Source organism: Platalea leucorodia (genome assembly GCF_965183815.1).
Source record: "Platalea leucorodia genome assembly, chromosome: 4".
NCBI lineage: Eukaryota > Metazoa > Chordata > Aves > Pelecaniformes > Threskiornithidae > Platalea > Platalea leucorodia.
In genome coordinates, this window is record NC_138826.1 from 48844734 (window position 1) to 48916822 (window position 72089).

Below are 72089 nucleotides of genomic sequence, written 5' to 3' on the forward strand. Positions count from 1 at the left end.
TGAAATTGAGGTCCTTGCAACAGGAATTCTGTTTTGAAACATCCTTGCAATGGAATCTGACAAGATCGACTAACACAATAAAGGAGTTCAAGAGAAAAAAAACCCAAAACAGCTTCAGAAGCCGGAAAAGACCTAAAAAACCTGTACACACATGAGAGAAAACAGAAGAGGAAACACCCTTGCCCTAGGATGGGTTTAGTTAACAATGAATTTGTCATGTATTTACAGTGTAAAGTGACATATCTGTTAGTACCTTTTACAGTTTTTTTTTTTTCATTGCTGCCTATGAAATTGAGAAAAGAAGTAGCTGTAGGTTACCGCAAGGAAGTCCCGTAGAGCTTTTACAAATATGACACAAACATCTTAGTAGACAATACGCCTGTATGGTGACACTGATCAAGTGAAAATTTCAAGTTGCAGCCGTTTGGGGAAATAAAATTTTATCTATTAATTACAAATAAAATGCAGTAAGTGTAAATCATTGCTGGAACTTTTGTAATATGCTGTGCTTGTACTAGATGCCATGTTTTGCCTACGGCACAATAAAAGGCCGACCTGTAAAAGGTAACTTTGTTCCTGTATCCGGATTCGTTAGCAGGAACGCTGTAGGCACAGATTGTCACACCTGAATCACAGGACACAGAACCCCTATGAACAGATTCTGACTTCATCTCTACTTCAAGACATAAAGGGAACGCTCCTATAGAAAAGCCAATAATGGCATTTCAACATTTTGTTTTGCACTGCCAAATTACGCATTTTAAAATACACCTATAAAGAACTGCAGCTCAACCTCGGTGCAGGTAGCAGGAAATAATCCTGAGTACACATTCTTATGTCTAGTAAGCCACAAATCAGTTCCTCAGAAAATGGAATCTAGCTCTTTCAAACTTGTAAGGAAAATGAACTACCAGGCTGTAAAGCAAAGATGAACTTAATTCTATAAACTCTCTTTCATATTGGTGAACTCGAGTTAAAATGTTAAAAATATTAACTCGATTTTGGGCTTACAGTTCTTCCTCACCCAGACTTACTTTTATTAAAATTAAATAAAAGGAAGTCTACGTTCTATGTGACAATATATTTTAAAATTTTGTTACAGTCGTCAAGACCAAACACTGATAAGTTGCAGAATTTGTGATACTTCTTCACAAATGACAAGTAATAAAGCACAGACAGGAATAAATACCAGTTTGTCTTTGACTTCAGGCCCATCATCCTTACCCCATAAAAGTAAATCTTTCCTCACTGTACAAAAGGGTTCACAAGATAAAGTATGAAACAAATATTTAAATTAAATAATTTACATATTTTTCTTAAAGCACCTCTGTAATATAATTTAGTGAACGTTTATACCTTGCAATTATATTCTTGTATTTTACAAATTGAAACATGAAGAAATGGTATTACATTAAATTAAAAAAATCCCACAGTACATAGCAATATCAATAATCTTAGATCAAACCCACATATAATTTAAATCTCTAGTAAAAGAAGGATAATAAAGCTGATTAAACCTAGATAAAAAAAAAATTATATGCAACTGATTATCAAGAAAGCACTTGAGATATAAGCAAGCACCAGATACCACACTACACCTTACATTTCAACACTTACTAAAGGATCGGGGTTTTCAGGGAAGGACCATTATTCGTAAGACCTTATGCTTAAGCGATATCACAAGAGCTGCAAAGGCATTTGTTAAATGTAATTGCAGATTTTCAACTAAGTAACGGGGATGCTTTTAAGGAGAGACAGAGCTGAAATTGTTCCTCTTCGGACACAGTACAGGCAGCTACAGTTTAATCTTCTCCAACTGTTTTGTCTGAGATGGTTCGTAAGTCGTCCAGCATTTCCACCAGAAATAAGGCGGAAATTCAAATTTAATAGTACGTGACCTAGCTCTCATGATGAATAAATCTCCCCAAGTTTTAGCACTTTGAATAAACAAACAAATGTTTAGATGCTTATTATAAGCTCTTTGATTTGCAAACTTGTGCTAGCTCTCTCACGAGAACGGACTTAGTGCAACTGCTTGGTATTTCCTAAATCTGTGCGGGCCAGAAATAATGCAAAAATATGCTCTTTGGCAACACTTCAGCTTTCTAGCAGCTGGCTAGAACCAAAGCACAAAGGCACGTGGGAATGGCAATTAAATAAAAAAGAAGATTTCTTTAAATGTGAAGAAAGATTCAATTTCTGCGAGTGGAAAACATTCCTATCGTCTGTCAATTTGTGTTTAATATAAAAGTGGGATTGTGAAATTTAAAAAGGTAGAATTAACTGATTTTTTTTTTTTTAATGGCAGTTATGTGCTGTTACACTGAAGACAGTACACCTTTAAAGAAAAAAAATATTTAAGGAGATAAAAATGAACATCAGATTTCCCCAACACTTGACACAAAACCTTCCTTTTTTTTTTTTCTTCCCCTTTGTCAAAGTACTTAGGGCATCCCAATAAATAAATTAAAAAAAACCCAAACAACGCTCAAAAAATGAGTAAGCTGTAGGTTTGTTGAAAACTTAAGTCGTACCACTGTCTCCTAGGACTTTTCTCTATCCATCTGTTGTCTCTTGTCTTAAGCTGTTTGTGGGTACCTCGTTGCTAACCAGAGTTCTTCAGTGCTATGATAGTAAAATAAGTTATGTTGATAAGAATCAGATCAAAACTATATCTAACAAGCCAGTAAATCTTTAATAGTTCTTTAATCCTAAAATCTGATCGCTTTATTTCCCTCCATAGAATGGGTATTTTAAAATATTACATGATCTGTACAAGGTGGAGATGCTGAAGGCTCCCCAGTAATGTATCTCAAATTAGTTCAGACTGCAAACATCAAAAAAAAAACCCCAAACCCTAACGCTAATGGAGTAATTTTGAAATCAATTGACCAAAGCCTGCTGCAGCACCTACTGAAGTAGCTAAGGTACTTCGGTAGAAGTTTAATGTAGAAATTAAGAACTTTCGCCCATTAACACTCGGGGAGTGAACCGTCTGCCCTGTGTCGTTCTTTGAAGAGACTGTGGATATGTGCACAGTGCAGCAGCGTGGGCAGTGGAATCTATCCAGAATTTTGGGCTACATTAACATCTCGTTCGTATTTCTGTAATTCAGAGATGCGTTCTTTCCTTTTTTTTTCATTAAAGGTCTGCAATTTAATTTAAAACAGAAATCAAACTTCAGTGTCCAAGGAACTAGTCAAAAAATGCTTGCCGGTTTTCAAATAACAAAACAAAATAGATCTGGAACAGGGAAAACGCAAATCACACACTTTCCTAATGCTGGTAATAGGAACCTGTTACAAGCAGCTGCTAATATAGCTAAACGTTATGCCTTCCACTGAATGATGCTGTTCTCAATTCTTTATGGTTTTGCTGAGAATTTAAGTATTTATTATTAAGTTTTCCATGTTTTTTAAAAGTTTCAGTAAAGTGTTTTAGCCACTTTTGAGAACACGAGCAGGAAGAATATTTGTCCACACTGACTGCGTCTGACTCTCCTGAGAAACTCCAGCACACCATAACTATGGAACACAACTTTGACATTGGCCCTTTGCCTAAATCTGAGCTTTGGGGGAAAAAAATTTCAGCTTGTACTTTTTTAGAAGATCAACTTAAAACAGTTGGCTATTAGAGTTTCAGTATGCCATCACAGAATGGCTGGTATTTTGACAATGTTGTTTGAGTAAGCAATATTGTGTATCAATTATTTCAGTGCTCCATGTCTTACCACTAAACCCCACAGTTCCTTAGTAAAACATGGCTGCCTTGAAAAATAAAGCAGCATCATTGCTAAAATCCTCTTCTTATTTCTGAGGGCATACTACGTACTGCTGTAAGAAAGACACAAAAGACAACCTATTTCTCATCTGCTGTTTCCTGGTAAGACCGACAATCTTCTCTTAGTGAAGTGTCAGAAGTAGCTGTAACGTAAGGCCGAGTCGTCCTGTTGCCAACTGGCAACCAGGAACGGGAAAGGGTTCTGTGCACACGCATTTGGTGTTTCTGTCCTGCCCCAGCTGGTCACCAACATTTGAGGCCTGTGCTTCAATATTTTACACTAAATATATCTGACACTAAAACCTCTGCTAATGACCGTCGCCTGCATAAATACCAACTTGCTTTTAAACCTCTAATTTATCCAGTGTCTAGCCACGCCAGCGGCCCTGTAAAGAAACAAACGTTGTGACTAAAATAAGAATCATAGCGTGATGTTTTCACTTCACTGATCTTACTTAATTCTTGCAGTGAAGGTTTAAGATTCTGAAGTCTTCAAACATGCTACAATAAAACAAGTACAGTGTCCTCCTGTGCCACTGAAAGCTTAACTTGTGAAAATGCTAAGATTGGCTCCTGAGATCCTTGTGTTATGAAACAAATAGGAAAATAAGGAAATAATAATAATGTGAAGTTACCATATTAAAAAAAAAAAAAAAAAAAAAAAGAAATAGCATAGTGTCTTGCATGCAACTAGCACTTTTGTGTAGTACTCTGATAAAAGATCCTGTAAAATGGCAAAGTCAAGCAGTTTCCTTATGGCTTATTTTGCATCGGGAGTAAGTACTATTGTAAAATCATAGTTTGCTCTCAGGAACATGATAAACTTACTCTCAGCTGTGCTCTCTTCCATAATATTACACAATCAACACCTACAAATGCTGTTCTTGGTAATATTGTCACCTTATCCACTATGGCTGTATGGACAAGGACAAAATTTGGTGAAATAATCTAACTAATACTTCTATTGACAAGGCCTAAGAAGGAACAGAAAGAAATACATCCGACTGGATAACTTGCAAAACCAAAACAGTGTACGCATCGGGAAAGTGAACAGGTCCAAACGACTCTATACTGCCAAGATACTTGTCAAGAAAGAAGGTGCCTTTCCTATACAATCATTTCTTCAGAGTAAGCTATCACTGCACTAGAATGCTACACAGTTAAAATTCTTTTTTCTGGGCTAGGATCAGATTTTTCAGTCTCTCCAAAACTCTTGCTAATTCAAAATAGTATTTTTAAATTCAAAACTGCATCTTGAGCTACTACAATTTCTCCAAAATACACATGGTATGATGTATTTTTCCTCAAAGACATTTTCATGTTTCCTTAAAACACTTCTGAAAAAAGGGTTCCATTGCTTTATCACATTTACTCTTCAAGAAACACCTGAATGGAGCATCTCTGCTGTATTTTAGAGAACTCTTCTGATTTTATTTCATTTCATAAAAGAACCCTCTTTTAAACATGCTAATCCTAAGGTATACTAATGTAATACTATATGAAGCTGTACTGCATTTCATGGAATTAAAGCAGCAGCAGATCAAAGGTCTTTCAAATTTTTTTCAAGTGTATGTACAGTAATGTCCAACCATTTGATACACCTAGACTGACTGCTGTACGAAAAAGTGTTAGTTGGTTCTCAGTTACTACCATTAGCCAAAAGTGCATAATCTTCATGATTGTGCATATACCTGGAGAGAATTTGCTAGATTTGTTATATTAATCCTAAAATGATCAAGCCAAGAGGAAATGCAATTTTGTTCATGTCTGTTACTTAACATTCTGATTTATTATACAAATATGTACTCCTTACCAATCTTCAAATTTCCAAATTAAAGAACCATTAAGACACTTCATGAGCACTATAATCAGTATTTTTCTGCAGAACTCTTTCAAAAGAAGACAAAAGATCCCAAACCAAAAGAAGTGTAACACTCCATTTACCCAGCTTTTAGATTTTTCATGCTCTGGACTGAGTGAACAGCAGGTAACTGTGCAAGTAGTTTTGCTCCCATCTGTTATTAGTATTGCTCTTGTCTTTAAATATTGTGGAAAAAAATACTAAAAATCCTTAATACATATCCCTGTAGATTTCCTGTAGTAAAGGGTGTAAATGTGCATCAGATTCAGTCTTCTTAATTATCTGAACCAGTTGAGCATGCTCTGTGACAAGTTGTCGGAGATCAGCCATTTTTTGCAGAAGTTTCGGGAAGAGGAAGATGTCATCAGGATGGTTGGTTTGCAAGTGAAGTTTCAGTACATGCACAATGCTCTCCTGCATTTTTTCAATGTGTCCTACATTTACAAGACCAGGACGATCTGTTCTCAAGGCAAACATACATAGAACACATGTCATAATTTTATAATTATTCTTTAAAGTAGGCTACTTTATAGATTCTATATTGGAGGCTACAGCATATATTTACATTATACACTGAGGGCAATGATGATCAAAATGATTCTTTTTAAAAAAAAGAAAAGAAGGGGAAAAAAAGTTTGGCCACAGTTTTTTCAACACCCACAGTTATTTGAGGAGAGATTTCATACTACTAAATACAACCCATGCTACAAGAAAAAAAAAAACCAAAACACACCACCCTCTCACCCCAAAACCCAGCAGAAGTATCCAGCCTAGGAATCCAGTTCTATATTCTGTATGTCTTGATAACAGAATTCCAACAGTAAGGATGGAAAAAAAAAGCATGTGGCTATTTCTAGAGAGTTCTTGAAGTTTGGTAGCAATACAGCAAGACATAAATAACAGGCTTTCACTCTTGGTTCCCATATATATGTTGCCATAGCACAAGTTATTGACAGGATGTAGAGAAGCACCTATTGAGGATGTTTCACACTTTCTAGTATATGATCTCGTTTTCAGCTACTCACAGTCCTGTAATACCATCACTCGCCACTTTACTCCTCTGTAAGAAGTCTGGGACAACAGACTAAATATGTTTCTTGAAAACTTAAGCTAGTTCCAAGGGAAGGATAGAGGGGAAAGAAAAAAAAAAAGAGAGAAAACATTTTGCCTGCAAAGAACTCTCTTGACTTTTGAAAATGTCAAAATACTAATATATTGTGCAAAAGTAATTCAAGATTTGATAGGAAGTTGCTGTCTAAACTAGCACATGAAGCTTTTGAAAGTCTACGGATGGTATCTCTCTTCTTGTAATCGCTGAGGATGCAACCAGGGCAGTGAAGCATTCTGTGAGTACAGCAGAATGCAGAAAAGGCAGGTAGGAGCAGTTGTTGGAACTTTCTTGATCTTTTATTTCCCTTTATCAAAATGTTTATGGATAGTTTTGAATTTAACCTTAAATATGAACGTCCTTACTTTCTGGAGAAAAGACAGGATTACATTTGTGTTCCTTCACTCACAAAGACTTCAAACAACAGGCATTTAAGGAAAAAAGAAAAACAAACCAAACCCCATATCCTTAGGTACTATGAAATAATTAAAAAAAATACCATCAGCTAATTTTTTTTAATTAGCTAGGTAAGCTGTTTGTTTAAAATAGCCTGTGATATTAAAATTGGAACATAGGAAGTACATCAACAGAGCTGTGCATTTGTGCAGAACTCGTTACATGATGCAATCAGCAAGTGTCAAAGATGAGTAAAGCTGTAATCTGCACCTGCCTCCAGTCTCATTACATAGTATTTTTCTGCCCGTTTGGCAGATACAAATACTGTTTCCAACCCAGCCTTAAACATAAAAAAAAAAAAAAAATCCTCCAAACCCCAAACAAAAAACCCACCAACACTCTTCACATCCCGCTTTTAAGAACAGAGAGTAACTAGACCCCTCTCTAAGTGAGGCTAAACAGTAATTCCAAGCACGTCTACAATTCTGCAAAGCAAAATACAGGATCAAGACTGTTAACAGTTACACAGTATCTTCCGTGAAACACGATAAAAGGGAAAATGACACTGTTAGTGGTAGAACTGAATCTTCAAGGAATATATATGCTTTTCCATTAAAATTATTAATTCATATGAATAAAATTTTAAAATTTACTGCCTTAAAGAACAAATACATAGTGCTTACCTCCACAGCAAATGATGGCAGCAACAAAAAGGGATATATCGCTATCGTCCAATTCCAGTGCATTGAATTTCATTGCAAAATCAAATTTTGGCTCCATTATATCACAGAATGGCTTTCTCAGGCTTTTCAGGAACTCCCGGGTTATAAAACCATTTCCGTAGGCTACCAGCATCCCGTCCTTGTTCATCACAGATGCTAACATGGCAAATATGGCTTCATAAACTCCGTATTTTAACAGTGTCACTTGATCATTCAAGTCGAGATTGGAGAAGCCAGGGATAGATTTGGCAAATTCAGTAAGTTCTGTGACAGTCTCTACGGACGTACACTGGCAGCAGTGGAAGATTCGAACTTCTGCTTCCTTGTTCTGAATTCCATTGGCTACCAATTTTGCCACCAGGGTCTTCTCTGCCATACACAAGGTATCCATATCATGTATAACAAACGGCTACAGAGAAAAAAAAAATACTAATTCAGTTACAAAATAATGGTAATTAATCATTGGTTTCCTAAAGAACAGGAATTTTGACAAATTTTAACTTTCATGCTAATGAGTCTTCAACTGTCAATAAACCGAGTTCTTTCATATTTCTGCATAAAGACAAACCACGTGTTACAGAACTACAAACTGCAGTATCTAAGAACAAGTCTGCTCTGCAAACAACAATGCAAATAGTAAAATGCAAATATGTATGACATATCTTTATTCTAGTTTTATGTAGCAGTTATAGTGAAGATCCAGAAGTACTGTGCTTAGTATGCATATATCCATCTCAGAGCAAAATCCCAGAAGGTTCACAAAAGACTTGTATTACCTTCTCCAGAAGTCCAGGTTATTCTGCCTACACTCCTATCGATTCCTAAACTAACTACACTTGATGCACATCATGATGCTTTCCTGAAGTGTCCTAGGGGGAATACAGACAGTCATTTAAATATAGGACAGCATATTTGCACAAGAATGTGAACCCTGTACTACTCTTGTGTTTTATTACCAGATTTTCATAGACTATGTCCCACCTGATCTTCCACAGAAATTCAGCTCATCTTTCTAGCTACGGTCAGTGCTAAGTCATCTCTAAACCCAGAATTCCACTAGAATGTCAGACAACACAAAATCTCAGTCTTGATCATGGTCTCTTCTGTAACCCCCTTAGTTTAAAAAGGTGCATGCATTACAAACTGATGAGTCAGTCTCTTAAAACATTGTATAAAAAAATTCAGACTTTCTTAAGAACAATCAGAACTCAAAAATATTTTGATACATATCTGAAGAGCAGTAATCAAAACAGAGGACAATCCACTAAAGAAAAACAACAAAACCCAATGCTTCCCAGCCTACCAAAGTCAAGGCAACTGACCTTGAACATAAATCTGGTTCCATAAATGCTAAGCAAAGCACCTCCCCTGTGCCGTTTTGCTCATCTCACATTAAATATCATGAGGAACAATTGGTGTTCTGTTAGAAACTCATAGAATTCACTTATTTCACTTAGAAAACTCTCAAACACGCTAGTTTCCCACAGTTGTCCTTTTTTTAAATGCTTATGGCAAGGACACCTTCCACCTCACTTCAGTACTTAAGAGTTACGCAGAACAGAACTTTCTGTGTGCATGTGGATATGAGCGGAAAGTGGCAAAGCAATAAACCCACCACATTTGTAAAACCTTTAAAAGATGTAGACTACCTTGTAAATCTTTTTGGAATTTATCATCATTTCACTATGCAGAAAATAGGTATGGCCAAGGACTTAGGAGCTAAATTGAAAAATGATACCTTGTCATCATGAAAAATGCTAGTTCATTCTGAACTGAATTATAGTGGTGCCAAGAATTAGGATTCACTGAATCAACTGTTAATGCACCGTTCAGAAACAGGTGGATTACTAATTACCAACAACAACCCCCCCTTTTTTTTTATTTTTCTGTGAAAAAGTCAAAAGAAAATTAAAATGTCTGTTTTCCCAAGAGATAATGAAATAGCTTAAAAAAACCTCTCCTCTTCCCTGCATATTGAAGAAGGAGGAAGCAGCCTGTTTATAGCATACTAGGTCTGATTCCTCGTTAATTTTTACTTGTAAATTCCCCAAGACACATGCAAGCCACTATTAGCTAGTCAATCGGATGACTATAATCTGAGAGCCTTGATCGCCTAAATGCAAACACAAAAATTAGGACGCAATGATCTAAAATCCCTGCATGTACAATACATATTGTAACTTCTGATTCTGACATGGTAACAAGCTTGAAAAGGACATTATGCAGATACCTACTTGGTAAGGTGTTAAAGCATGGTATTTACTGTAGGCTTATGTCAGCTTGTGCCCCCAAAAAAGTTTAAGCCTGTGCTTAATTTTATGCACCTTTTTAATCCAATGAAAAAGACTGGGATTATTCATATGCCTCTCTTTTAATGTAGAAGCCTGTATGCTTTGGCTAGACTAGACTAGAATATGCCAAATTCCATAATTTAGAAGACAGCTTGCTTACAATTTTTATAACACTTATCCCCACAGTTACATGGGTTTTATTATGGCATATGCAAAACCTCTTCCCTGCAAATTTTTGCTGAAGTTAAAATTGTTGGTAAAGTAAGATACTTATCTTCTACATATAATTAACATAAATCACAACAGAATTTAAAAAAATACACATAAAGTGAAACAAGTCAGTCCTTAAAATGGTTATACAATCTCATGTGCTACAAAACAAAAAGCAGTTGATAGCATTAGGTAGACCTTGGCTAAATTATCCTGAAAGAAAAATAACCTCTACAGCATACGTGTCTTCACAACCTTGCTTGCTTCTCCCTTTCAAAGTAACTGTACAGTAAAGACCAGGAAGGCCGGGTGAGGAAATGGTCAGAACTGTAAACAAAGAATTACAAACTCAAGTTTTCTTTCCCCTCCTGCCATTAGTATTGTTGTGATTAAAACAAAAGTCATACAGAGCTCCTGTACACCCTAAAAGATAACAGTATTTATCCTGGCATTTGTGGCATAAAAACATTATCATTTTTTTTTCCACTGTCATAATAGGAAATTAATTTTGAACCATTTCCCCCACCCATACCAACAGGTATTCACATTCAGATGTCTTTTTTTTTTTTTTTTTTTTTTATTAAGAACTAATTTTCTTTCCCTTGTGTGTCTACTATAATTCAAGGTTATGAGCTTCCATTTACAAGTTAATCACCTGATTTTCCTAAAGCTTCCTATTATTCTGATAGTGGCTAAAAGAAACCATATTTACTATAGATATTCTTTCCGCATATTTCATGTCTGTATTAGCATGACATTTATTTTCTAAAAGATTTGTGTAAGAGTTTAACAAATTGATTATAATCACCTTATGTACTTGCGAGGTTCACTTTAAAGTTACAGCAAAAGTACTTACTGGATTGTTGTTAGTTTTCCCTGCAAGGATGATTCTGGCTTTAACCTTGTTCATATTGAAGTTTTTCAGGTAAGCATCATGAATTCTTTTGGCAAGTGATTTAAGATCTGCCATTTCTGAATCTTCTACATAACTTTCACCTGTTAGAATTTCTGCTTTCAACTTGGCCTTCTCAGACCTTGGCATTCGTCCAAAACGTATTGCTGATGGGAAGACATAATTGTAAAACAAACGTAAGTTATACAAAAACCTATGCCTTTTACCGTTGCTGATTAGAGCAGTAAGACTTTCTGTCTAGAAAAACTGAGGTAGAGGTAGTATCTTTATTATGATAAATTCATGAGTGAAAAAAAATCTCATCCTTTCCAACATAGTCAGTGACTAATTATCAAGACAATATGTTAAACTGAAGGTAATCAGATGTTTCAAAAGACAAACTGGTACCTGCAATGAGCTAGAACGCGTGCCTTTTTCCTTCTACATTACCTAAGTAGTTGTATTTTGTTTTCTCCATATTGTGTTCTACAATGCCCAATGTGAAACTCAAAGTCCACCTTGGGAATTCTAAAAAACTGAGTAAACTCATGTCAGGAGCTTGGCAGAGAGCACACACGCCAGCTGGAGAGCTGCCTGGGGAGTTACTCTGCAGGGAACGCTGCAACGGAGTTGGGCCCGAATCCCATTCTGATTCTGAACCTGCTGGGCCCTTCAGTTCTTTATGGATTGAATGTTCAGTTCAATGTATCTGTACTGCCTAGTGAGAACAATACACACCAGAGACCCGGATTTATGCTCAAAGGCTATAGTCAACAAAACCTCCTCCTAGACCCAGCATTTTATGCTTCTTTTTTCAATAGAGTAGCCCTTCAAGAATGGAGAGGATGAGAATAGAGTTTAAGCATCCAATATAGCCGTTAGGATACTCTTCTGAGAGACACGAGATGCGAGTTTGAAACACCACTGGATATGGAGCTCTGCCAGTTCTTGGGCAAGTGGTCTTGCTATTTAGCAATAAAATAGGCGTGTCCACATTCTTCTTCAGTTTCAATTTAAAACTAAAACAGCTCCATTTTAAAAGGGCCCTTACCCTCTGATGGTGTGCAAGGTTTTGAGATGGCTAATATAGCTGGTTACTCTTACCACATTTCAGCATCGAACCAGTGAGGGGACAGAACCTCACTGCTTAGACTGAGCAATTCAGAGCATGTGCAGAATTAGCCCTCCAACACGTCCAAGGAATTTTCTCATGACATAAGGAGGCGTCTCATGACATAAGGAGGTGACTCAAGGCATGATCTGAAATACAGTTTTGGACTTCAATGGAAGTCCAACATGGAAGGCCTGTTTGGAATCTGGCCATGGGTCTATTGGAAAAGTGGAAGAATATCTGCTCTAAACTGAAACTTACCGTTTTAAGGTCGTGGCTGTAAATCTAGTTCTAGCTCTTTTCCTGAGAAGTATCACCTGCAAGTTAGCAGTCATCTCGTTCCCCCACTGCCTCCCATGTGTTTGCTGCAGTAAAACTGCTACTACTCCCTTCAGCTGGAACACAGGTGCCCACAGCATTTTAGTAGGCTGAAAAAGCTTCAACTGAACGTGAATTCCTGCCAACCAGCACAGTTCCCTGCTCAATTCCTGCCCCTGAGATGTTACTTCATTGGCTGGCACACTCTTCCCAAGCCTGCTGCTTCAGGAAGGTTATCACCAGTCTTGCAGACACTATCATCAACCCTCTCCCAATGGGCCTTAATCTCAGTCAAGGCTCACCACAAGGGAGCCAGACTGCCCCAGAACCAGAAAGTCAACTCTCCCAATGTCTCTTGCTAGACCTCTAGACTATAATGGCATAGGTAGATTCCCCAGCCACGTCCCCACCCCAGCTATCTTGACTGCATAGTTTCCTTAGGAAGTTCATCTCCTAACCCACAGCTTTTCACCTAGCCCAGCATTTTCACCTACTTTTCACCTACTCCCAAATTGCACCTGCTCCCCAGTTCAGCCTTGACACTATCAGACCTACGTAGGGAAAGCAAACTACTGTCATCTGGCCAACCAAAATGTTCTTTCTCATGGCTTGGCCTCTCCCTCTTTACCAAAGTTGCTTAGCAAGCTACATGCTGTGCATAGAACTGCCTTGTGGGTTGAAATCGGCCTGTAAGCTGCAGGCTTACCAGCCTTATTTTAAATCATTAACACAAACAATAACATAATTTTTAAACTGAATATCTAAACACTCTGAATTTTTACCATTCCATTTCACAAGCAACCTGTCAAATTCCTGTTCCACAGTCAGCACCAATCTCCGCCCTCCCCCCACACTCCCTGAACCATCTGCCCAAGAGCTGTTGCACTGTAACCTGAAAAATAATGAAGTCTGGTTTCCTACAGATTTCTATTCTACGTCATTCCCTCCCACAATGAGCTAGTTGTTCTCCTCCTACTCCTCTACAATGCCCTTGATCAGAATTCTTCCGGTATTGAAATTTATTTCAATGGGAGCAATGGTGCCAAAGTTCTGGGTGAAGAAAGCAACTAAATGAACATTCATATGGACAAACAGACATCCAGCACAATTGTGTAAAGCTCATAACAGTACGTTTGGCAGCTGTGTATCAATTACATTAACTACTCATTAGGGAAACTGGTGTCCCCCACCACAATCTATACTGTAAAAATCTGAGGGTCGACTCCTATGTGTAAGCAAAAACGCTGTCGAAGTGCCTGCTTCCAGAAGCAGACTCTGGGTAGGAAGAAACAAATTATTAAGGGCACTCTTACCTACCATTATGTGACATTCCAACTGAAAGGCACTTTTGAAAACGACAGTATTGGCACTTATTACGATTTTTTTTCTGAATTTTGCAGTTGCGATCACATTTATCGTAGATGAGTTTTAAACGAATTGTTCTTCTAAAAAAACCCTATAAAAAGTTTGAGAAAACAATATGTAATGTTAAAGAATGTTGATTACTAAACTTAATCATACAGGTAATTTTTTTTTCTTTTTTATTGTTTATTGATGTCACTAGCAAAACAATACGCCAAGTATAACCTGTCCAAAGGTAAGAATCTATGCAGTGAATTGGTGTGTATGAAGGCATGTACAGAATGGAAAACACAAAAGGAGGGAGTAGCTCTCAGCCCTCTTTCTTGCAAGAGGACCAAGAGCCCAGAGTACCTGAGCAGATTTGTTCTTAAGGATTAAGTAAAACAGTCACATATTGCTTTTGTACGCATTCTCTCAGTGTCCTCTGTCAGAAATAACCTTCATCTTTCATGTGTGGAAGTTACACAGACAGAGAGATTTAACACATCTTTTCTTCATCCAGCAAATGTGGGGGCTATGACAACACAGCACAGCGTATAGAAAAAGCCAAGGACACAAAAATGAGTATTACAGAAAAGCCTGCAACTCAACAGATCTTACCGTGATGTCTTGATACTGCAACGTAAGGTTAGTCTCATACCACAAAATCATAGGGTTAGCAAATTTAGAGACATTGCAACATTTTGCTTCATATGACATAACAACATGTCATTTAGACTGTGGGACACAAGTGACTATGATGTGGCTCCCCATCTCTAATAGATATTCTAGCATTATTCCATAAGATTTATATTTGAATTATCATATTCTGACATTGTACGTGAAAGAAAAATGTACACATATACAATTATTTCTCTCACCTTACATTATAATTTAGAAAAAAATGGAAAACTAAAACATTAGAAAGAAAAAGAAAAAGAAAAGATTCTTATAATTCATGGGCCATATTATCCCAAAAATTATACATTAATGATAACATTAATTTTCCCTAGAGACATGCACTGGCCCCAGAACTACAAGAGGTACAATACTAAGTGATTCAGGCAGAATGTGGTGGAGATGAGAAATTCAGGATTTGTTACTGTTCTGATGGAAACGTAGCAAACTGGCATGCTTCTCACAGCCATACTCCCAACACAAATAAAACACTAGTGGAGCATGTAGGCTTTGATTTTTGGTCACAGTTTAGTGTTTTAAGTTGTTTTAGTGTTTAACTAACTCTATCCGGAAAAGCAGCATTAAAATTATCATTGTGAATTGCCCCTGCTTGATGAAGGTTTGGTATTGAGTTATGGTATCCAGTTATGGCATCTGAACAATTTATTTCAGAAAAACGATCACAGATATGTTTATTACTTAAATAATTGTAATAGCTAGAATTATATTAATTAAACATTTATGTAACAAATGTTTATCTTCATATAACCCTGTAAATAAAGCAACATGATTTAGGTTCTTAAAAAGAAAATTGTGACTGTACCTTACAACCTTCACAAGCATGTACTCCGTAATGGTAGCCTGAGGCTTTATCCCCACAAATTCTACATTCAATGTTTAATGCTCCACTGGGTGATTCATCTATGCTACCTGGAGCTGTGGCAAAATTAATGGATGAAGGACTGGATGCTGGTGAAAGGGTGTCTAAAAGAAAAAGGAACACTTCATAAATACTATACTATCAAGATTGATACCATTTCTATACTAAAACCACACAAAAAATGACCTTATTCTAAAAAAATAATCATGAGTTAATAGTCATTAAGTGAACTAATAATTTGGCCATAAGTGTTTGAAAAATAATTAATATTTATTTTAACAGTGCAAACACACACAAAATACAGGGTGTACCTTGCTAATTTTGATGAGACATACAATGTCAACAAACAAAAAGCCTTACTGAAATAACTGTGATAACAAGAACTAGAAGGGTGATAATGGTTCCTGAGGATTCAAGAAATACGCACCACACAAAATAAGAGAAAACCAAGCTTTTTTGGATTTTCCTGTGTTCCATTTTTTACTCTGAATTTGTCAAATGTTTCTAATGGTTGGACTTGATGATCTTAAAGGTCTTTTCCAACCTAAACGATTCTATGATTCAATTTGATGTGAACATAAAATTTTTTTATCCCACAACTTAAAATAAGTAACTAAAACAACCTGAATTAATATTTCATTTAAATCAAGGAAATTTTCTTAACTATAAAAATGCAGATATACCATCTTTACAAATAAGATAAATTTGAAACTGAAAAGCAGTATTCAACATGTGTCTACTCCTTAAGACAAACAGTATAAAATTTAAAAAGAAAAAAAAAAAACCACAAACCACAATGAAATAGACCCCCCCGTGACTTCAAGTTTGTATCACAATATCCGTTCAACCTGTCAATTGCTCTTTCCAGAAAGTTTATTAACAAACAGCTCATCTTGCCATTACATCTTCCATCTCTTGTGCCATGGCGCTGAGCATCAGATCTATCCCTATGGTATGCCAAGAGACATACTCCTAGCTCACGCTGACTTACACTTAAGATACACTTAAGGTCCCTCTGACTTTTGAAGAGCTACTCATGGTTTTAAACGATGATCTAAACTGCGGCCTAAAAAGCAGTTAGTTAGACAACTTCTCTTTCTAAGATTTTCTCAAAGTGAAAGCATGCTCCTGCACACCAGAAAGGCTGAACAGACATTAAAAGGCAGGCAACACAAATGTCTGCTTCTAAGATAATCTAGCAATAGAAGCCTTGCTCAGATATTTTATGTTTTGATTATAATGGAAAAAAACATTTCTGAATTGTTATCCAAAGAAATACACTCTCCAGACATTTTACTACTGGATGAACATGTTACAAAACGAACACATTCCAACCTTAATTATTTCAATTAATATTTCTACCTTGTTTGAGGAAAATATTTTCTGAGGCCAGAATTTCTTTTATCTTCCATCTTGCAACTTGCACTACAAAACTTTAGCAAATTAATGGGTGTGTTATTTTTAACAGAAAGATTAAGAAACACTCATGAATGTAGGTCAGCAAGTATTACGTTGGAAAAAACCTTGGCATAGAACTCAGAGTCTACATTGGCAGCACTGCCAAGCCCACAGGCATCAGTCATCAACAACAGCCTAAAACCCAGGATTTTTTTAAAGTGTGATTTTCATTTCTTTTTACTTCCCTTATGGAATGTGAACCTTGAAAGTTTACGTTTTCCATCTTCTCTAACAGCAAAACTAGAACGTTTTGCAAGGAATACTGAATATTCAAATTAGAAGGTGACACTACAAACTGATCTAAATTATTGTAGGACTTGTACACACATACACACAAATAATTTAAAAATATCGTGTCTCTGGAGGACTACGTTATAAACCCAGCACATAACAACTTTTCCTGTAGAAGGCATCTCTCTAATGTGAAGGTCTGCAACCAAAAGGGACCCAAATCATACTTCTACAAACGTGCCTTAGGGCAATAGTGCCAAGAGGCAGCTCTCCCTTCTCCCTTCACCACTCACACTATTCACTTCAACCACTTTAGCACAGAGGCAGTTGTAGCAGTGCAGTTTTTGAAAGGTAAAACAGTGATCACAGCCCGGGAATCGATTTAAAGAAACCCCCAAAACAAAACCAAGCAGAAAGTTAATCATAAACTGCTAAAAATGGCTCTACTGATTTCTAAAACCACACTTTCACAAGGAATACCTTACTGACATTATTGCAGTGTCCCATACCACTTCAATGATGTCCATTTTGATCTCTCAAACAAAGCCACTCACAGAGATCTTTTCACTAAAGACTATATGTAATGTATTAGCACTCTGAGACTGTTACTTTAACCAGGATAGAAATCAGTAGCTGAACAATGCTACTCTTGAGAAGGGGGACAAAACAGCATGTTCAAAATGTCAGTACACTAAAATACACTGGAATTCTAGGTGAGCTTTTAGGGGTTAGATTATAAATTGTTGGCAAACATTTCACAATACTTTCTAAGTATGTGTAATTTGAAGAAACTTTAAAACATGGGGAATTCCTTTAGTGCAATATTGTGACTTCCTGTATGAGTACAACACATAGTAACTTCTTTGCTAGTAAGTGATTTTTAAAAGTTATTTTGAAAAAGGTGTTGATACTAATGATAATTTAAAACAGCAACTTTATGTTAGTCATTTTTCAGTGACATTTGTCTAATAAATTAACTTTAGCCTTAAATATTTTAAGACCATGCTATAATCAGCTTATATATTTCTAGTGTCACTTAGTCATAAACAACAATTATTCCATTAAAAAAGTTTTCAATTTCTATCACTGTGTATTTATAAAAGAAAATTTTATGGTAAACCAAAAGTCTCTTACCTGTTATAACTGATCCATCAGATCCTGGACCATTTCCCAGTGACTGGAACTCTGTTAAACTTAAAGCTCCAGAGCTATCATCACCTAGAGACTGAGAGAGGTCTTGAATGTTCTCCATATCTTGTAGAAACTCTCCAGATAAAGGGCTGCCTATATCATCCTCCTCCAAGGGAGTAAGGGGATAGAGCTGGTTTTCGGTGTCCACCATTTTGATCAAGTAGAGCAGTCACTTAAACTTCTTTACGCTGGTCAAAGAATAATTAAAAAAAAAAAAGCCTGTACTTACAATATCAGATTTATTTTTTTTTAATATTTGAATAGATACAGCACACTGAATACATGAATTCTAATCCAATAGTGCAATATTATACAACATTCTGTTGCTCCAGAAGCTTTATGCAACATGAATCATCAACAGGACAGGTAAAAAAAAAAAAAAAAATCCCCAAAATACTTCAATAGGAGTTAAAGTTATGACAAGATCAATCTGTAGATTGTTGTTTTCTCTCCTTTGCTGACAGAAGTTACATATTGTGCTTCTATAGCAGGCATTATGCACTTCACACCAAAATTTACAGAAAAATAACAAATATCAATATGCAAACATATTATGTTTGAGCAGCCTTTTCTCACGTTATCTAACAGGTTTAGGTATGTCAAATTGGTCCTCTGTTCTCATGTCTTTTAAATTTGTTTGATAAGTCTTATGACACTGCAGAGAACAAACAACTGTCTTATAACTAAAATCTTTGTAGAAGTGGGCCAAACTAATACTTTTTGACCTACTTCAGTCAAAGAACACCTTCAGCAAGAGTGCTCCAGCACATACAATCCAATATATCTGTAATTCTTAGAGTTAGTTTTATTTCCTACAGTGAAATACGTTTTTAAAGTTGCCTTCAAAACTAGCCACCAGTGTCATCAACTTTGAGTGATAGCACAGATTCTTAAGAAAATGTCACAAATTTTAATTCTTCTTCTATTGACTTGTCAGGTGAGGAGTTAGTACATGTACTGCAGAATGTTACTACTGCTGCATACATATACTTCTGCTAAAAGAAACTAATATTTTACACCGAGTAACTTGTGTTACACTCTGTATGCCTACAAACACATACTGCTGCAGTCTCCTCCATGCAATGAATATGCACGGGCAGTTAGAGCAGCTCTGACTGTTACTGTGGTTACTGCTCGACACTGGCCTTTGCAAAGAACACGTGTTCGCTGCAGTTTATTGTGAAGCTTGAGACTGCCAATAACTGGCTATATAGGGATATACAAATGCTGATTTTACAGTAAAAGTGCTATGTTATGATTAAAAAAAAAAAATCTTCCTTGATGTTATTTAAAGTCTCAAATACCAACTAGTTTGATTCCTATGGCACTAAACATTTTATATTAGAAAATCAATCCTTTTCTTTGATAATCTGAGACAGATTCATCCTATGAAAATCAGGCATTTATTCTGGAGAAAAAACATATTTTTTGGCTATGTAATTCACCAAAAGGGTACAGTTAAAAGTAATACAAAGTGCTGACTGCTGCTTTACATACTAATGACAAAAGACAGCCATCACTTGTATTCAGCTATGTAAAAAAAAACAAACCTTCAAAATGTTTTGAAGCAAAGTATCTCCAATCAAGTCTTTTATCCCCAGGCTGATGGCAAAAGTCTGCCTTCAATTACATTTGCATAACTTTACAAGGTATTACACAGCTGTAACTTAGGGCAGAATGACCTACTCTAAAGAAGACTAAAGATTATGTTTGTAGCAATGTGTACATAGTTTTTAAATTATTTCTTTTTCAGGTGCACATTCCTACTTCTTTCCGCTATTTCATGGAAAACCAATGGTGCATACATAGCATTCCTATTCTGTTTTCCAGTGTGTTCATTATATGACTGTAAGGCAAAACAAACAAACAAACAAATCTATATTACATGAGGCTTTCTATTCCACAATTTGCATCCTTCCAGATAATCAATGTTACTTAAAGTATATACATTCAACTTGGCAAAACTTTCCTTTGATTTTCAGAGCACCCAAATTTTTTAATTGTGATACTAAATGGCTGTAGTGGTACATCCTATGTACCCATTATTCATTTTTAGCCAAGCGAACAGACATAAAAACGTTAACCCCTCAGGTACAAGGGGAGATTGAAATTGTAGTGTAATCATAAGCTATGATGATTAGAACAAAATAATATGTTTTATATATCCTTGGGCAATTTATTATTGTGCACCGTTGTACCTGTTTTTGAAAGAAACTATGCTGAGGCTAAAAAAAGAGTTTACTTAAACAGTGTCTAGTTAGATTATCTTTCCTGCAATTCATGAAAACAATACTGTTATAGTATTTAGCTTGTGGCACATTTTTTCCAACCCAAATACCATTATAGAGCAAAGATACAGATTTTTTTCCCCCCAGTGTAATAGCTTACCATGTACCTGGAAGGACAGAACTAAAGGAGTAGCAGACACAAACACATAACAAAATCCAGAGCTTCTACTCATTTTACTCAGTTCACACACTGAAATGGAGTTCTCTATGAAAGTAAACACTGAAGATTTCAGGATCTGTCCAGCAAAACCAAGATGACAAAAGTTTTCAGAAGGTTCATTGTGTTTTGGCTATTAAAACTGAGCCAAATACAACAGGCAGTTCTGAAGGCTGAAGACTGAAAGGAATCACAAATTACAAGAATCAGATCTCTAAATACCTGATTTTATAAACCAAATGAGATAGAATTCCACTCTCCCTTGAGTAGGAAAAAACCCAGATGCTGTCACTATTACTAACTTGCCATCTCATACTACAAGGACCCTTAGTAAAGATCTATTTGCCCCATTTCTTTGAAACAGGATAATATTAACTAGAAAAGGAAAATATATTCTATAGCACATGGTGTAGCAAATAAGAATATCTAGGATACTAAGAATGGGAATTTATCCACAATTTCTAACAGCAGTTACAGACAACAGATATGTTACTGTTGATTTTACTTGGAAATGTCACATTGCTACTCTATCACTATGCACAGCTTGGCTGTATTTAAAAATAACAGTCAAATTAAGTTTTCCAATTTGATATATCAAATACTCATTAGGACATTGTGCCAGATTGCCAGCACTGTAATAGAATATTTATAAGCAATACAAGAGTTTTCATGCACATCTCAACTTCTTTCTGAGGGGATCAGCTGAAAGGCTGGTGCAGCTCTTAAGAGCATCCAAGCAATACTGACTGTGATGTGTAATTATTTTACAACGTAACAGAACTTTGTATTGGAAAACTGAAACAAAATAACTTCTTTCACATAGAGGACTGAAGTGTAATTGCTATCAATTATAGTCCCTACAGAATTTCCATAATCTGAAACTAGTAAAATAAATTCCAATTGTCACTTTCTTTTAAAGCTCAACAGTTGTCCTGTCTCCAAGAACCAGTTTTGTTTCTCTCATAAAAATCCTACCTGCCTGTAACCTGACAAAGTACTAAGAAATATCTACATTTGATATAAACCTGTCAGAAGACATAAAACAGAAGTTGAAATGATTGTAAGGTACATGGCCATGGTTATGGAAAAAAAAATAATCAGAAATTATATGAATGAGGACCCTAAATAAAAGACTACTTACAAATAAAATAATTAGCCTAATGCGTTAGGAATGTATGCTCATACACCAAAGGAAAACAGCACAGATTATTGTAGATTATCTGGCAAAGATTTTATCGCTAAACCATCTGCATTCATTGAGAGGAACACTTCCAGTCTCATGAGGACTCAAGATGCAGAGTAATTTTGCAGATGCAGAGTGCATTTACAAAACATTACTTTCACAAAGTAAGAAAAAGAATCAACCGCAAACATTTCTGGTTAACATCATCTGTTATTCTCTGCCGATACTTTCAATCTTGAACATCTCTGTACAATTTCTCTGTGGAGGCAGCATGAACCAGCTCAGTAACACCTGGAACCAACTGCTGTTTGCTCTTAGTTCTCTAACAGAGTCCAGAATATTACATTATGCACCTGATATCCCGGATACAACTGGAAGATAATATACTCCAGCTGAGAAATGAGAAATTACTTTTATGTATTTTATTTGTGAAAATGAAGTTAAATTGCTATCCCTGTGACACGGCTATTTTGTGGTGAGGGAAAAGAGTAAAGAAACCTTGACGTAAGTTGTAAGTTGTTTTTGTAATGATAGCCGAGAATAATAACAACTGTTCTCCGGCAATCCAAAGGAGGCTACCACATTTGTCTCCCTAAGGAGCCATCAACAAAAAAGGAAGAAGGGAGTGGCAGAGCATATGATCAGCACTGCCCCTCCAGTGTGCTCTTCATGAAGTTCTCCCAGGCTAAAATAGCTGTTCATGGCACAGAAACATTATATTCCTCTGCAGGTATGTAGCAAGTGCGCTCTGCCACCGGATAGCTGGGGAGGTTCCAGGAGGCGCTAGGCTCCTTGTACCCAACGTTACTTCAAGTTCCCTACTGAATCACGTACATCTCTCCAAGTATGACTTCTTCGTCCAGCACAAGTATTTTTAAAATATTAAGTGAACACTGAAGTCTACCTTGAAACAAAATAGGCGTTATTTGACAGGAAAGCAAAGGCAAGGCTTGGTGGCAGAACTCCGATCGTGGCAACAGCTCTTTCAGCAGCACGGCTGGCACTGCCCAAATTGCACCACACTTTTCCACATTTACAGTAAATATTTAAAATTCAGCAGTCTTTTTAGCTGAATTTATATAGGAATAACCTAACAGGTAGTGAAACATCAATGAAGTGCTTATTGTTTTAACTATTAAATTACATACCCTTTTGTACTTTCAAACACTACTACTAAGTTACAGCTGCTTAATCATTATGGCTTTTGTCAACGATTAACTAGCTACCTTAGCAAGCATAGCCATTACATAACCATTTCTGAAGACTGTCAAAATATACTAATATTTTCATTACTGAAAAAGTTATAATTAATTTTTTTTCATAAGCACAAAAAAACATTAAGTAAAATGTCTAGTATTCATGCAATAAACCATTTGCCTTCTGTCTTCTCCGTATTTTGTGCATGTTTACACAAGTGTATGCTTTCATTGGCAGGTTTCACTTAATATGCATTGATCCTTGTTTTTATGAAAATAAAAACCCTTCTAAACTAAAAAGGGTAATGAGTATGAAGTTCATTTAAGTAGTATTCACAAAGAGTATTTTGCTTTACAAAAAAAGCTGTACATGTTACAACAGCAGATGTGGTAGCTGCAGCGTGATGATTCCACTCAAGCATCTGTATAAGTCAACATTTCTTCTTGCTCCTAAGACTAGAAAAATTCTGTGCCACAAAGACATTGGCAGAGGATTTTCTCAGTTTCCCATACAATGTTTTCATCTCCATACCCCCTTTCCTACCCCCACATACAAAGACACACAAAGTGAACTCAAAACAAGAGAGTATGACATCATAGAAAAATAAGAACACAATTTCATGGAATTATGGTTTTAAGGACAAACAGGTTTTACTGGTGCTCTCTCATAGCCTGTTATCTCTGAAATATGTCTATTTTCAGAAGTCCTCCTCCTTTCCACCACCACACTGAAAATACTCAATGCGTAACTTACCTATAAACTTGAAACAGGTCTTAAAAGAAATCACAGTCAGATTATCAAAGAAAAGTACCTAATCATGCAGCGATCGGTTATTTGCTTCATTTTTGGAAAGAGATGGTCGGAGACTAAACTCCTGGCTCTTCCACATTTAATATTTGCCACGCTAGGGATAATCCCTGTAAGGAAACAGGTCTCTGAGATGCAAAGGTCTCTGAGAAGCAGTAACAAAGTCTGGATTTACTGCAAAAACAAATTGATCGTGTAAAGGGCTTGCTTGCAAATATCAAGGTTAAAGTTGAAACAATCATTACCTCTAGGTCAGTTTGAGAATGTTGTGGCTGAACACAGCACATTTAAAACTAGTGGCTGCAGTAGATGTTTTTAGAAAATTTAGGTGAATAGGAAAAGCCTGAAATATGTAAGCTACAGGATATTTCCAATATCGTGATTCAACACATAAAAAACAACTGAAAATAAAAATAACAGAAAATAAAATTTGTCGCCTAAAATATGAAGTCCAGTCTCCTATCTGGGAAAGGATGCATGTTTTCTCCTCTATCTTGTAACATTTGATTCAGTTTTCATACTTTGTAACCTTACATACTAGTAATATTTTATAATTTACAAAGTATTAAGAACTTAAGAGAATCTACTATGCATGAGATGAAAAATTTTCATGAGCCACCTCTTCATCAAGACTGCCAGTTGCACTCCCCGCAAAAAAAAAAAACATAAAAACTTTGTATTTTTTCCCCTCTACACAGTTGTACTCCAAGATATCATATACAACTCATAAGCATCCTTGCCTTTAAACCAAATCAAAATTCACATACCCTAATTTTGAAAAATGATAGTAAAATTGCAAAGTTAAGCTCTTAAAAGTTACGTAATGAAAAATTCTATGCAACCTTGATTATGCTAGTTATTTTATGTTATGCATTAAACAGAAGTGGAATTACACAGCTTATAAGGCAAGCTGGTCTATATTAGTTTGCAGCAGGAAAAAAGCTGTTAATTTATTGGTTGATCAAAAAGGAAGAACATTCTTTGCCTAAGAAGAAAGGGAGAAAAGACAATCCTCTTTCTCTGATCCGTAAGTACTTGCAGAACTGGAGGAACACTAGAGAGTTTCTTCAAGGAAGAATACACTCCACAGAGGCAAGTCTACTGGCTTCAGAAAGTGGGGACCATGATGAGTTTTACTTTTCTCCCCTGAACACATTTCCCTAATTGCATCAGAAGATGCAGAGATAACACACTTCTAATCTCACATGGGAAGAGCTGATAAAGCTTTGAAACACTGAAAATATTTTGCTGATTGATATTAGAAGTGGTAAAAATAATATGGGAATATTTTCTGAGCCCGGCAGCAGCATTTCTTTGGTTCCAGGACTTTCCGTTCCATTGGATTTTAAAAGACATGATCCAAAAAGAGAGAGGAAAGGCAAGATTTCCTTATTGAAAATTAACAATTTTTATCAACTTTTCCAGACAAGTAATTAGCCAACACCATAAGCAAGTACTTTTAAAGACAGGACTGAAACAGATGAATTAACATGCTGTACAAGTAAGTCAGCAATAAGAAGATGCACACAAAAGCAGTGCTGATTAATGACAGGTCAGGTGTGAACAGTACCACATGACCGACTGACTTTGTACGTTACACCAAGCAGAAGTATTCTTCAACTAGATGTACTCTGTCAGACTGTCAGGAGCATATACGATTCTTCTATGTTGCAGCACCAGCTTCTATTAGCCCACCACAAGTCAAAGAAAATGCAATGATAAGGCCAACGTGGCTTATTTAGGCAAAGTATTGGGATTTTAAAATTAAGTTTATTTTGTGGCATACACAGAACAGGTATTTTCCAGCTATATAGAAAGGTATAATGGTGTTGCCAGAAACTCTTGTATCATGCAATATACATGATATTTGGCATCCAGGTTCCCACTATTCTAACAAAAATCTCAGTTCTTCGGATGTCACTGTTTTGTTAGTTGTTCAGTTATTTTTACTTTGAAAAAATAAGGAAATGACTTAATAAAAATATAAAATGTAATTTACAAGTCAGGGCTACAAATCCACATTTTTCCTGGTGCGAACCACTTTTAAAAGTAGGAACATATGTAAGGCGATACTAACATAAGCAACACCTGTCATGTGGCAAGAAGAGTATTATCAACAGTAAAACATAACATCAGGATACAAATTCTGTAGAGAAAACAAGCAAGGGTTGTCAAAGAGGAGGTAGCCATACTAAACATGAAAGATTCCTTACATATTATTCAAGTGCAAAGCAGCCATAATGCAGAATCTGCATTAATAGAAAATTAAGGCCCCAGGAACATCTGTTTAACATTTATGTCCCTCCCAAGCAAAAATTTAAAACCTCAATCTGTATGATTATAAAAACATTCAGTCAAAGGCAAGACATAGAAAGTCATCTTGGATTGCTAGACAAAACGCTACCATTTCTCTTCTGAAAGAAAACTTTGAATTGCTTATAATTGCAGTATATACAAAGACACAGTTAAAAATTTAGCATTGGCACCAATATCACAACCTACAAAGGCCAAAAAGCCCAAAATACTTAATGAAATGACTGCTTAACGCTGCTCAGCTACAAAAATTGGGGCAGACCCTACACAGAAACAAACAGAAAAAGACAGTAAAAAAGCAACTAATCAGCCAAGGAAGAGGGGGAAAGCACAGACTGAAAAAATACAGAGAACAATCACATAATCACTAACAGTCGCTATTCAACTACTTTGCAGTTACTGAGCAGCTTCAATCCCTGTTGGCATCTCCCTGTAACTTCTTTCCAAGATTTAGTGGCACACGATAGAAGCTACTTCATGGGTCCTGACTCTCTGAAGTGGAGCCTCATTGCCTAGAATATATTAAGGGAAGATAAATGCCTCTGAACAGGGCCACTCATCCCCCTCTTAAATGCAACATTTCTGCTTTAAAACTCTTCAGCTGCTTTCTATACCTTCATGATTATATATTCACAATTTCCTCCAATGTTTTCTTTCAATTATGTAACACATTCATTATACTCTAAATAGTTCTAAAAATTGTTTGTTTTGCCAAGATTACTGTTTAAGAAGTAACTAATAACAGGACAGCCACAAAACTGTTTGGGAGGTAATTAAACTATTTATCCAAATATCATAGCCTCTCACTTTCACACAACAGATGCAATTACTAATGGAGAAAAAAATTACAAAGCAGAAATTAATTTTGAGCAAACAGACAGAAGAGGGGTATTCATCTCACCTAATGTCAAGCACCTCACTTTTACATGTTTAGGTTGAGCGGAACTCAATGGACTTTCCAGAGCCATGACTGATCTTTGAGGCCACGATTACAAATTAAAAAGGGATACTTTTTGATCAGATCGTTTCTCTGATCCAGTTCACCACAAAGCCTTAACAAATATTTGTGCTGGCTCAATGGAGCGAGCAGAAATAAGCGTCTGGGGAGAGGGATACATGTGCTGCACAGCCAACAAACACTTGTGTATGTGCAGCCTGAATCCCCTCTGAAGAATGCAATGATTGTATCAGCAGGCTGGACCTGTAAACCAGGCACTTGCATTGCCTGAAGTAAAGCAGCCGTGCCTCTTAAGTCTCTGATGAGAGCGGAAAACCGCTCTACAGATCAGACAGCATCTCTATTAGATTAAGCAGTATCATCTTTTTGACAGGGCCATGGAACTGTCATATAGGCTGGGGAGATCATGTCCATCCCACAGTTATTCATCATCCTTCCAGCAGTAAAACTCCCACAGAAATCCAGTAAATGGAAGATACAGGCATTTACTCTGAGTTGAACAACATGCTCCAATAAATAAATAAAATTAAAAAAATAAAATAACAATTCAATGCTGGAAACTCAAGCAGAGAGTAGAATCTAGCTGAACGAAAGACTTCAGCTGCTTGTAAAGAATAAAACAACATCCTAGCATCAAATGGCTTTCTAATGGGAAATTTTAAATTCAACAAGCCCCTCAAGAACTTGGTGACCAGGAACTCAGTTGAGAATACTTTACATGTACATATGTGACTTTTACACTGACTTTATATTAGACCAGAAAATATATTTCAACATATTTGATCCACATTAGACTAGTCAACCTCTAGCAGACAGAGCTCAGCTTAAGAGGTAAAGAAATACCACAGTTCTAGCTTATCAGTACAATGAGATCTGAAGCCCATCTTTAAATTAGCCACTGCTAACAACAGGAGCCAGATTTGACTTCATCATCAATGGGATACAAAGGTTTTGCAACCTTTGCCTTCAGGCTCCAGAGACAAAACTTACAGGTCTGTCACCTCAAGTTTACATCTATCTAAAGTCATGCTTGCTTTCTTCCACATAAATTGACATCAGATGCATCAAATGTGACATTACTCAAATTTGCAGCAAGGTCCTGCTGATAAAAGAAAAATCTGGTTTTCCTACCTCATTTCTGTAAAGAGTGGAGATTGGACTGTTGCTTGAACTGATTTCAAGCTCAAATAGATTCAAGTCTGCATAGAATACCAATATGACATTGAGATTTTTTGATGCATTTTTTTCTCCTCTAAATGTGAGTTTTCATATCCAGAAAGTGAACACTTCGGTGGTTTCTGTAATTGGGAATAGGAAGATCTGCATTTCTTTCTAGTGAAAGCTGAACTGAAGCTAAAGTCAGAAGTACCTATATGTCAAAGTAAAGCTTTCAAATCTCTCTTTTAAGTCTATATCTGCTGAATCCTTTAAGTTCTTGTAAGAGTTGACTAGTCAGGACTTCAGTATCAGTCAATAGTAACATTAGTTAACAAACTATATAATATTACATTAGGGTTATTGGTAACCTATAATGTTCTTCACTTTACAATTTTCTTCAAGAAGTGTTTTGGGTGGGGTCTTTCTTGGGGTTTTTTTTGGTTGGTTGGTTTGGCTTGTTGAGGTTCTGGGGTTTTTTGGAGGGGGGGTTGTTTGTTTTTGTTTTGTTCTGTTTTTTTTTTAAACTACATTATAACCCAGTCTGATGTCTACATGATTCCTGACTCTACACCAAGCAAGCACTGTCAAAGACTTAAGTGGAAAACTGTGTGTTGAAGTCTTTAGTCTTGCTTCAACTTTTATTGTCAAAATGCCTAGGAATCCTGAAAAACTGGCAATTTGTAATTTTTTTTTCTTTCTCTATTTATCCTGTCTCTGTTTCCACTTTTATAGTAAATAATGAGCTCTGACACATGGTTGAGAATTGACTACAAGCTTAACCTATACAATAAGAATACTATTATTAACATGACATTTAAAAAATAAAAAAAAAAATCAGCCTGGACAACAGTATGAGGGACGTTTATTCAGTTTATCACAGTAGTTATTAATGCATGTAAAGCAAATATTCGGACTGGAGTTAATAATACCCAGGATTTTTGAGGCATGACTAATGAAGCGAGTATATTTTATTAACAAGAGATTCAAAAGAACAATGGGATTTTTTTTTCTGCAAGAAACTAAGCCATGGCAACATCTTAGTAACCACTATGTTATAGAGTACTCTGTGTATGTCTCTGACACGTGCTCTCTTTCAAGTTCAAATACGGTTCCATAAGTACTACTTAACAGCTCACCACAGTTTCTAATAAAAACCCCACTTCACTGTTATATATACCTTTATGCTTGCAACACACTCTCCCTTTTTCTTTTTCTCTCTCCAAAGAATCTCCAGGTCTTGCTCTTTATCCAGTGCATTTCAATGTCAGTATCTCTTCAAGTCACTGTTATATTGTACTCAAATTATTCTATATTTGAGCAAGATTCCAATGATTACACATGTTAATCATAGCAACCATATTAATGTGGGCTTCAAACTTTTACAGATTCTAAATCATTCATGACAACATCTTGTAGGCGATGAAGCCTAAAGAATATAGTGTTTAGCACACAGATGCTCCATGTGTTTGCTGAACACTTACACATGAAGACCACAACTACTGAGAAACAAAGATTTGATGCATCATTTAAGAGGCTGTTTTCTTTACATGTACATTAAAAGCTAGGATTTGATTTATGATTGATATTTGAACCAATGCAAGGTCATGTTCAGACAAACACAACATTTATGTATTTGCTATTTGATCCAAGGTCACGTTCACACAAATGTGTCATCTGAGTATTTGCTATATTTTTATTACTGTATTAATGAACTCAAAGCTCTCTTACTTTCCCCATGTGTCCCAAAACTCCTTACCCATTTATTTGGAAGTCATCTGTTTTTTCTAAATTTTGCAACACTGTACAATTGTCTGACAAGATAATTTCGTGAGCCAAGATTTTTAATTGATTAACAGTTAGGGATATCTCTACTTCAGAAATCAGTGCTCAGATTGAGGCTAAATCTGGTTGCACGGTATGCCCAGAATTGAGAGAATTTTAAAAAAAGGAACAAACCAAAAATCCCACAAAAACTATGTCTTACGAACTGCATGCACATATTAGATGTCCTAAACCATTATCCATTTTTTTTTTTTCCTAAAAATAATAAGTAAAAATAAGTTTGAGTGGTGAAGTCAAAGTTGATTCCGATGTGTACAGCATTTACAAACAGCCTACACATCTGTCCTAACATGCTGCTCACTGGAAACTAGATCCTCAAGACTAAATTGGAATGTTGCAATTGTTTCCTTACACATGTGATCATGGCATCTCAGATTATGCAAAGTGGCCTCTCAACAATTTTCTAACTATACCCTGATATTCTACAGAGACTTCATTTGTTGAAGGATAAAGATATCTGAGGGTAAAAGGCAAATACAAATTGCATTTTAGTGTGGTGACTAAATGATTACCTTTAATATAATCAATTTTTGAAGTAAATAAAATGTAAGTCCCTTGCTAAGCCTCCTGCAGAGTACATTTTCACTGCATATGGTAAAAATAAACTTCAGAGGGTAACAAATTAAAGACATCTGTGCAACTAAAATTGTCAATTAAAATTATAATCTAATACATACAGAGGCAGTGCCAGGCAAAATTTTTGGCCATTTTCCATTAAACATATTGACTGTGCCATTACATAAACCTCTGTAACTCAGAAGCTTTACTTGCTCACGTGCTTGATTAAAAAAAAAAAAAAAAACAAAAAAAACAAAGAAAAAACCCCCCACAACATACATGACGGTTCTATCCAGAAAGACATCATAACTTTTACAAGCAAAGCTGTCTAGTAACTCTTACTAATAAACGTGAAATTTTAGACATACTATATTTATGAAAAGAAATAAAAAACATTTGCCACTAAGAGTCAAGCAAAGACTTTGATGCACTTTCTAAAACTGTGATAATATTTCAACAACCTTTAGGGTTCATGTATATGTATGGATACCTTAAAATGTGTTTTATAAACTAGGATATAAGAATCCCTTTTGTTTTATATCCACAGACCTTTATATGTGATAGCAATTGGTATATATTGTTGATAATTCCTTATTGGCAGGACTGGTAGTAACATACTCTTTAGAACTTAGAATCCGTGCTGTGTTATAAATAAAAATACCTGCCTTCAGTTTAAATTTATAGTAAAATGAAAGATGAGAAATAATTAACTGATCTTTTGTTCTGTGAGCATATTTATTATTCCCGTATGATTTCAACCACAGCATTCTCCTGGAGAAGCTGATTGCTCACGGCTTGGATAAGTTCACTCTGCGCTGGGTTAAAAACTGGCTGGACGGCCGAGCCCAGAGAGTGTTGGTGAATGGAGTCAAATCCCATTGGCAGCCGGTCACAAGTGGTGTTCCCCAGAGCTCAGTGTTGGGGCCGGTCCCATTCAACATCGTCATTGATGATCTGGATGAGGGGATCGAGTGCACCCTCAGTAAGTTTGCAGATGACACCAACTTGGGTGGAAGTGTCGATCTGCTGGAGGGTAGGAAGGCCCTGCAGAGGGACCTGGACAGGCTGGATCGTTGGGCCGGGGCCAACTGTATGAGGTTCAACAAGGCTCAGTGCTGGGACCTGCACTTGGGTCACAACAACCCCACGCAGCGCTACAGGCTGGGGGAGGAGTGGCTGCAGAGCTGCCTGGCAGAAAAGGACCTGGGGGTGTTGGTCGACAGCCGCCTGAACATGAGCCAGCAGTGTGCTCAGGTGGCCAAGAGGGCCAATTGCATCCTGGCTTGTATCAGGAATCGTGTGGCCAGCAGGAGCAGGGAGGTGATAGTGCCCCTGTACTTGGCACTGGTGAGGCCGCACCTCGAGTACTGTGTTCAGTTTTGGGCCCCTCACTACAAGAAGGACATCGAGGTGCTGGAGCATGTCCAGAGAAGGGCAATGAAGCTGGTGAAGGGTCTAGAGCACAAGTCTTATGAGGAGCGGCTGAGGGAACTGGGGGTGTTTAGTCTGGAGAAGAGGAGGTTGAGGGGTGACCTTATTGCTCTCTACAACTACCTGAAAGGAGGTTGTAACCAGGTGGGAGTCGGTCTCTTCTCCCTAGTAACAAGCGATAGGACAAGAGGAAATGGATTCAAGTTGCGCCAGGGGAGGTTTAGATTGGACATTAAGAAAAATTTCTTCACCACAAGGGTTGTCAAACATTGGAACAGGCTGCCCAGGGAAGTGGTTGAGTCCCCATCCCTGGAGGTATTTAAAAGACAGGTAGACGTGGTGCTTGAGGACATGGTTTAGTGGTGGACTTGGCAGTGCTAGGTTAACGGTTGGACTCAATGATCTTAAGGGTCTTTTCCAACCTTAATGATTCTATGATTCTATGAACCTTGCTTACTTTTTGACAGAAGAGCAACGGAACGTTCCTGTGACATAAATACTTCAATTGAATACAACCTAATTCAAGGCCACATATTATATATAATAATAACATATTATTATTCTGCCACATAATCTAATATTTTACTGATACCAAATAGTTTTGAGTTTGTTGCCTGGTAATGAAATTTTTGAAGTTGTATATAATTTTTTCAGTTTAAACAACATGATAAAAGCTTGAGAGCATTAAGTTGTGACAGTACACAAAGTTGAGAGGTAGAATTCATATCGGGTTTTACTATTACCACCATTAAAGCACTGGGAAAGGGCCAACTTTGGGGAGAAGAAATAAAAAAGCTTCCATTTCTATTGATCTGCTCCCAAAGACATAAAATTTTAATTTCACCCCACCTTGTCCTATCATGTCTCCCTGCCCTTTCCCCTTCTCACTACACTTACAGTTCCCCCTCCCCACACAATGTCCCTGAACTACTCCCTATGCAAACAGCAAACACGTTGTTGCTGGTTCAGAGCTGCATGTTGCAACTGGCTTGCAAGTGCTCCTATGCTGATTGGCAACATACAGGCCAAACAGAACAGATAATTGCTGAATTCATATTGCATCATTTCCTCAGTAGGGTCAATAATGTGTTTTCCTTTCTTCTTTCCAGTTACCAACTTTCATAAAAATTACAGAACTTTAATGCCTTTGCAACCACTACTCCTCTGGCAAATCTGACAAGACTTGCAGGTTCAAAGTTATTGGGTGGGGGGAGAGGACAGTAGACCTGACTTTCTTAGGTAACTAGACTAAAAGAGATGAGAAAACAAACCTGAAAACAGTTTTCAGTATAGCAGTTTTGGAGCATAACTTTCTTCCAAGATAGATCTGGACTTTTGCCCCCTCTTTTTTTTTTTCCCCAGTTCACTTTCAGTATTTGTTTTATATTTACTAAGGTTTGTAGAACACACAAACAGTACAATGGGTGCCTGAAGTTATGTCTGTACTTGGAGTATTCTACAATTTTCCAGGGTCCCTCACTTTGACTCCTAATTGCATACTTTATTAAGAAAAAGATAATTGGCTGTCCTTGAAATAGTGGTTAAATATTCACTTTGGCTGAGGATTTCTGACCTGTGGGCAAAAATTCTAGTTCTTACAGACATCTTAATGACAACATTCTTCCTGAATAAAGAGCTATTGTTTTGGAACAATACTTTTCATCTAAAAAGAGTGAGAGAAAAAAAAGGAAAAGATATCTTAAATTAAAATTACTTAATGCAAAAAGTTGAAAGATGGTTTGGACTTTTTAGTGTATTGGTTTAAGATCATGAAAAGCTTCACTTGAATTTTACCTGCCCTTCAACCACAACCTAGGCCTTGCAATCCCCCTTTTTTGTAACAACTTCTCCACCTGGCAAACTCCCAAATTTTGCCACCCTGATCTCATTACACATGTCGTGCTCAGAACAATCAAAATAAAAACCCCACAGCTCTGCATCTGTACCTGTTACTACAATAGCTCTCCTACTTATGACCAGCTTTCCTTTAAAAGTAACATGAAGCCTCTTAGTTTTCTCTTTTCATTTACAGCTTAAACTTCCATATCTAAACTCAGTCTCCTCCTTGTTTTGGCTTGGGATGAAAGTCCAGTTACTCTGGCATCTGATGTTGCAACTTTTGCTTCAAAGATCAACAACAAAAAATATCTTTCTGCCTCAAGTATACCTCCTTTTCAGTCTCCAGCACTCTCCCCATCTCTGAATCTCAGGTTTCAGTTTCGGCTTTACCCGGCACACTCAGCTTCAATACTCTTTCAGCTGTCTTATCCCTCTCTTTCATAAGCCATGTCAACCCATCCTCAAATCACCTCCTTCATCCCCTCAGGTCCTCTAGTCTTCTATCTCCGCCCCTCTAGTATCTGCACAGCTGCACTCTTCTCACCATCTGCAACCCCTTGCATGATTCATCACCAAACATAACAGACCATGATTATTCACTATTTGAAAAGCTACAGTGGAATTTACATCTGTTTCTGGAAGAGATTCAAGAAGCCTGAATTCGCCTTCTTAGCAGAGAACACCACCACTGTGTATTTTTGATGGTTTGATTTCACTGATAAACTTTATTCCCTTGCCCAGACATAATAACAAGACATATTTGATAACCTAAATTCAGCTTAACAGAAGGATCTATATCCTACAAAAGAGAATGACCCTCAGACAAGATATTACAGATTTAGGTCCCTTCTGCTTGCAAGTGTCTTTTTTGAAAATTCATTGGGTAATCCCAATGGGCTAGCTTTCATAGTCTTCTACCAGTAGACAAAATCTAATGTCTTCTATAAACAGCACCTGGAGTTGTGTAGTTGACTTATTCTTCAGTGTACTACAATTTTACTTATTGCTTCAAAGTATTTTAACAGGCTCCTGTTGCTCAGCATTACATTTAAATAAATAAATAAATAAAACCTGCTAAAAATAAACCTACTTTGATTTAATGGCATTCCACAACTCAGAGTATCCAGAGTGGAATGTGAAACAAAATTCTTTCACTTTTTGTTGTTATTGTTATTGGTGGTTTTTTGTTAAGAAAAAGGCTTTCAGTTTTGTTCTGGTAATTCAGAAATTTCTACCTTAAAAAGTTTTTCTTTGTGATAAATGTATCACACAAAACCAAAGTTTACACTGAATCAACATTGCTGACAGGAGTCTTGGCAACAGGTATGAATGCAATGAATCTACATTTTTTGGCAAATGGACATCAAGTACTTGTACTTCCAAGCTACTGACACACCAGATACAGGATATACTTAGGACACATGACTTCACAGGTCTAAATCAGGTCATTCGCTACAGTATAGAGATCACAAGCCTCACACTCCTGCACCATCAAAAAATGTCAAAATATAACCAATTATTTTCCTGATATCTAAGCTCTCTGCTCATCCTTCGTATGACAGGAAGGGTGTCTACTTACCAGCTTAACAGCCTCATATTGACAATAGTACCACCACTGCTGCCTGCCTGCCACCCCACTTCTCCTCCCCACTTCTTTTAACTAGGGAAGCACCTGAATTACAGAAAGGTGGAAGAAAAACAACAGTCCAATGAAACAGCCAGGATAGGAAAACCTGTTTAAAAAGTCATATATGTACTTACATATACCAGTTTTAATTCACTTTGTAAGGCATGTTAGCTGAATGAATCAGACTTTGAAAAAGCAGTTATGGGGACACGGCACTCACAGCCCTCTGCAGAGCCAAACTGAAGTTGTTGGTTGTAAAATAAAGTTACGTTAAGGGTACAGTTAGACAAGCCAGCTTAAGTAATGTAATAGCTCCCTGACATCAAAAGGATATCCCTTCCTTAGCTCCCTGACATTGTCAGCCCTGTATCTTCCCTCTCCCTTCTTCATTTCCAGCCACACAGCTCCATTCTGCCTGTGCTGGCTCTCACACTTGTCTGACCTCTCTGGCCACATCTATAATAGTAAATAAAACAGGGCCAGAGCACAGGCTTGAGCCATGCTGTTAGCGTCCTCTCTGACACCATTTTGGCCCATACCAACTTGGCACTCTCCCAGACAAATGCGCAGGCACAGTTAAGGGGACAGCAAATGCAGAGCAGCAAACTGCTCTCCACTGGCAGTTTGGATGCAACCGTGCTGTTTTGGGAGGAAGACTGTTAGGTGTGTGCAATCTTGCCACTTTGTTCCGGGTCCAGAGAACAGTCCCTGGCGTATTTTATTCCCTATTTTATTCACACAGCCTCAGTGAAAGAATTCAGCTCACCATTAAGCCAGTAGAAATGTAACGCAGGAAAAACACAGCTAGAGATAGCTGAACAGACTCACTAAGGGGCAGCAAAAAGGAAGGATAGAAACACAAAGGAAAGCAGCATGAAGAGGGAGCCTGACTGATCTGTACCAGTTGCTAGATCAGATCAGGCCATGCTGTGTAACCACACCTCTCGCTGTAAGCCTCATATTTGCAGGGCTATCAGGAACAACACAGAGAGGCGACATCCTATTCTATTTTTTTTTTTCATACTTAAGTGTTCATATGTGTATATACACATGCACATGCAAACATGCGTACCGTGTAGAAGAGGAATAAAATGAATGATAGCTGCAAACCGAACCATTCTATATTCTTAAAGGATAATCACTATTACGTTTCCATGGGACTAATTACAGGATTTGTAATCTTGAGAAAATGCAACTCCTTGTAAATTTGATTAGAATTATGGCAGCTCAGTATGCTGAAAATCAGGTGCCCAAAACATATATTTAAGTTGAACATTTGACAGCTGTTTGAAAATATTGGCCTATTTTTGTACAGTCCCATCTCTATGGAAGCACAGTACACAAAATGTACAGCTGCTGGTTTTTTTCAACAGTAGTACCCTGTGCTCCTTGTCTCTTAGTTACCTATATTCTAAAGCTGCTACCTGATTTGCTTCCAATCAGACTGGCCTGCTTAACTGCACACAGCAGTCTTTTGTCCTGAGGTGGATAAGAACAAGTAAATAAATAAATAAATAAAAGAATTCATTTCAGAGGTAAAAAGCAGTTCAAATTTCTTATGTGCTCTTCTCTTTGGGCAGCTATCTGGAATATGAAAATACACATTACACCATTTTTAAATTTCCCATATATACAGCATAACAACATAAGTCTACCTTATGCCCACAGAGCAAAATGTCCAAGAACCAACCGGTCAGAAATGACCACAGACAGAACATTCTCCTGTTTACCTAGCTCTCTTATAGTGAAACTGCATCCATACAGCATCTTACACTGACAGCAAACCCACTCAAAACCCCCTCACAATGCAGCATGCTTACTCCAAACTGAATGTTTACCTCCAGGCTCAGAAAAAAGATTCGAAAAGCCACACTTCTAACCATTTTCAACTTTGCTGAGGAAACTTCAATGTCCAACATTCTGTGCATACCTACATTGGCTAGTTTTTCAAATTATTCTTAGAACTCCTAACCTTCACCAAGAATCGAGTTCTAGCCTCCATTAGAAACATAATTTTTATGCTAGTAGTGCATAGTTCTTGTAATCTTCCCCTGAAAATTGCCGACAAGCCAACAATATTCACTATGACCTGCGGGTTGCCATTAATTTTATTTTATTTTAACATCAGAGTGGGTGAATTCATCGACCATTGTAATGAAGCATTCATCAGCCCTATTGTACAGAATGCCATCAAGCGCTGCCTGCTAAACAGCCCCGGAGTCTCCAAAGCAGTCTCTTGATACAACACCCACCTTCTCCCTCTTCCTCCCCCTCAAATTCAAATGGTTCCGTATTATATTTTTCATCCTTACTACTCTAGGGAATACTTTCCACACATGTTCTATAAAGATGCGAGAAGGTTTTGTCTTGTTTAATACAAGCCTGTACCATGACTCCAATGCCATGTACTTAATAACATTCCTTCTGAAGCAGTAACGCTAACAGGAGGCTAGGAAATGTCAACCGTAATTCAAGTCTTCACTTTCAAATAGATTTTGCAAATAGACAAAAGTTCTTCTTACCATCTGAACACTCACATTCTGGTTTAAATTCAGTGTTTTCTTCTGTGAATTGTTACAACAATCATTTCCAGTAAATAATTACTTAAAACAAAACAAAACGGGCGTGTAGCACTCTTATTTGTGTAACAAAAAATGAATGGCAATACAAGCCTATATACAGATAATAGAACTCACTCAGACAACATAACCGTGCTGGATGCATGGATACATACAACAAGACAGTTAGCCCTGCCTCCAAACCTTAATCATAAGCTGTAGAAGAGTTTCAAATGATCCATTTTTTTCTTAAATCTAAATAACATCAGGACAGATTGTGGTATCGTTTTTCCATGCAAAATACATCAAACTCTAAACTATTCACAACAACAAATGCTCTCAGCTCCAGGATTTTGTACACTCATAGATGAGTAAGAAGTTACTCAATCAGAAGTTAATTTGCACACTGAACAGCAGCTCTGGTTTCTTTTTACATACTTATCAACAAACTGAAAATGGACTAATGAGATATGAAAATACGAAATAATACAAAAATATTGGACTAACTTGCTTTCACATGTGTTTCAGCTACCTGGAATCAAATGCCAAAGAATCTTACAACTTCAGTAGCTGCTAACTACTCTGAGTTCCTCAAGGCAGGCAGACTTATGAACAAGTTTCTTTTACTATTTGGAAAGATTAAGTGAATAATCTCTTAGTTTATAAATTTTTTAAAAACCATGATAGTATACCAGCATTTCTAGAAAGGGATAGGTAATTTGCCAAGTGCTTGCAAATTTATCTCATACTGTTAGTGTTTCCACAAGCATGAGACAACTTGAACTTAAAACAATACATTTAGATGAATATAGTACCACAGAACAAACTATGCCTGTTTGGTAGTTCTCCTCTTTCAATCTGCAAAGTAAAAAAAAGTTTCCACAGCTTATGCTTACACCATTTTAAAACACAGCCAACAATCACACAAACCAGTCATGTAACAACTTAAGTCTAAATCAGGATTAGAATACCAATGAATTGTATTTTATAATTTGTATTAATCTGTGCATGAGAAGCCCTTCACTGGACACAGAGATTATACTTCCTAGATACTTAAGACACATGCAATGCACTTATAAATAAATATTGTTTCATAAGCAGAAACTATTAGAACTGGTATGAGGAAGTGGAATCAGATTTGGCAACATTTCAATGCCACATGCAATCTGGTCACACAACAATCTGCTCATATCAATTTAACGTTTTTAAAACCTGCCAAATATCACACTCTAAGATTGAGAGATTTTAGTTTTGTTTTGAGGGCAGTGATGATTTACAGCCTAACCTTACCAGATAAGTACTTTTTCATTCAGTGAATATTCAGCATTCTACTTCATAAAAAGTCGCTCAGTATTTAATTTTACAGAGCTGGTCCTGTGAAATGCTGAGCACTCTACTTCTAAAATATTAAGAATTAAGAATTCAGAATTCTGCTGGATAACACCTTTATACAACTTTTACACAGAAGTCTAACACAGCAATAGATACTGGAACATAAGGAAATTTTACTTACTTTCTTCTCCTGATTCTGCTACTGCTTTCCATTTATCAACTATTCGTTTGCACTACTTGCTCAGATTTCTTTCCTTGTCAGTTGACTATACATTAATCACTCTTTACAGAAATTCTACCTCAAATGTTTTTTCTTCTCTAGTTGTTCAAAAAGAATGCTAAAAGATAGCTCCCAGTCCACATATGTACTCACCACTTCATGCAGCATCTTGCAAGGTTGAAACAGAAGTTGTTTTCCAGAATCTGTTTCCTTTCCATTTCATGTGCACATTGGTGATAACAAGTGGCTCTTCATTAATAAAAAGCTGCTGACATTCTTTCTTAAAAAAAAATAAAAACAAAGAGTCAAGAAAATTTCCCAAAGCTTACTATTCTAATTTTATAATGATATCATGTAATATAAGGCTTTTTAATATTTCTTTATGCTTTTCAGAAAAAAACACTGTCATTTCACTTGGGCTAAAATTATTTTTTAAATGACTGAGGCTTTTAATACAACACCTTGTTTTACAGCAGGACTACACTGACATCTAGCTAACTAGGGTGCATGACTGATATATCGCAGTATCATTCTGATCTTTTCATCTTCATACTAGAAAAATTCAAAAGCACTCAACTAAGACCACTACAGTGAAAGCTTTGTACTATTTTAATTATCTGTTACAAAGGAAAATACTTTTACTCATAAAGAGCATTCTCACAAATGTCCAAGCCTTTATGTGGACAAACTGTTAAGAGTAGTTATGGTTTCCAAGGTGCACACACACACACACGTCCCACAAGATGTCTTTGCAATTGGCCTTTTAAGTACCATTTACACACCAAAGGTAGATATCTTACTTTTATATACTTTATAAGGCCTGTTAAAAAGAATTTAAAAAAAATTAATGGTTTGATTAAATTGACTCCCCTGTCCACTCAACTAAAAACCAAACAAATTAAAGATTCAGGGAGATTTTGCAAAAGCAGTCAGATTAAATTAAAAATGTTGAAATTTAAAAATGCTGTAATAGGTTTGTATTTATAATAAATATGAATTCAACTTCATTTATTTTCCAAGACAAGTATGGTGTTCTCTTTTTTCCCCCTTGCAACACATATGCCATGTGCAAGAGAAACAGAACTCAAAACTCAAATCTCAGCAGGTGAGCTAAAGCAAAGTAAAAAGTGCTATTTGCAATTTTGAAGTAAGAGCTGCTTCTAAAAAAAAATACTAAGCAAATTTACATTGCCATCCTTGACTACTTCAGGTCAACAGTGAGCACTACAGTCTATTTTCTAGAACAAGATGAATATCCTAGGCCATGTATTCTACTCTCCTATAGGACATTATCTTCTCTAATATTTTTATAACGTTCAACATAAAATATTAAAAGCATACCAATACAAAATCACAACTGAAATGCCAGCCTTTCTCTATGGTTTAAAATGCATAACACCCTTTAAGAAGACTACAGTATTGAGGGGTACAAATAGAAAATAAAGACACTAAAGACCTACTGAAAAGCAAGTGAGAAAACCACAAGGCTTTCAGGACGTACAGGTTTGTAATAGACAGCCAAAACTCCCTATGCCACCTGATTGTAGAGGATGACAGTCAATATAAGGCACCAGCAGATTGATAAAAACTTTTTTTTGGGCTATGCCAAGTGTTCCTTCCAAACATGGGAAAAGAAAGGGAGCATGCTGGCTACGTAGCTCTACAAGCCTCTGATAAGGTCTGCGCACACTCTCATCCTCCTGAAACAGTACATGGCGCTACTCAAAATCCAAAAAGTTGCCACTAAACGTAACTAAGAGCCAATGGCTGCTAGGTAGCTCATGCCAAATAACAAAGGTTACGATACTGGTTTAGCTTTGAGTAGACTTGTGACCACATCACATGAACCACAACTGCCGTCAGTTTCAGCATGAGACCAGGTAGCCTCAATATTAAGTCAGTGATACAGAATTCATAAAGGAAACACTTTTTACAGTTTATCAATCAGCTTTGCTAGCTGCAAAGACCACGCAAATTTCAACCCAGTAATCAGTGTTAGATGCCAATAAGAAAGTCTGTGCATGTTCTATAATACAAGTAGTCTGATTAAAACTTCCCTTCCCAACAAAACTTATGCAACATCTTTATTTGTGCAGTACTACTAAGACATCCAATGCCACCAAAGTGCCAAACATCATTATTCCAGATAATCCTGTCTGACGAATCCTGTACTCATTCCATCAGAGAGCTTAGGAACAGCTACTCGTGTCAGTGAGGCTGTACTAATCTTAATATGAATACAAGGCAATACCTTTTAGCACTCCGTTCCATTACTGTTTGAATGCTGTCTTTTTCACTTGCTTTTTAGAAAGCAAGTGGACAGACCCGTAGGGACAACCAAGAACATGTTTTTCTCATCAAACCACAAAAGCAAATACAGGGGGAGCTCCCACTGACCCACTCCTCACTCCAAGGATACAGGGCTCTCCTCTGACCAACCAACTGCTAAAAGCACAACCTGCCTGACCAAGCCAAGCCAAGCCAATAAAGGAAACCTCCAGCACGCATTTTCTGCCCAGTGCCCGAGTTCATTTCTCAGACCAGGTTAAGGACAATTCAAATGTGCTGCATTTAAGAGACGTGACAGTTGCAAACCAGCACCTTACACGACAGGACATAGCCTTCTCCTCTGCTCCCCACCCCCCAGCACCCTGAAGTCTCCCCACAAAGTTTCCAAGATCGCTCTTTACCTACAGACGCCAGCCTCCGCCGGGGCCGGCTCTCGCTCGGCCTTTAGCCCCTCCGACCCCGGGCTGCCGCCCACCGCCGTCCCCTCACGGCGGGCAGCCGGCGCGAAGCCCGAGCGCGGCGGCAGGGACGGCTAAAGCATCTCCCCGGCCAGCTAACTCCTTCTCCTCGCCTTTGCCACCGCCGGAGTTTCGCAGAGGGCTTCAGAACGCGGCGACGAGAGAAGTAAAAGTAAACAAAAAATAAAAAGAGAGGGGGAGGAGAAGAAAGGACAGGTCATTAGCAAAACCGCCACCGTGTTAGCGAGGCGGAGGGCGTCACCCAGCCGCGCTCCTACCGCCTCCGCCCCCTCCCCGTGCCCCCCTCGGCGGCCGGAGCCGCAGCCGGGGTACGGGCAGCCTCTGCACCGCGCGGGGCAGGGGGGGGGGGGGGGGGGGGGGGGTGCGCCCCTAAGGCAGTACCGTGCACTACTGCCGGCCCGCTGGCAGGCGGAGAGGCGCGACCGCCCGCGGCCGCTCGGCGCCCATGGGCGCAGCGGGCTGGGCAGGGTCGGGTCGGGTCGGGTCAGCACCGCCGCCTCCCGCCGTCGGGGTCCCGCGGGGCGCCCGGCTCTCGGCACACGCCTCCCAACCCCTTCGCCCACAGCCTGGGCCACGGGGAGCAGGCGCCCGGCGCTGTCAGCCCGGCGGGGCGGCGCGGGGGCGGGGGCGGCGGCGGGCAGCGGCACCCGCTCCTGCGCCTGACAGACTGGGCGGCAGGCTGACAGGTACCGGAAGTGAGGTCGCGGCACACACCTCCCGCAGCGGCCGCGCGCGATTGGCTGCGGGGGGAGGGACCTGCGCGGGCCGGGCGCAGCGCGGGGGCACGCGCGCTCCCCCCCCACACCCCCCCGCCGCCCAGTCCCCCCGCGCGCCCCGGCCGCTTACCGGTGACGGGGGCGGGGGGAGCCCGGGGCGGCGGCGGGAGAGGGGGCGAGGCCGAGGCGCCGGGACGTTGCCGTCAAGGGCGAATAAAGCCCCGCCGGGCGGAGGGGCGGACCGGCTGCCGGGGGGGCGAAGTCTGCGCTCGCCTCCCCTGACCCGCCCGCTGCGGCCGGGAGAGGCGGCGCGGGGCGAGCGGCGGCGGCCCGGCCCTGAGGGGAGGCGCGGGGGAGCCGGGCGGGCCGTGGCGCAGGGGCTTCTCCTCCAGCGCGGCCGGCTAGGAGAAGCTTTGTCCTGTTCAGAAACTTACCGCGGGACACGGCTGCAAAGCAAAGCCCGAAATCCTGAATAAAACCCAGCCAGCGCCTGAACAAGGCTTCGTCAAGGGCTTTGGCTTCTTGAGGCGCTTAAATCTTGGAAAGGTGACCAGAAGCATAAATACAGCGGTTTTAAGAGGGGGTCAGCTCCCCCCCCCACCGATTTCTGCTCTTTGACTGCTTCATCTATACGACATTTCTTGATGATCCTCACGGTCATCACTTGACAAAAAATATCACTGGCTTTTTTGAATAATATAATTGCATTTTCACCTTCATATTCTCACTCCATTTGGAAAAAAAAAAAGCACTTTAATACTGACCTGAGTAGTCAATAACATAGGTGCCAGGAGAAGAAAACATGACTCATTTCAGATGTTGCGACTGGAAACATAGTTTGGGGCAGTTCAGAAAACAGAAACACAGGCCCAGAAGGGAAGGAAGGAGAGCACTGTCCTGGAGGCATTTAATTCCATAAATTTCTTATAAATTTGGGTTAAGCACATGGATCTGGGCACGGGACCACTCAGTGTAGGAACAACAGTAACAGTAGAGGCTGAAAAACCACCAGAAAGCAGGCCTCAATACCAGCCAATAAAAGGCATAAAATAGAAGCTAACGAAAGCCCTCACATTTATTCAAGGCTTTTTCAGGCTATTTCAAGCCGGTTCTGGTCACAGCCCGACTTCTCAACCATTAGTGCTGCTCCAAGGTCTGTCCCAAGCCAGGCCAACACCCAACGCCACAAGAATCAGTTGATTTAGTAAGTTAATTCCCAATTTTAACACCTACTTATTTCCCCACAGTCTGTGTGTAACAGAGCTCAGCTGATAACAAGGATCAGGGACTATTTCCATAAAAAATTACCTGTGCAGCTGAGTTTTTCTTTCCATTTGGTTTTCTTTCTTTCTTTCTTTTTTCCTCTTTTCTCTTTTTTCTCCCCCCCCCCGCCCCCAAAATATACACAAACAGAATAAGCTTCTGTGCAGTTACAAACATATATTGGTTTTCTTTGGGTATGTGATCGGCTTTTAAAACTGTTTCCCCTCTTGTTTTGGCAAGGAAGGTGTGGAGAGTGAGGACACTTGTGTTTGAGTTTCCATACTGAACTTTCAGACTGGACTTAGGAGGTCTGTTTGCATGTGTACTTGTGTTGCTGGTCCCGGAGGTGACATTGTACAAGCGCTGCAGCACCATTCTCAAAAGTAAGATCTTGGTATGGTTGCGGGCTTTTGCCTTGGGAATAAACACCTTTTGAGGGATTCACCATATCAGGGCATCGCTGTTGCCAGTGAGAGGCATGCTAGGCTGTCTAGGCTTTATCCTAGCTGTCAAGTTCAGTAGGCTTTTCTGAGGGGCAAATAGATGTTTCATACATCTTGTCCTGGCTCACACACTAATGCTGTCCCAAAGGCAGTAAAAACACAAAACATTTATTGGAATTTAAAATGAGCTGTGGTCTGTTTCCTGTTTATGAGCTGTGGGCTCCCCATCCCACACTCGCTGTTAACCGAACTCGTAGCAACCCCATCTACAGCATGGTCAGCGAAGAGGACTGTGTTATCCCAGACATGGACAAGAGCGCTCTTAATCCCTGTTTTGGAAGTGTTTGCTTCTAAAGAAGTTGCATACATTTTGTCCATAAAAATGGCTGTTGTTGGAGAAAGCATCTGTAGTGAAGGAGGAGAATGCATCCCACATGTAAAATATTTACCCAAGAGACTGTAATGATTCATTTTGTACCGAAAGTGCTTTTTAAGTGTAGATTACTGACTGGATTGTGTAAATGTGTATCGCAGTTCAAATCTTAATAACATAGTAAATATCATAAACATCCATTAGCTATTTAAATGTGCAAGCTTTTAGAAATCAGAAATTAGATTATTTACCAGGCTTTTAGCTGGAATAAGCTTTAATTAGTGTTATATTCTATTAATATGCAATAACCATATTACTATTGCCTAACAGCTCGGCAGTTGTGAAACAAGCAGCCAGACTTGTGCAGTCGTTGATTTTCCATCTTTCCAGTAGCCAGCTGGCTTTGTCAGAGGTCTCCACGGTCATGTGCAGCATTTCTGTCACAAAATGCTTTCATTTGCCAAACAAAAAGGCCTTTCCATTTATTTAAAGGCCAGGTACGGAGTCTCTCGTAACAATGCTGTGGAAGCAGATGAGCAGATCCAAGTCGGCACAGGCTCATTCAGAAGTTTTGGGAAACGGACTATACTAGCAAAAATTGGCAGCGCCTTCCTGCCACCTCCTCCGACTACTGGTAAAACACAGGAAGTGGGCTGACCCCGTGCTCAAATATTTGCTGTGGTTTCTCTTGCTGATCTGATGATAGAGATTTTAACAGACAGTGTGCCTCATTTTGCTGGGTCATCATGAAAGACTTTCCCGACAAAGTCGATATAATAAGTAAAATAGAGCGTTCCCGTTTAGGCATCTATTTGAACGGGAACTGCAGAGACCAAGCATCGTAGCCAGCATTTTATAAGCTGAAATAGCATATGTATGATTCTGTTTCTCTTTGTGTGACTACTAAAGTTTTACTGAACTAACATGTACTAAATATGAAAATTATTTTAATATTATTGAATTACTCTTCTTAAAAGAATAGAAGTGGCTGGACCGTCACAAGACAACAAGTTTTATCACTAACAGAAGTATAGAAAACTATTCGAGTGTAATTTAAGACTGCTTGTGTATAATTTTGTGCATGCCCATTTGTGCCTGGTCAAAATAAGTCGAAGCCAAAAGTCCCATGTGATAATGAACAGGAGATGATTACATCTGATTGATTTATGTAAGTTAATACGCGGGTTACGTGCATACACAGTATGCAAATGATGATTGTTAAAAGAGCAGTTCTCTCACACCAAATCAACCCCCTTAAAAAAAAAAAACAACCACCAAGCAAACTGGTGAAACAGAGGAGACCTGTGAGATGTATCCGTTCTGACCTTGCATTATGAAGCTCTGTCCCAGCATAGCAGTCTTGTTACGGAAACGTCTGTGCTACTTTGCTTTGTTGGTTTTGAGGCTTGGTTGTTTTTAGATGCACGTGTCTCTGCTGGATTAGAACAAAGCTCTAAGACTAAAGGCGATAAATGAAAACGTTTTAAGATAAATCATGAGGCTCATCTGCCTCATTTTAATATGACAGGTTTTGGATGGAGCCAGGATGCAAGTTACAGATTTACAAGTCTAATGTTCCACAAAACTATTTAGACATTGGATATTTTTTTTCTTTTAAATCTAAGCTGAGATTTTATTTCCCAACACAATAAGTGATTAAAGTTGTTACTTATATTTAATTTTCGTTACAGATGTTTACCATGCCATCCCATCAATGTAAGGTATGGAGTCAGTCATTCAGATCATTTCTATCTGTATTTGAAAGTGTCTTTGCTCATTCCTCTTTACTTACTAGTGAAATAATTCATTATTTGTCAGAGCGTCAAGATCAAACATATCCAGATCTCCGTACGTCTCTTCCTGTGTCGAAAAGACTAAGAACAGTTGCATGTAAGATGATGGTGCCTTAAACTTTTCAATTAACCCTTCTTAACCCAAAATGTTTAGAATTTCTCTAATAACTGATATCCTTTTTATGCTGGTGCTGTCATCGTCGGTATGGATAGCTGTATTATTGGTACCAATGTTGAGAATTGTCGAAGTAACATTTTTTTAATGTGACAGTTCTCTCCCCCCCATTATTAATGTCAATCTGTTTCACTTCTCCATTTTTTTAATTAAAAAAAATCGTCTTTATAGAAAAACTATTAGCAGTGGGCAAGCACCTTTCTTACAGTAACGCAGGATGCACACATTAAGGGTGAACTGAGAGAGAGGGGGAAAACAGTACCCCCCCCAAGCTTTTTCTGAGGGGAAGCCCACACTCGAGCCTTACGCAGGATGTGAAGGAACCATAGGGGAAACGAGCGACTTGAAAACAGTTTCTGGGAGTAAGCAATTACTCCACTGTGCCGTTCTTCTCCAAATGCCCCCTACCTTCTCATCTGAATAGTTTCTTTCTCCAGTGTAAGATTCCTTTTCTATACATTTCTTTCTGTAGTGGACACTGTATTACCAGATTCAGCAGGATTTAGCAGATTTATTTATGTTTTTATTGTCTCTGAGAACTGCTAAAAAATCAGTTAGACGTAGTATAATAAAATTACACAATTTTAGAAAACAAATCACTGCTTGGTATCTTGAAGCAGGGATAAGTTTTGTTATTCTGTTACTGGGTTCTTTTGCTCCTTCCTTCAATGCACATGGTACTTGCCATGATGTGTCACTGAAGGGGTAAGAGTTTCCTCCCATATGTAAGTTTTTTTCCTATTATCCTTGGAAATAGATGTACTCTTAATTTCATTCATTCTTAATTTAATTGCTTAATTTTAATGTATTGATCCCTCTATTTTTATTGAAATACTATTTCTACTGAAATACTATTTCTACTGAATACTCTCTGAATGTTTCCTATTTCAAAGAAAGAGTTTCTTTTCTTATCCAGGCTTCTCACTACTTTTGCTCTGTTGGCTCAATGAAACCTTGGTTGCCCCTTTTCCCCCCAGTCTCAGTTTCACATTCGGCATTTTATCTGTCCCACTGAGATTCTCTTCTTGGGTGACATCTTTAAAATCTCTTCCTGTCATCACCACCGTAACTGTCATTCATATCTTATTCAGTAGTTGACTATTGCAACATCTCCTCTGGCCTCCATTCTTCCCCCTCTCCTGCTAAAGCTATCTTTTACTGTCCCTGTCAAGTCTCTTTATGTCCACTCCGTACCTCTCTCTGACATCTGCTTCCAATTCCCAAGCCTTCTTTCCTGTAATACCCTGTGCTCTCCCTACTGTCCTTTAATAATCATGCAGAAAATCTGCCCCTTTCCCTGAAGAGCTTGTATATTAGCAGGACATCCTAGAAGAAAAAAGCAAGAAAGAATGTATGGTGAAACATGTTTCTTAATACAATTATTAGCAACTTCTGCTTGGTTTTCTTTAAAACATGTCCTCCTATATACTTCTGCAGCATGTATGTACTCCCTTGCATGCCGAGATCAGCTCACGCTGTAACTGGTAAATTCTCCCAGCATACTTCGATCAATACTTATTTATTCTTGTCTGGCTGTAGTTGCAGCCTTAATCTAAGCTTCAGTAGTTTCTGCGCCTTTGCTGATGTTTTATGCAGATTTCAAGAAGGAACTACCATGTAAATGTCAGCTTGCCGTGATCTCATCTCTTTGTAAATAATTCAGTCCAAGTGCAGAAATTAAAACTGAGTTGGAACTTATGTTTGGCTCCATACTAAGCATGCACACTTCAGACCAAGTTCTTCATGCACCAAAGGTGTAAGCACGTTTATTTAGCAAGCAGATGCAGCGATTTTAAAAGTTGTGCTATTGCCAGAGCACCCAAGGAGAGAGTCAGTGTGAATCACGTGCACGTATATTTGTTTTGGTGCAAAGTCCGGTGGCTTTTGAAGGTGAGTTTAAAGCTAAGTTGTTCTGTTTTTTTTTTACTGAGGCAATAAAAGGGAAAGTACAGGTTGCACGCTCCTTTCAGAGTGGTAGCACGTGGTGAGCAGGTGGGATACGCACCATGCAGCACTGGTACTTTCTGTCCACCCCAGTGCGTTTTCCAGAGCTCACCTAATCACAGTTTTGCAGTTCTCCAAGATCCTTAATGCAAGCAGTTTTGTTTCCTCTTTGCTTGTACTACTGCAAATGCAGTTTTAGAAAGCCCTAAGATTTTTCACACACACACACACACACCCCCCGGAGAAAGGGCAAGTATTTGTCTCATACTATCAAGTAAAAATTTTGAGTTTGGGTTCTAGGGTGTGTAAATCCGAGACTTACTCAAAGCAATTAGCTGAGTAACTATTCAGCTTAAATTGTTTTCCTGCCGTTTCCAGGCCATGACTAACACTTGCTGTGCTACACCCAGTCTTTTCCAGCATTCACAACTGACAGACTGAGCGTATGCTACAACTGCCTTGTGTGAAGAACAATCACATATTTAATTTCTGGGCTCTTTGCTCAATCATTGCATGTCTACAAGTCGGATTTTTAAACAAAAGCAACGCACGTATAGTTGGGCTGATGCTTTGCAGGTACCAGTTTTTCCTTCACACTTTGACTGTCCAGGTTCTCGTTCAAGTATTTCTCACTATTCTTTGCACTGGTCAGCTTTGCCGTGTGAATAGGAACTGCTCGTAACTAAGTCCTAGATAGATTTTTTTAAAGCAAGACTGTACTTCTAAAATTGTTTAAAGTGTTTGCTAAAATAATTTGCAAACAAGACATTAAATAACACAGGATGTAACCAGAAGAGGGAGGTCAGATGGGATTTGAAAACACATGCAGATTTACTGTGCTATAAGACATATCAAACAAGCTTGTTACTTGCTAGAAATTGAGGGAAGGCTGATCTCAGGCCAGTAGCAGGAAGGCCACAGTTTTCTGATCCTGTGGCCTTGGGAGCATCCCAACACCCAGTTCCACCTTTTTTGTCCTCATGCAATACAGCACCACTCCTCAATTATCCCAACCCCAGCTCTTTGCAGTGCCGTGCTGTGAACCAGGTCAGGCAACCTGTTCTACTGAAAAATAATAAAAAAGAGCAGCAGGAAATAAAAATGATTTCCTGATCTAGTTCACGGCACGCCCCTGACGTCCCGGAGAGGTGGCGTGCTGTGATGAAGGAGCGCTGGCTGAATTCTTTCCGTCTGCATTACCTCTGAAACCAGCCTGGCATCAAACCACAGTCAAGCCTGACCAAAGAAACAGAGAAGATGACTGTAGCAGGTGATCTGAGGGATAAGGAAAGAGAGTAAAGGGCTTATTTTAGTTAGAAGGCGGCTATAGGGAATCCTGGGAAAGCAGGTGATTTTCAGCAGGATCCTGAGGAGCAAAGCCCAAAGATGTCCGTAGGACTGGAGCGTGGGCAAGCCCCGGTTGTTTGGACGTAAGGAACGTAAGCAGCGGCAGGAGCCATAACACTGAAAGCCGCCTGAGCTTGGAGAACTGGGAAGGATGTCATTCCAGCAACTCGAAAGCATCAGCTGCTAACACTGTATTTATCCAAACCGTAAAGGTCAATTTTAAGTAAGACGACGTTTCGGAGCTGTGTTTAGCTGGAAGATCTGTGTGGGAGAGGGGTGGATACCTTTGGACTTTGTTAATAATTAAGTGGAGAAGTGTGTTAAAGCCTATGGAATGGATAGCATGGTGTAAAAATACTGTGACTCACTGAAGCTGGAGTTTAGCAAACAGGCAGAAGTAAACAAAATTGCACATGACAAATTCTTGTGCAGCCGACCTGTCTCTCTTTAGTGAAACCATGCCTGAAATGCTCCATTCACTTCTGGAAACCTCATGGAAATAATTTGATACTGAACCTGCAAGAAATAAAAATTTTTGCGTTCAGATCTGGATGCAAATCCAGCACGTTTTCCAAAGCTTTCCTATAATATTTGCAATATTCAGTGTATTTTCCAAACATTTTTTTCTCATAATAATCCCTGAGCTAATGTCTTGCCAGTTAAAAAAAAACACACAAAGAAACCCTCTTTTCTCAGATCATTTCACTCATTCCAAATGCAGTGAGAGCCAGAATAAAAATCTGGATATATGGTTTAAAAAAGGCAACAGCAAGGACTTCTATAAGCAGCAGGCCTTTGAAGTCTGCTTTTCTGTAGTATCACCAGATGTTTAGTTTTTAACTGAGTTATTTTAAAGGGCTTCCCCCATTTTTTAAAAAATTGATGTTAACTTTTGCATGCATTAATATAATTCTCTTCCTTTCTCCCTTTTTACCTCCTGTTCATGTCTTGAGATCCATTTGGCTCTAGAAACTGGCAGATAAAATTCATAATGTTTGAAGATAAAGCAGCAGATACTCACAAGCTGGTCTCCTGCCAGCTGCCTACCTCTCAGGGGTCGCATACACTTCTTGTCTGGGTTCCCTGTTTCGAGAGCCGTAGCTGGAGACCCCAAAGGTTCCCAAGCCACTGGGGAACGCCGACGACAGGACAGGCAAACGCACCAGGTGGTTCACCCATGCTGTTCCAGAAGAAGCTAAGTACAAGAAGCATCGTACAAGCGTGTTTAATTAGAGCTGTATCATAGGGTTTTGCATCCATTTTGAGTCAGTCTACCTGATTCCAGTTTCTTTGATTACCTAATTCATTGTAGCTCCGCAAATATTTGCTAAAGAACACAAAATATTTGCTGTTTATCCTGGGGTTCAGCATTACAAATGTTTGTTTAATGTCCAGACTGGGATTTTCAAATGTATCCAATAGCTCAGTATACCTCCAATTTATTTCTATTTAACCTGGAAAGAAAAAACTCTTGTCTGTATACCTGCCTTATATGTCTCATCTTGAAATGTTTACCTTCTGGGAGTTTACCTGTTGAAGCTATGTAAAAGATAATGTGCCCTGTCGCTCTCCCACATGTCAGCAGGTTTGTCATCACACACAAATACAGACACAAAAAGCCTTTAATGCAACATACACAGAGCAAGCTACCTCTGCCACTGAAAAAACGAGGTGAAGGCAAGGCACTGTTATGTTATTATAGGGTAAATGAGGCTAGATTAACCAAGGGTGTGAGTGTGCTGACATCACCTAATTACTTGGTGGTAGAATTACAAGTGCTGTCTCTCCACTTCAGATTTTACAGTTAGATTAACTATTACGTATTACTGTGCTCTAAGACAAGGGCCTTGGTGTAAGTAAAAACAAACTCATGCCTTTTTTTCGACCCGGTAAAGCTCTAATTACAACACAAAGTGAAAATGCATCTTTTTTCTTATTAAGGGTAATGCCATAGGTTAATTTTAGGACCGGAAACTGAGTCAGGAATAAATCCTCAAACCGAGGTGTCGCAGGCTACAGAACTGTATTTGATGGTGTTTTGGCAGCCGAGTAGTCTTTTGGGATAAGGTCGATGTAGCCGCTGAGCATTGCTGAAAACAGAAAATCCCATTCCCTCCTCCTACGCCTTCCTTCAGGCACATTTACCTTCTTTGGGCTTTGGTATTTTTCAAACCCCTTAGTGAGTCAAAATTTGAGTCACTAACCTGCCAAAAAGACTGGATAATTTTCTGTAGATTAGTGAGGCGAGTTGAGTCAGCCAGGAGCCACCGAACACCAGAGCAGGCACAAGGGCGAGGAGGGGACCTCAGAAGAGGGCAGGAGGAAGCGAGATCTTCCCCCCTTGCAGCTGTAAGGTGTTGCATCAGTTCAGTTGTTTGTTAAACCACACCTTGGAAGAAGGTGGTAAAGGCCTCTCGCTTTGGATATTTAAAATAGATCGAGGAGTGGTTGAAATCACTATCGGGTCGTTTGGTTTCCCACAGCACCAATATTAGTTTTATTCCTCTTTTCTTCCCCCCTATCTTCAAACCCCTTGACTGGGGCAATGTCCCTCTTAACACGCACCCACTGTCCTTTCCTGTCATCTTTCTGTCAGTCCTTAAAGCCCTATTGCTTTTGCAAACTTTTTTTTTTAATTAGTCAGCTCTTCATTGACTGCTATCAACATAATTATACTAGAATTCTTGCTCCTGTTTACCTAAGTATTCAGTTCACTGGAGCAAAATCTTATCATTTCGCTTAATTTTGTAGAGTGCTCTTTGCCTATACATAGCTAAAGATCCTAAGCCAGTTTAACAGCTTTCATTTGCTCTTAGAGAAAAGACAAAGACTCACTTCAGTCATTATCCCACCATCAATCCCATAAACTATATACAGGAAAATATGTATTATTAAAAAAAGGTGAACTATACATTTAAAAAAAATCAGAGTGGAATACTGGAATCAAAATGTACTTAATCCAAACCTCATTAATCTCTGATTAAAAATAAATTATTAATACAATGCTGATCTTTTTTTTAAACTTTGTAATTCCTAGAAGAGCCCAGTTGGAACAACTAACTTTTTTTCATTATTGTTTCTGTTTCTAGCTCTTTTACATTGTTTTTTTCACTCCAGAAACAGAAACTTTACAGCTGGTATATATATTACACTAATGATGTTTTGATTTAGAAATACACCTACAGATGTTAAATTAATCTAGACAGATTTTAGTTACCTTCGAGACCTAGCTACAGTGTTTTCTTCTGGAAGGCATTCCCATTTTATTTGTCCCCATCGTTCATGAAAGTCGGGCTGTCTTTGGATAAATTATGGTTGATTTCATGTTTTCCTCAGATATCCACTCATGTCCATAAATTTCAAAGATGTGTATTTTACTACTGGAGAATGTACTTTGAAATCAGTTTTAGACTTGGTTGCTAATCTGGTAGCCCTGCTTTTCTCTTCTGTAAACAATGTTAGATTGTGTCCAATGGGCCTAAGTCCAGCAAGGCTGTTCATTAAATAGCCTCCAGGTAGAGTTACTCCATAGTGAAGGGACAAACCCTACATTAAAGAGAAGTTTGATAATACAAACGTATGAAAATCTATACTAAATGCTCTTGCAATATACATCCGTTTGCAGCTTTCTGAATTTGGACAGATGAACTGGATGCTGTTCCAGCAAGAAACAACAGGCTGTACCCAGAGCAGCCTGTACCTGATACGAGGTTTCTGATAAGCTCCTGGATACCAAAAAGATAATTGAACAAATATGTTTGATACAGTGGTCTACTATTTTACATTGGTTTTCCATTCCTGATCACAAGTCACCATAGGGCTAGTAAAAATTAGGTAATTCAGTTCTAAGGCTTTGTTGCTCCAGCAGAATTGAAACTTACTTTTAAAAAATATTCATGGGCCTTAGGGAAATAAAAAACCAAACCAACCAAACACCTTTATTCGCTGGATTAATCACTTGGAGCAATGTGCTAAATACACCGAGCTGTTCTTTTTGTGGAACGCGAGGATCAAGCCTTCGTTCTTGGCAGCCGCCTCCTTCATGCCGTGCATACTGTAACCCACCGTTGTTATTTTTTATTCATCACGGGAGAGCAGAGTGCTTTACAGCAAAGAGCAGCTTATGCTACAGCAGGAGATAACACCCAAGAAGAGCAGGGGAACACAAGGGTCACAATAAAGGTCATGATGAAAGCTTGACGTGGCACGTATATTTTGTTAACGCTGCTGTGGACTTAGCGTGCTTCATCGATTTTTGTGGGTGGTATTCAGATTGAGGCACAGGAGTGGGAAGCTGGTATAAAAAAAAAAGGAAAATAATGGACTGCTGAGACGTACCATATGCAGAGACATTGTGGAGGAAAGAAACGGAGACCTTCAAATTGTACTTTGTTGACAGTGAAGAACTTTGAGTGGAGCCTGCAGGCAGGACGGCTGTCGACACTTTTGTCCTTTTGTCTCTATTAGTACCTGCCCATCCCATACCCTGTGAGCAGGTTTTCTCTCTTTTTGGGGGGTTCTGTGAGATAAAAATGTTGTGATCATTTTTGCCTTGCCAGATTCACCGGTGTAGAAGAGAGACAAAACCAGAAAGTTATTTTAAAAAATCCCAACAAAGAGCAAAATTACATTCTTGTCTTCCTCCCATATCATTACCTAAAAGTATCAGTGGTCAACACGGCAAAACTACAGCCTATGAGACAGCTGATGGGAGGTCAGTTCTCAGGCAGACTGCACAACAAAGTTATAATCCCTGTCTCAGGGGTAACATACATGGATGCATGTATTTCTTGTATATATTCAGCTTTTATCGACATGCCTCCAAAAAACTGCCAGAACTTACAGAGAGATGAAGGCAGAAGCAGAGAACCTTTCTGGCATTAAATGGATTAAAAAAGCATTGCTTTTCAGGAAAAAAAAAAGAATAATAACTATCTGCAGTGGCTTAGGTTTACAAAGTGCAATCATCTGGTGTTAACAAAGTTAGTCTTCGTATTTGCCAGCATGCACAGAAACCTTGCACTGCTCACACTCAGAAGTGTATCGTCAGTGTGTAGTCATCATCATCATCAAATCATTTTTAAGAATTCAGCCCTGCAGAAAGCAGCGCTCACTGAGAACGCTGACAGGTCGTACTCAGGAGTTGTTCAAGCCATTCCTCTAAATATTAGTCAAAGTGAATTTAGCTACTGCAGCTTTTACAAAGACTGTATGTATGGAATAATTAAAACCAAACCAAACCAAACCAAACCAAACCAAACCAAACCAAACCAAACCAAACCAAATAAAACCTTTTGTTTTAACCTCAGGCAAAACACATCCTCAGACCCCACATGAGACGGTGCACCCTGAAGCCCCAATGGGTCCGTAAGCACACCTTTTTCAGCCCTACAGGACAAATGGAAATTACATCTATAGCACACCGAAAGAAACTGTATTGTAACACACTGCTGTCATTGCCGTACTCTCCACAGCACCTATCAGCTGCACAAAACAGGAGCTATGAATGCTCTATTAATTAGGACATATAGCTTCTCTTTACCTGATATTCACTCGGCTTTACCTTCTGCTGCTTTTCAGAAACTCAACTTCTAGGTATGCCTCTTTCCAGTTGAATTTGTCGTGCGTCTCTCTCGCATGGACTGGGTTTAACTGTGGTTATTATTACTATTTTCCTTGTCCTGGCACCACAAATGAGGTGGCTTTTTGCCAATTCCATCGTACAGAAAGAAAAGTGACTTTCTCTTCCTTACTGCTGTTCTGCTTGGATAGAGAGAAGATGCTGGTACTGTTGAGAAACAAACGGAACAGTTGTCCATGAGGATAAGCATTTCTTGCTATAACGGTTCAGGATATACCACGGTGCTTCTGGAGCTAGGAAAATTTACTATTTAAAAAAAATATTAAAAACCATGCACAGTATGTATTGCAGAGATTTCAGGCCTGATGACAAATTAGTGGGAGCTTGATACAACAGGTGACATTTTAGAATGACTTTTTAACATTCAATGTATTTACATGACTTTTCTGCAAGCACTGACTGCACAAAATGAAGATGAGTGCCTACCTACCAAAATTATATTCAGAGTTGCTGGAAAGCACACCATGACTTTCAGATTTAATAGAACCAGTTTTCTCTCATTTAAAAATATTTCTCCTTGCATTCGTCTTACAGTATTACAAGAACACAAATAGGTTATTTCCCTTAAACTAATATTTTTTTATTCCAAATAAAATTTTGTCTCTACAAATAACAAAGAATACCTCCCTTGGAAATTATTTAAACCTAAAAAAGAAACATTTTCTGTTTAAATTACTCTCTGATAGGATCAAAACGTTGTAGTCCCTCTTCTGAGGACGTTCTGAGAAGCAGACAAAGCTTTATGGCACAGATAGCAGAATCTGAGCAACTTAGCCATCAAAACCACTAAAGTAAACCCTAAATCCAGTTTTAGCAAACCATAAAGTAGTATTCTACAGTACTCTGTGAATAGTTTCGTATTACCAGCAGCTGGTTTAAAATAGTAACAGGACAATTATTCCATCCTCTAAAATAATGATTCTGTCATAACAAAAATATTTGCATGAAGTAAACGGACATTGAGTAACTGCAGACTTTTGTACCGGTGATTACATTGCATCAAGCCATGTTAAAAACAAGGTGGAGAGACTAGAAAAAACCTGGACATAAAACAACTTGCACCCTTTTTCTGTTCTGCTGCTTATAAGAATATCCATTTGTCCTTTGAACACGGACAAAAAGACCTACTTCTACTACCAAAAATCCCCACCGCCAAACCCCAGCCCCTCAAAACCCCAAATAAACTTGTAGCACCACACTTCTTCCTTATTCCTAAACCATTTGACGGGTACTAAAAGTTTTGTGATTTTTATTCCTTCTTCTGAAATCATCGAAGAGAATTTTGTAGCAGAGAAAGCAGCAATCCATCTCCGATACTGTCTGCAGTTCTTCATATTGGGCCAGATCCTGAAAGATGTTAGGAGCCTATGGTGCGCGTCCCTGAATCGTAACCCATAGAAGAACAATTGAGCGTATCTGTCTCCTGAAGAGAGGGGAGACTGACATGCCCCAACACAAAGAAATTTAGGATACAGTCTCCCCATATTTAGACCGTGAAGTTGGAGCCATGTGAATTTGATGTCTTGATTCAATTTCTGCAATGTAAAAATCACTCTTATATTCCTTTCTGGGATTGTAACTCCAGGAATGACCATCTCCAGGTGGCTTCTTTTTTTTTTTTTTTTTTTTAAATGAAAAAGGCTTAAAATCTCTAACAAATTTCACAATTCAGCTGTGAATATTGTTGATTTTACGGCTGTCTCTAAAGCTCCCCGTTTGCAGAGATTTGGTGAATATCAAGGCTCTCTGAACATTCACTGTATTGTTTCTCTTAAACGTGTAGTTCCATGTAAAGTTCAAAAAGAAAAGCCAGACTTTCTTATAGATGCAGTATTGAATCAAATAGGCACTGTGGACCTTATCTTTTTGCAGAGCCATGCTCTTATAACACTTTTTTCCTCAGTGTAAAACACGAGTGAAGTTACAGGAATCCTTTCACCAAGTGAAAAGCAAGTTTTAAAATATAATCAGGTAATTTAGAAGAGACTTGAGCGGCCAAGGGAAAGGGACTCCTGGCTTCTGTATGTTCCCTTGTGTCGCGACGGCTAACAGCATGATTGCAGGTTTACTTTTTAACTACTGATGACCTGAAAAATGTATCACAGAGCTCCCCTAAGCTCTAGAGCAGCCCTGAGGTTAGTCAGGTGCTGTGATGAAGGTTTTTTTAAAAAAAACACATATAATGGGTTTACAAATAGGTTCTGAAGTAGCCTGCATTTCTGAAAGGAAAAGTGCAATTTTTGGAATTATGATCTTGAAAAAGATAAAGGTTTGTTTTCGTTTCTGGCCTACGACTTCCCACAGTAATTTCAACATGTCTTTCGTTGTTCTGGAGCTGGATTCTCTATTGATCAAAATGAACACAAATTAGGAGAAAGTCTAGGAAAAAGAAGAGGGAAACTGCCTTGAGAAGAGAGTAAGGCCCTTTAAAAGTTGGCTGCCAGGTGTTTAATCAATTATTGTGTTTATCTAATTGATAATAAAGTTGCATCTCTCAGAAATTTTGAATCGGCAGTCTGAGTTTTTCAGCGACCATCCCTCAGGCTGGCAGGATTCTAAAACATTGCACCGAAGGTGCCCTGCAATTTTGCATGGAGGTACAGAGTGCCTCACAAATTCAAATTATGTATTTCAAACACACCTGGGAAATATTTTTAAAACATAGTGATGACAATGAATAAAAGGCTGTGCTCCAGGACATGTATAATGATTGCTGTTCCCATCACAGAAATCGTTGTAAGAGAATTTACTGCATTCTGAAAGACGTAATGAAAGAAAGAGTAAGCTTTGAAGATAGTCTCTATGCAGTTTACACGAAATATTCTGCATATCAGGTGGAATACATTTTAAAGAGAAGCTGGATTCTCTCCAGATTTTCCTGGGGAAAAGTGTCTGCAGTGAAAAGCTAGCTAGCAAAACCAGAAGTTTAAAGTGCTGGAGTGGCAGCGATGCTTGGGGCTGATTAGCACACACCCAAAGGGCTGCATCCAGGTAGCCTAGAGCCCTTTTTTTACTAATGAATGGTTTCTGACAAAATATTGATCCCAACTGTGTTATTTAACAAGGGAAGGCTAGCAAAGATGATTTTTTACCTCTTCTATAAAAAGCAAAACAACCTACTCTTGCTTAGATCTGTGGAACAGGGGCACGCCATGAAAATAGTTTCATGAAAGAGAAGGTTAAGTGAGGAGTTTCTTTCCTTTTGCTGAGCTGTTTTGGCCCTTTAAGAAACACCATTAATCAGCTGGATGTAGCCTGCATGTGTTTCCAAGTGACTGTAAGGCTCCTTACTAAATTAAATACCTGTTGTGCAGGCTATCGCATGCCATTGGCCTATAGATGGCATCACCATAAGATCTTTTAATGAGTATTCCTATGGAGACCTGGTGTTGGGAGCGCAATAGCATAGGTGGAGTCTGCAGAGCTAGATACAATTGCAGTGATCTCACCGCCTCGTGCTGGTTTAGTTAATTGATTTAAATAACATCTTATTTTAACAAATTAGGTTCTTGATTTTTTCCTTAGGCACTTCTGAGCAATTGATATGCTCAGCAAATCATTGTGTTATGATCCTGTATAAAAATATATATGTGTTCACGATCTGTGAAAAGATGATATACTTGGACCTGGAATGATTATTCTACTTGTGTTAGTCTATATGAATATTCACTGCATTCATTGGGAAAGACCAAACCCAATAAACTTTTTACATTCTTTGTATTTTTATACAAGGTAGTTTTACTGATTGTGTAGTTAATAAAGAGCTTGGAAGAAAGCTGGAAAAATTAAGGACTTACTTTAGTAGAACTATTTCTATACGGACACACATTGTATGTGTGCCGGAAAACAAACAAAGCCTGATTTCCCATGCATTTGTGTGATGGGGACATCACCTGGCCACCTCTTCTCCCCTAGTTCCTTTAGCTCCGTGTCCTTTGTTTTCAGCCCTGTGCTGAACGGTACTTCTCCAGCATCCCTCATTCTGTAGTAGCTGATTTGTTCCTATGCTCGTGCTGCCCGCCCAGCTGCCTACTTGCTTTTGCAGTGGTAAGACGCCCCATCACTAGGCAAACACTAATCTGTGTTGCTTTTAATTATTGAGTCGCCACTTTTTACGTAATTTCTGAGGGCTTGATTTCTTTGAATCTAATATCCCTCTGGCAATTTTGGTTTAAGTCAGACTGAGGGGTCTACGTTGCTAGGTCCACTTCATCTCACTGTTCACCTACCAGAACCCAGTCTAAATGCAAAGGACAGGAGTATCCATCACCAAGCATATTCATCTACTTTGGGCTGGTACAAATTACTGTAAAAAAACTGCTGTACACAATTCAGAAAGTACAAATCCCACATCTAACAATTATTTTCATCACCATTACTCATGTGCAAACTATCGCTTCTCTATTATTTTTGGTACAGCAATAACTCAAATCAATGAACGTTTCTTTGTGTGTTGGGAAATTTCATCTTTGTACATAGCACACTATAAACTACAAATTTCTTACACAAACTTCTAATTAAATTTTAAGTGTTCTGATTTCTAAAGAACGCATAAGCTCAGTGTAAATTCACAATTCCTCTTTGCTCTGATTTCTAATTTGTATTTATATCTACGTATAAATAAATAAGAAAGAGAATAATTTTAGGCAGTTTGCAGTGATACTTTCCCACTGCACAGCACTAATGGTTATGAATGATACTAAAGAGCATGATAAACACCTGACCCCTAGTGGCAGCTATCTCACGAGTGACTAAAGCATATTTGATGTGGAAGAAGTGAGGGAGTTGGAAAGGGGGAAAAAAAGTGGTTCGAGAGTAAGCTGGAATTTTGAAGTGGGGCCTGAACTTTCATTAGTTGCTTTGTTAGTTTTTGTTTAATTATCTTTTCTATCGAAATCCCAGTTCAGAATCCAGGATATTTTTGCTTTTGAAACTTTTTTCCTTGAATCTTCAGCATTTATGACTATGTTTAAGAAGCTTGTATGTGGTCTTCCAAAAAAAGGTTTTCCAAAAGAAATACAGCAATATTCTAACAGGTTTTATATCTTCATATAGGAAGGTTTTGGTAAGTTTGTCGCTTTGGTTGTTTCCTCTCCATGCACCCATGGTTATTCAACAAGGGCACTGGGATCCTCCTTAGACTTCATTCCTTCTCCTCAACTGACACATAACATTTCCCCAGTGAAAATACATACTTCACTATCAGCACTCTGTACATCAAAGCTTTCATTCCTATTGGGCTAAAAATACAGAAGCCATTCCATAAACAAAGGTCATAACCTTTCTAATCAAGTGGTTAATCCAAATATTAAATCCCCTCCATGAGAAACAACAGTCTTGTTTTTAACCCCCATAGGATTAAATTTCAAAGTGCTGGTTTACACAAACTTTCTCCTAAGCCAAAAACATTATCTGCAAGCTAAGGTTAAACCTACTTTTTACTACGGCTTTGTGAAGCCCTCAGACCACTGATACGGTCTTTTTAACGTGACAGCGGCAAATCTGCAGGAGGACTGGAGCAATATCAGTTTCAAAGGGTTATTATTTTTTGAGTTGGAGTTAGAATAACTTACACTTATTTCCTGAAGCCAGAATGAAAATGAAATTACATACAACTCAAATAATTTTGCACATTAAAAACAAGTCGATACAGCAATATGAAGATATGATTTCTGTAAAAACAGCTGTGATAGCAAATATTTTAGCCCATTTAAATGATCAGATTAGTTGGGACATAATAGGGGTAAATTTGTGTTTTCCTTATGGCTGACAAGCACTGATTTGAGAAGGGCATAGACCAAGTACTATATTGTTTAATTTTAATGTTTCTCATTAAAAAATCATTAAATTATCATAGTTATATTTAAACATCCTTTTATATTTGAGCCATTTATGTTTTCTATCTAATTGAAAAAATTCTGTAATATTTTTCATCTAGAAGCCTCTGAGAATCAGATTTTTCTTCTGTCTGTTGAGACTAGTTCAAAATCTCCTTCTTTATCTTCAAGGTGCTTTGGCATCAGCCCAAGATACCCAATGGCTTGTCCTACACAAGCTGTCATACAATCATAGAATGGTTTGCGTTGGAAGGGACCTTAAAGATCATCTGGTTCCAACCTCCCTGCCATGGGCAGGGACACCTTCCACTAGATCAGGTTGCTCAAAGCCCCGTCCAACCTGGCCTTGAACACTTCCAGGGATGGGGCAGCCACAGCTTCTCTGGGCAACCTGCTCCAGTGCCTCACCACCCTCATAGTGAAGAATTTCTTCCTTACATCTAATCTAAATCTACCCTCTTTCAGTTTAAAGCCATCATCCCTTGTCCTATCACTATGTACCCTTGTAAAAAGTCCCTCTCCAGCTTTCTGGAAGGAATTGGAAGGCTGCTATAAGATCTCCCCAGAGCCTTCTCTTCTCCAGGCTGAAAAAACCCAACTCTTTCAGCCTGTCTTCATAGGAGAGGTGCTCCAGCCCTCTGATAATTTTCATGGCCCTCCTCTGAACTCGCTCCAACAGGTCCATGTCCTTCTTATGTTGGGGGCCCCAGAGCTGAACGCAGTGCTCCAGGTGTGGTCTCACAAGAGTGGAGTAGAGGGGGAGAATCACCTCCCTCGACCTGCTGGCCACGCATCTTTTGATGCAGCCCAGGATACAGTTGGCTTTCTGGGCTGCAAGCGCACATTGCTGGGTCCTGTTGAGCTTCTCATCAACCAACACCCCCAAGTCCTTCTCCTCAGGGCTGCTCTCAATCCATTCTCCGCCCAGCCTGTATTTGTGCTTGGGGTTGCCCCGACCCATGGGCACGACCTTGCACTTGGCCTTGTCAAACTTCATGAGGTTTGCATGGGCCCACCTCTCCAGCCTGTCAAGGTCCCTCTGGATGGCATCCCTTCCTTCCAGTGCATCGACTGCACCGCACAGCTTGGTGTTGTCAGCAAAATTGCTGAGGGTGCACTCAATCCCACTCTCCATGTCGCCGACAAAGGTGTTAAACAGCGCCGGTTCCAATAGCGACCCCTGAGGAACGCCACTCGTCACTGGTCTCCACTTGGACATCAAGCCATTGACTGCAAATCTTTGGGTGTGACCATCCAGCCAATTCCTTATCCACTGAGTGGTCCATCTGGCAAATCCATGCCTCTCCAATTTAGAGACAAGGATGTCGTGCAGGACACTGTCAAATGCTTTGCACAAGTCCAGGTAGATGACGTCATTTGCTCTTCCCTTACCCACCAATGCTCAATTGGCAACACCAATTCACGTCAAAGTGAATTAACAAAAAAAGATGTGAATTTAAAGTGAATATAACTCGAGCATATATAATTTCTCTATGGACGCTCATTTAGGAGTCAGCTGGCCATAATTACCTTAACTTAATTCACGCTCAAAGTGAATTAAACTGAAGTGAACTAATGGTTTATCAACATGGGAGAGACACTGTATAATAAGCTTGGTGTAAATTCATAATTCATCAGCTCCTTTGCTCTGACTTCCCTTGTGGAAATACAGCGTGCCCTCAAGGTGTCTTTCTATGAGGTAACTTAATTTTTTTAGGGAAAAACAAGCTATATATGGAAGTGTAGGCTGATTGATAGCAGGTGCAGAAGTGATTGTATTTCAATGGTGCTATGTGTAGAAAGAAGGTCAGCGTATATCATCTGTGCAGTTGAAGTTTCTCTACCATTTTGTGACCATAATGGCACTTTCTATGCTGTAGGGTCTATTTTGAAGGGGAGAAAGCCAAATAGCATTTTTGGCGTTTCCATAGCAGGGGAAGAGGCAGCAGATTAGTACCGAGTACCTGGCGTATCATCAGTTCATATTTTTATTCACTGTTCAGTAACTTCACCATGTAGGAGTGTAGAGAAGCCTTAACCATTTCTGAATGAAAACATCCAACAGCAGTTACATGCTTTAAATTTATACTGTTACCCAGCTTGGTTTAACTTTACTGAGTATCTCTGTATTTTCCCCTAAATGATTTTCCACATTTCTTTATTCATTAGATTTAATGGCATTTTCTGTTAGCACAAACAAAGCAAAGCAATAAGGAATATGGAGAAATATCCCTACTTGCAGTACCCACTTTAAATTTAATCAGCATCGTCAGGCAGTCTCTGATATTATTATCCAGTTATGAAAACATCCCCAGCCCTATTCATTCAGCCATTTCTGCTCATTTTTCCAGGCACAGAAAGTTTGCGCCGTAGCATGCCTTGTCAGATTTGGAGCCCTTCCAGTACCTGATGAGCATATTAACAGTGCTCCCCTTCATAGACGAGAGCCTGCCAGTTCTATCTAATTTTAGTTAAGTTGCTATTTATAGTTAGATCACTGTGTTTTCTCTTGTGAAAGCCTTGCAACTGCTAGGCACGGAGGGAATATATTTTTGTGCTGTTTTAGTTGGCATACAAAAAGTTCATGGTTGTAATTTACCTAAGTCCAAAATACTCTGCAGTCCTCCCAAAGTAACAGCAATGCGCCACGTAACGATTTACACCAAAAATATTGTGACGCTGTTGGCTATTTGTTTCTCAGTCCACCGAGATGCTTACTGTGTAAATAGTATAGGTGACCCAGAAGTCAGATGACAGTACAAAATCATAGTGTTGGCTAAATATTACTATATGCAGAAAGGTTTAAAGGTCCAAAGGATGGAGGAGAGGGGGCAAAAAGAGAATTTTGGATCAGATCTCTCTGTGCTGTAACACCTGTAATACAGGTCAATTAAACCAAATTCTTTCTGCTTTGTGTCACTGTACAAGAAAAAGCATATTAATAACAGTAGTAATAATAGCTACCTTTTAACCACTGTATTTGTGAGAATTTATTCACTAACTTCGCAATTAGTGTTAAAGGCCAAGTAATGTTATAGGGAAGAGATTCTCTGCTTTAGACTTGGTGGTTAAATTTATGTATCTATAGGTTGTAACAGCTTGGGCATTTCATTAATGTACCAAGAATTTATGCTCCACTATGAACAAATATTCCTATGAACATATGAACATGTTCCTATGAACATGCCTATGTATATATGTACATATGTGTATATGTATATATATGGGAAACTGAGAGACAGCTGAGAGGAAATCAACATTACAGCTCCTTTTATCTTGCAGCAAAACATGCATATGAAAAGTGAGCATTTCAAAACTATTTCATTTAGTAATATAGCGTTCAAATCGTATATAGTCTAGTGCTGCAAAGTTGTATAATGATCCTTGGGCAAACACACGTTGGCCTCTTCTGTTAAAAAGACACGTCATTACGTGCTTTAGTAACTGGTAATTTGTTCCCAGTTTTGTTGACATGACAGGATGGTGGTTGAAAAACTATATTTATTTTCTGTGGGTTGAAATTGGGGTTCATCTCATCTTGGAATTTCAAAATGAATTCTGATCTCAGTAGAGGGAGATTCGGGTCACAGAGCTTCAGTCCATATTGGAGCATTTTGGCTTCAAAACACTCAAAGTTGATAGTGTCTGCTCTTGTTTTGTCTCTATATAGGCCTCTGATATTGGTAATGTATGTCTCCCATATTTGTAAATGGTGCTTGCAGGGGTTGTTTAGTGTCTTTCTGATGTCATATCTTGCTTACATAGAATACATATTCTGATCATCCCTCATTCTTGCTCCACTAGCTGTGAAGACTTAGAGGCTGGAACAGATACAACTATGAGAGCCACAAAAAGTCAGAAAATCTTCATACTCATCAATCTTAATTGCATACTGATTCCTAGATAATACACGTATCACAACACGAAAGAGGCATTCAACCAGCAGAGGTTTTGGTTCAGCTGAAATTCATATTCAGCCTGGCTGGGATTATGCCGAGGCGGAGCTGAACTGGAAGTGAACCAGAAAAGTAGTTGAAGAAAGAAATAATGGCGTAAGTCTGTGGATAACATGGTTCACAGGACAATGAATATTTTTTTCTCTACTAATTTGTAGCTGACTGCTCCACATGATAAAGTCCATACCCAGCAATCCAGAGGTCACAGGCTGGCAGAGGACTGTCGTTTCTCTAACTTTCAGAGGCAGAAATGCGTTTTAGCTGCATAGTTACATCAGTAAGACTGTACGTCTCCCTCCCTCCTCCTCCAGCTGAGCGCAGATGTTCCAAAAAAATGACTGGTTTAGATGTTATTGCAGATACAAGCTGCAGTGTTGCCTAATGAGAATTACAGGTAAAGCTGTAACACAGCTTTAAATGGGCCCTAGATTAACAAATATTTATATTAGTTTGAGCATGATTTATGGCCGATGAAGATGTTCATTGTGCATTACTGGCAGGATAAAATTGAGAAACCCTTGCAGCTGCAGGCTTATTTGGTTCTTTTCTTTTTTTTTTAGGGGATGTAGAAAGAGAGGCAATGCAGCACGCAGCAAGTAGAGGTGACGGCATCTGCTGAGGGCTGGGAGTCCAGAGGGTTGCAAGCTCTCGTGTCACTGGCAGGCCCAAACATCTCCATGGCGGGTAAAGCACATACATGTGTGCTTGGCCAGCCTGTGGTCGGCATCGTACCTGTCTCACTGAAGTCCTCAAAATCTTAAATGGGACCAAGAGGTAAGTAGCCCTTCTGCCAGATGCCCCCACCACAGGTTTCCCCTTGCGCGGTCTGGCAAAATCGCCAGCCCCTCACGCCTCGGTCAGACCACGGCTCCAGCTCCTCCGGCAGAAACCCACCCCTCCTTGCAGCCCGCACGCTCTTCTGAAGGCTGATTCCTGGGCACGTAGATTGCTTCCCCACCCCCTGTAGCTCATTGCAATGGATTACTAACCCTGTTCTATAATCACAAACCAAGATTTTTTTCTTAATGGACTTATTTCCTAATGCTTCGATTTAGTCACTTCTGAGAACCTCCTCCAAGCATAGCTTTTCACAGAAAACCCCACCACAATTTGAGAGACTCATTCTTACCGCACAGGCTGTAAAATCTCCCTCCTCGCACCACATCAAGCTCTCTTGTTTGCTTATCTTGTGTTGCTTTGTGGTGTCTATTAAGCAAATTAATGACACTGTCCTTGTTTGCATGACTGTATTTTACATGTCTTTGTAGACCTCCCAGAAAAAGCTAACACATTATTGCTCCTTCCATATATTGTACTTTCTTCCACGTTTTCTTGTAACCCATAGAGACATTATGCTATTTTTCATCGTTAGATTCAGGCCCAATGTGATTTTTCTTCACAAATGCCTCTAATGAAACCTAATACATCATCACCTATTGCTCTACACCTTATAAGAGAGAGTAAAAAAAATTGTACGTAGTGACCAGCCACGGAAGCTTCTCCTGCCACAACCTGGTGGGTCAGGGCTGGGTTTTGCAAGTACAGAAATGCAACATCTCCATCTTCTTCTTAGATTTTATCTGGCATCAGTACGCCTACTCATCCCAGGCATTTAGAGCACTGATGAGCTTAATTACAGTGTCTTTGTGGAACAATTTTGAAATAATCGCCCAATATAAAATTGGTGATGTTTTTCATACACCTGCAGCACTCAAACTGCTAGTGAATTTTCCTTTATGGAGAAGATCTGGCTGATAGCGAGGTAGTGCTTAGAACTTCAGGGAAGGTTTTTACCTGTGTGCTGAAATAAGACTTTTTCTACAGCTAATATTTTCCTTTTCTAGTTATTATAAGGTAAAACTTCCATCCTTCCTATTCCCACCCTAACTCCTTATGTTTTAGGCCTATTTGAGTTTATTGTTCTGAAACCAAGAGCAGCAGAATCATTCTGCAGAGTCTTGACCGATGCTGTGTCCCTAGGAAATTTAGACTTTCATAGTAATAACCTTCCACTCTCTCTTATGGCACTCATTTTTGGGTCTATAAACACTAGCATCTGTATCCAAAGTAAAAGAATATTTGAAATACTGGAAGGACCCATGGCTCCACATCAAGGAATCTTGACAGCTTTTAATTTCTAGACAATCTTTTAATTTCCTTTTGCAAGTTCCTTGCTGCTGCAGTTCCTCTCTGCTGGTATGAGCCAAGGCAGTCGAGTTTTTTTATTCTTCCGTACTTCTTAGGACATTTTCTGATCAGTGGCAGCCAGCTGGCTGGTGCCTTTATCTATCCATCGTGTTTTTCTGAGCTGGCAGCATTGCAGCTGGGCTTCCTAATTTGCCCAGGCACTGTGTAGCTGCCCCGAAGGTTTTATCTCCTCAATTCTATGTCACCTGTAAGCTCATCTTGGGAAGCTACCTGCTGTTACTTTAAATCTTTTTAGAAAACATCCAGCTCTTATTTAAGATTATTTTGATCTTTTTGGTTTTTGAGAGACTGTCAGAGTTTATTCTTTAGCCCCAGCAGTTAATCATCTTTCCATGTCTTGCATGTTGTTTCCACTGGGAAGACTAACTGATGATGTTACAACCTTTATGTAATTTCTTTTATATAATCCTGTTTATTTCCAAAGAATGTACTCAAAGTGCTGTTTTCCCAAAAACACCTCTCTGTTTGCATTTCTGCTTCTGGCTTTTACCTTGGACACCCCCAGCTCCCCCAAAAGAGCGCCTGGCTCCCACATCTGCTTTCAAAGTCAGGAGATCTCTTTTTGAGGCTTCAGCTCACAACATAGCCCAGTATGGCCATGCTGATTTGCAACTGTTGTAGTAGCATCTACTATTTCAGCTTTCATTGAACAAAATGGATGAAAGGAGCTGTGATGTCTACAAGTTTCAGTGAGGTTTGTGGCTTCCTAAGGATCAAAGACACCCTGCTTGTGGGAGCTACCCAGCCTCAAGCAGAACAATTTATTACTGCTCTAAAATATGATGCACATTGTTGGTACTAAACAAATGACCCCAGAGAGTTAAAAGATATGACAAAAATTAACTGTAATGCTTACAAGGTATTCAGTATCTTGCTACTGTGCAGAGCATTGCTAAACATCCCAAAAGCAAGGTGGCCAGTTCAGCAGACTACGTTCTGGACGTGTTATTTGGAAATCAGGAATTTTGGTTCTCCCTGTGCAGCGTTTCTCATTTCAGTCTGCACATGCAGTTCACCTAACGAGCACATTAAATGTCACTCTGCAGCCCTTTCCTTGTTGGTGTCGAAGCCTGTCTTTTCCATCTTGCCCGCTCTCTCTTCGTGAAAGCACATTGTCTTTTTAGACAAGAACATCAGTTCCGTAACGTTTTTCCCAACCAAACTCATTATGCATTTTTTCCATGAGCATCTAACTGCAGCTTTTAAGATTTCATGCTGTGTAATTCATTTGTGAATAAACTCTTCCCCTGAAAAGTTAAAATTAAACCAAGCAGCTTACTGCTTACATCAAAGCCAATACAAATAGGCCTCCACCGGGGACTGAAGGAAGCAGCTCTGCAACTCAGATCTTGGGGGGAAAGGAGCACAAATTTGAAACAGAAATATTTAGAAGTGCCAAAAGGGAAAGTAACTCTTCTTTCAGAGATCAGCTTTATATTAAGTCAGTAACACTTGCTGCAGAAGAGTTGAAACTTCGTATAAAGGCACTACTGTACATGGAAAATATGTTAAGTAAGTATGAAGCAAGGAAGGAAGATGTTAAGACAGATTCATATCAGGGGGTTGCAAGCCGTAACTAAAGTTTCAATGCTTTTCTTTTATAATTTCCACTGCTTCTTTATGGATTTTTCTTAAATAAAATTTCCTAATATTTTAGGTGTCTCAGTTTCTGTCTTTTGCCAGGGAGCTCCACGTTCATCTCCCAGAACCTCAGATGAGTCTAGCAGCTGAAGCCCTAACCCAGATTCTCAATGATTGGAAGTTGAAGTCTTCGTTTTATATTTCTAGTGCATCTGTAGATAAACACTTCCACATCCCTGCTGTGATCACTGATGCCCTATTCTGATCTTTCTCCAGCTTCTCTTCAGTTTATTTCAACTTGATGTGTTATATTAATCCAGTATTTAATTTTTTACCCTTGCCATCTTTAATATACACACTGACAATTTTGACAGTGTTGAAATATTATCTTTCTCAGCAGCTTCTGTGTTTCTCTCCAAGTCCTCTCTGACAGTTCCCCCGTATCTGCTTCGATCTTCAGTGGACTTTCACACCTGCAAGTCAATAACAGTGCTTCTAAAATCTCTTTTCCCCCGACTCTTTTTTCCATGACTCCCTCTTGCACATTAGGAACTTAAAAGCTTCAACAGCTGCTGAATATTGAATTGCAGGAGATCCTTCTGGCTCTCGCTTGGCTTGCAGAATCTCACACACTCAAGAGTTCAGATATTGTTTGAAACAAACTCTCAGTTTGAAGACCAATTCAAATGGAGTTATTTTAAGCTAATGTATACTCCGTTCACTAGATGACGTCCTGTTGAGCAGGAGGAATTTGCATTCTGAAAAACTCAAATTGGATTGATCAGGCTCAGCTTCAGACTCTCTCCAGCATCAGATTTTTATCTCCTGACTAAGCCAACTTCTTCTACTACAGGTTCATTTTGCCTCCCAGCTCAACTAATTATTTTTCCAACCTGATCGCATTGCACATATGCAATCTCAGTTGCATTTTTGTCACCTGTTGAGTCACTCCCTACATCCTCCCTTCCTCCTGCTTCTAATTTTCCATTTTCAGGATTCCCTCCTCCTTTAGGAGAAAATGGGCAAATATCATCATGTTGGGTTTCAACCTTATCTTGGCTTGCAGTACTTTTAGCCCACTAAACATTTGATTTAGCATCAGGCTAGACTCATTTCAGGGCATTAATTATGAACATCAATCCATTAGTGCATATCCAGACCTTATCCTGTTTTTCAGAACACCTGTTATATAGTTAGTCTATGTTAGATAATGGAAACTTAAAAATAAATAAATAAATAGACTTGGGTACATTGATTCTATTATTCAATCAGAAGGAATGTGAGACAGGTAGAATTTTCTCCCATAAATTTCCATTAAATTTGGTATTTTACTGTATGTATTACTGTGCTTTGAATATTGGTATTTCTTAGGATATGGTTTGAACTAATTTCCCCCCGCTTTACTCTCCATGTCACCCTAGTCATGGCAGGACAACTGCCGCGAATAAGATGAAATAGGCAAAATAAGTAAGATGAAAAAGGCAAAATTTGCTTTAAAGCCTATGTTTTGATGAAATAACTGCTATTCAGTTGGGTTTTTTTGTTTTGCTTTTGTTTGGGTTTTTTGAGGTCTCATCTTCCTATTAGTATCTTGCAACAGGAGTGAGTTAATCTATGGTTCTGAACTTGTTTTCGTACAGAAACAAATTCATTCTGTATTTCAAAACTGAGTTTTAGATGTTTTAAGATGAAGTCTTATTCTTTTATTCCACACATTTGGAATTTTACTATTCCACATGAACACAAACTTGAAGCACAGGTAAAGACAAATCTTTTAACTGCAGGCTGTATTTTTGGTTGCTTTGGTTTGTGTGATCACTACTGCCGTAAACAGAGCCTCAGTTAATGAACAGAAATTCTAGGGGGTTTGTTTTGTGGGTTTTTTGTTGTGTTTAAGAACCTCCCCTTGCAAAATGCAGTTGTCTCTGTCGGTTTAACAATAGCTGATTAGGATATCCCTAATTCAATAATCTTCTGGAGGTCTCCTAATACATCCATGAATGCAAGATTTATCTTTATTGATCCAGCCGGGTACATATTGGCACCAGATACATTACTGTGTCTCCTCAAGAACACAAGAAAAGTTTTGGCTATGAAAACTTTATAGT

General features: G+C 38.7%; 1 protein-coding gene across 1 annotated transcript; it reads right to left on the bottom strand.

The window, feature by feature from the left end:
* Positions 1 to 5843: 5843 nt before the first annotated feature.
* On the bottom strand, positions 5844 to 42719 carry PPARA (peroxisome proliferator activated receptor alpha). The gene is made up of 8 exons (XM_082308463.1): positions 42627 to 42719; positions 40090 to 40216; positions 18412 to 18656; positions 15532 to 15692; positions 14007 to 14145; positions 11225 to 11427; positions 7829 to 8276; positions 5844 to 6099 (listed from the first exon to the last, which is right to left on the bottom strand). The coding sequence occupies exons 3-8, from the start codon at positions 18617 to 18619 to the stop codon at positions 5852 to 5854; spliced, it is 1407 nt and encodes a 468-aa protein (XP_082164589.1). The 5' UTR covers positions 18620 to 18656; positions 40090 to 40216; positions 42627 to 42719; the 3' UTR covers positions 5844 to 5851.
* Between the last annotated feature and the right edge of the window lie 29370 nt (positions 42720 to 72089).

Bases quoted from the DNA above. Each gene is read 5' to 3' on its own strand.
- PPARA (XM_082308463.1), bottom strand. From the start codon at position 18,619: ATGGTGGACACCGAAAACCAGCTCTATCCCCTTACTCCCTTGGAGGAG. The intron at 14,146-15,531 runs GTACAGTCACAA...AACTTTTTATAG, and splicing joins ATGCTTGTGAAGGTTGTAAG to GGTTTTTTTAGAAGAACAAT. The intron at 11,428-14,006 runs GTAGGTAAGAGT...TCTTCCCATCAG, and splicing joins AGTTGGAATGTCACATAATG to CAATACGTTTTGGACGAATG.